Source organism: Coenobita brevimanus, chromosome 103 (genome assembly GCF_032717465.1).
Source record: "Coenobita brevimanus isolate Jiangsu-jjx chromosome 103, ASM3271746v2, whole genome shotgun sequence".
Lineage (NCBI taxonomy): Eukaryota > Metazoa > Arthropoda > Malacostraca > Decapoda > Coenobitidae > Coenobita > Coenobita brevimanus.
The window spans coordinates 21,131,909-21,203,997 of NC_137056.1; the positions used below are offsets into that span (position 1 = coordinate 21,131,909).

The window sequence follows — 72,089 nt, forward strand, 5'->3', positions numbered from 1 at the left end:
ACTACAGCCATCTACAATCAACTACAATTAACAACTCTACGTCGTCTGTATAATCTTCTACACGCACCTACAAGTAGCGGCAGTCTTCATCCCACAACGAGTAAATCACTAGAGAAAAGGACCGAGAAAACTTCCAGATAGAAAAACGGAACAAACAAACGAAGAGTGAGACACGACTCACAACTCATCTTACTCACTCGTCTTCACTCAAGTTACTCATCGCTACTCATTCACTCACCACAGCTACCAGTGCGGGAAGCCGACGTCACCATGTGCTGAGATGACATCACAACGCGAGTCTGCCATGCCAAGCAACGTGTGACTGACACCAGGCACTTCTCACCCACTACTCATTACTCATTATTCACATAGCTCCTACTCATATTCACTTATTTTCACAGTTAAGTTGGAAATTCGACGTTCTATGCTGAGGTTTGCCTGGGACAGCCGTTAACCACTACAAATACCAGGCCATGGAGTTTCCTGAGTAATATCGTCCATCAACACACCACTAGAATTATCAAGAGATCTTCAATCAAACCTGTATTTTCTTCCGAGATCGACTTTTGTATCGACACACCTCTACGATCTGTATCAAGTGGGTAAAATTATACTTGCTCATTTCTTCTCAGTGCTAAAATTAGCTATATTCAACTTATTTAATCATCTAGTTTCTAGGACATAAATAAACAAGAGGCGTATTTCATAACATCATATCTTAATGACAGGAATATTTTCGCCACCACCCACGTTAATACCAGATGACACACAAATTGCCACAACATCAGACTCACAATTAAGAGACAGCCCACCCCTTGTACAACCCTCACCACACGTTATAGATAAAGAAACAAATACGGGAGTTTCGGATGATGAGTGGGAAACCCCTTCAGACATAGAGAGTGTCGACTTTGCAGCTGCCTTGCATACGTATGCCAATATACTTAACAGGGTTCACCGGTCCGGTCATACATATTCCACCATTCCCTCACATAACGATAAACTCGTACAAGTTGAATTAACAGGGCAATCATTAAATATGAATCAAGAACCAAATACTGCTGATCTAAAAACCACACCTCACGTTTTCGTGTATCACGAGGATAAGACTGCCCCAAAATTCTCTGGCACAGACAAGGATCGCATTGATGTCATTTCATTAATCAGTCAGTGCGAACAAATGTTCATCAAGCGCCACATACTAGATGAACAAGAAAAAATTGCTATTTTTTCATCTTGCATAAGCCAGGAAAGATGTCCAGCAAGCAATTTATTGCGCTCCGATAAGCTACATCGTGCTAGGACATATGATGAATTTAAAACTGAATTTCTGAAGAAATTTTCTGGAGGTATGAACTTCTTGCCAGGTATAATTCCAGAATTACATAAAATTGTAGATCTTGTAAGGGAGCACACTACAAACCATGTGCTCAGTGAAATAACTGCTGATGTCTCCACAATCAAGAGAACCCTATTAGCTACTCTGGAGAATTCTAAGTGGATAACAGATGATGGAAAGATGTCCCCAGACCTCGTCGTGGACATCATTGGTTATGTAGCTGCCTTGTGTAAATTACCTGATAGAACCCTTAAGATCGCCAAAACGATCGTGTACAACCCAGGAATGTGCTTGCTAGACTTTATGAACGAGGTAGAGATGCAGTGCAGTAAAGCAGGTGTGGTCGACACACATGCACATTCTGGTAGAATCAGGGTACCTGAGACAGTATCAGCTGTGAAAACATCTACACCGACCCCAAACAGAGAACAAAATCGATCGCGACCAGAAATGAGGCAGCCCAAACAAACAAAGATGCCTAGACCTCGTTCCCACACGCCTTCCTACAGGCAGTTTCATAAGTTTTCGCGCAGCCCGAGCAGGTCTCGCGCCATAAACAACACTTCTTATGGGAAATCACCTCGTAGGTCACAGTCAAGGGATAGGTCCATTCTCTGTCATTACTGTGCAAAACCAGGACACACAAGGTATGAATGCTTTATCAAGGCAAAAGAGGATAATCAAAAGACACAAGGATTTGGTCCTTACTGTAGGCATCATAGATACCAAGGGCACTGGACTAGTGATTGCAAAACAGTAGAAAAAATTGTGTCTATGTTCAAATCGGGGGAAGACCAAGTCATGACAAAAAACGAACAAACGTAAAGAAGAACAAGGCTAAACTTCACATAGGAGGCATGTTGGGAAATGAGTGTATCTTGATACCAGCTGTATGTGAGGATCAAAACGTTTCCTTATTTTTAGATACAGGCTCTCCAGTGAACTTAATAACACATGAAGAACTAAACAGAATTCTTAAAAATAAAAAGAAAGTAACTTTTCTGGATGAAGCTGATTTAGAATTATACACAGTAGATGGTCAAGAGATTACAGTAAAAGGTATGATAAGATTAAATCTCAGTTTCACAGAAACTACAAGACCATTCTCTGCATTGTTCTATATCGTTGAAAACTTAGCAATTAAAGCTCATATGTTACTGGGCTTAAGATCCATGAGAACTGAGAACATAACTATACTCCCACAAATGAATGGAATAGACTTTGATAATGAATTCATAGAGGAAATACTTTCAGAGCCCTCACCGATTAGTAGAACAGAGCCAAAAAGAATTGGTAATATTAAAGGCTTAAACAAACATACACAAACAGATGAGTGTATAAATCCACTTACACCAGCAACCCCATCCTCCAGAATTAGTGACCCAGATAACAGTACTGATTTATCAATTTTTCCAGCCCATCTCACTAATGATTTGGTTATACCACCTAATTCATACATGAAGGTTACCATAAAGAGCAAATTACGGAATAGTACTGTTCTTGTCTTAGAAGAATTATGTAAAGTAAAGGGATTGTCAGTAGAAAACGCATTATGTCATACGAACGACGAAGGGCTAACTCAGATATTCATTATTAATCACATGAATGGGGAAGTTCAGTTGAAGAAGGGAACTTGCATAGTTAATATTGAAAAATGTTTCGCCCCTGTGAAGGAAATAAATATTGGTGGAGTAACAAGTGAGATAAAATCTACGGATAGAGAAAGAATAAAAGAGAATTTAATTCACTCAGGTGAATTTGACGAAGAAAATGATTTGTTAACCCTGCTGGAAACACACAGGGACACCGTAGCATTGCCCGGAGAACAATTAGGGTGTACTAACTTGATTAATCACATGATTAATGTGCACCCAGAAACACCACCAATTTTCGTACCAGCTTATCGCATACCACACTCCCAACGTACACTTGCAAATCAGTATGTCGATGAAATGTTAAAGCTTGGAATTATTGAGCCTTCAGTTTCTCCGTGGAACGCTCCCTTTTCTTTGTGCCCAAGAGAAATGGAGAAATGCGTGCGGTAGTAGATTACCGTAAACTAAATAATCACACAATCCCAGACAGATTTCCCATGCCATTGCTAAGTGATGTTCTACAGAATATTGGTCCTGAGAATAATATATTCTCGACCATCGATCTCCTAAACGGATACTATCAGATTCCGGTATCTCAGCAGTCACGTAAATACACTGCCTTTTCAACAAACAGAGGCCATTATCAATATACAAGAATGCCAATGGGACTGAGGACAGCCCCCGGTACGTTCCAGCGTCTTATGAATTACGTATTGTCCGGAATTTTAGGACAAGGAATATTTGTTTATCTTGACGATATTATTATCGCAACGAAGAATATTAAGGATCATCTCAGGAAATTAGACTTACTCTTACAAAAGCTTAGTGATGCTGGATTAAAAATTAAACTTTCTAAATGCAAATTTTGCTTTAAGGAAATAAATTTCTTAGGCCACAAATTAAGTTCTGATGGTATTCACACCACTGATGACAAAATACAGGCAGTGAGAGATTTTCCTGAACCCACTACGACTGACAAAGTTAGACAATTTTTAGGTCTGGCTGGGTACTATAGGTCCTTCGTACCACAGTTCTCTCATATAGCCTTCCCTCTATTCCAACTACTCAAAAAAGATGCTGTATTCCAATGGGAAGAAGAACAAAAAAGGGCATTTAACAATCTAAAAATTAAACTAACAAATGCACCTTGTTTAGCATATCCGAATTACACGAAATCATTTCTTATTTGTACAGACGCATCAGTTAAAGGATTAGGGGCTGTACTGATGCAGGAAGATAAAAGAGGAAAGAATCAACCAATTGCATTTGCCAGCAGACAAACAGGAGGTGCGGAGAAAAATTATAGCACTACAGACTTAGAGGCACTTGCAGTGATTTTTGCATTACAAAAGTTTCGAGATTTGGTATATGGTTACGAAATCCACTTATTCACCGACCATAAACCACTGGTGGGTATGTTTAAAGAAAAACTCCTTTCTGGGAGGAGAGCAAGATGGAAATGTACAGTTGAAAACTACAATGTACAAATACATTATATACAAGGTAAAATGAATATAGTAGCTGACGCATTATCTAGGAACCCGAACACAATTCAGGTCGCGGCGTTAGATCTCAAAGGAAATATCCCAAACCACGAGGATATCGCAAAGGCACAAAGACTTGACCCAGTATGGTCAAAAGTAATATACAAGTTAGAAAGTGGAGATGACATACAATTACCCAAACTTCATGTCCCACTTGAACAATTCACAATGGTCAATAATACATTATACAAAATTAACTCTAAACAACCAAAACGCCAAAGAAATACTAACCAGTTGGTAGTACCTAATGACATGATACCCCAAGTATTACGAATGATACACGACAGCCCACATGCAGGACACCCTGGAAAGGATAAGACATTCAACCAAGCCCAGCTATTATATTACTGGCCTTCATTACGAAGAGATATAAACAATCATATAGACAGATGCGAATCATGTGCAGAACACAAAGGATACCCAATCACACCTGCACCGATGGGTAATTACCCTGTACCACATCAACCATGGGACGTTGTCGCTGTTGATTTACTCAAGATGCCATTATCATACAATAATAACCTATACTTATTCGTAGCAACGGATCATTTTTCCCGTTATGTCATTTTAGCTCCAATTAAAGATAAGACAGCAGAGACAGTAGCAAAGGCAATAACAGATAATGTAATATGTCGCTTTACTACCCCAAAGGTATTAATAAGTGATAATGGAGGAGAATTTAATTCTGAGATCTTACAAGAAATATGTAAACAATACAACATCAAAAAGGTTAACGTTTTGGCCTATCACCCAGCATCGAATGGGTTGGTAGAGAGACAAAATAAAAGGTATTAGATGTGCTACGACACATTCTCAGTGAAAATTATGCAAGCTGGGATGATTGGATTCCCAGAGTAGAGGCCTCCATTAATGGGTCTATAAATAAATCCATTGGTGACACACCACATTTCATTATATATGGCACAGATAAAAAATTACCATATGAGCTCCTAGAAGGTGACAGCATGCCTATATACAATTACGATGATTACTCTAAACTCCGTTTACGTGAATTCCAGGACATTCACAAAAGAGTGAAAAAACAATTAACGATGTCCAAGGAAGAAATGACGGAGGCATTTAACAAGAAGGCAAAAGATTCACCTATCAGCTTAGGAGACATTGTTTACGGAGTCATTCATACGAGAGACAATAAATTATCCCCTAAATTTGAGGGCCCATACAGAGTAATTAACATAAAAGCAAACAAAGTTTTAATTAAGTCACTTTCAAGTGGCGAGGAAAAACAAGTTCATATTGACCATTTAAAACGAGTTTCAAGGGAATTATCCCATAATTATTCAGCCTCGGATACAACCGAACAGGTGAACGTACCTCAAGAAACCAAGCAAGAACACAACAATGATTACAAAAAGAAATTAAGGTCATATACCAAACAATCGAACATAGGTGCAACTGTTCCAATAAAATCTACAGTACATCATTTACGAGAATTAAATATCGATTTAAACTCCTTCTATAAATGAAATAACAGCCAACCGTAACGCACACCATCACTATCATCAACCACAGCTTTATAGGAAATTAATAGATTTTTTTTTCGGTAGGTTACGATGAAGGGACTTATGCTATGGATTCTCCTATACATAGTAAGAGTATATGCGCACCTAGACCCCAAGCATATAGTACGACAAGGATGCCTCATAGCTCCAACGGCCACGACTACAATCGTCAAGGACGTCATGAGTACTGAAATAAGTCTAGATTACTTGTATAACTTACCTACTTATGTAGAAAGACTTGCGACGCCGATGCGAACTCTGGACTTCAAGATAGGGAATTATGTTTCACAAGCACATAACACCAAGGAAGTGGATGAAATGGTGAAGTTAGCGAAATGGAAACTAGAACAGGCGAAGTCAACTATGCTCGTCATGGTCCAAGATCTCCCATCTTATGGAACGGAGGTACTGAGCGACAGGAACAATATCACACGTACTCGCCAAAAGCGCGGTTTGTTCGATCTGGGCGGCGCAATTCTTGGGAACATCTTTGGATTGGCTACAGAGGATGACCTTAAAGAAATAAACAACAAATTTAATAAGATAGCTCAGGTACTAACATACCAAGATAAATTCATCACAGGACAGAACTCGGCAATGAAGACAATTGTGAAAAATCTGAAACAAGCAGAAAACGTAGCTCTCGAGAGTGTAGATAAAATAAATGACTTAGAGGGCAACGTTACTCTTTTCCAGCACTTCTCCATCATCACAGAACATACTGACACGATTCTACTACAATTAGAGAACACTAGAGATCATTTCAGGGCACTTATGCAAGGAATTTCGAATGCTGGTGATGGCAAGATCACAAATGACTTACTCCCAGTTCATGAGCTACGTCAGATAGTTAGTCAAGGCATACATAAACATAAATTGAAGCCATTGTTCCGCAGTAGGGAATTTATGCAATATTACCCGTACTTAGAAGCAACACTAACACCAACATCAGTGATAGTTCATGTACCATTCATCACGGAAGACCTGTTCACAGTATACCAAATACACCCCTTCCCCTATAGAAACAACAACACTTTGGTCATCATCAACATCAACACAGACACCGAACTCATCATGGTCTCCAAGAGACGAGACACTGTCACTTTCGCAAGTGAGTCAACGATTGAGCGAAAGTGCCGCACATCCTTACATGCTGTTCATCTTTGTCCTGCGTACATTTTCACGTTTCAGCCTACTGATACAGTCCCTTGTGAAATGGCTATCATCAGCAATAACAATATTCATCATCATTGCAACTTCACTTTTGCTCCAGATAAACTTGTACACCATCAACGCATTGGACACTCGCAGTTTTTTTATTTCCCTCATAACACATCAGTTTACATAGTCTGTCCAGATATACCACCATCTCATACATCAGCCTCAGGATTATACATAGCACCAGACTACTGTGCGGTATTTACACCATCCATGTCTACTTTTTCCACCATCAATCACTACGCCATTATCAACCATACACACAAACATTTCCACCCACTGCCTAATATGAACTTAAACATGAGCACAAGTATTAAGCTGACTTCACCTAAGTTTGAAACTATGCAGCTGATCAATGAAACAATGAAGCCCTGGGAAGATTTGAGTTTGAGTATGTTCAACCCATATTACGTGTATAGCCAAGCACCTTCTGTCTTTATAATCGTCTGCATTGTAGCTGCAGTACTGCTGTTCGCAATGCACAGAATGCATGCAAGAATTGCTAATTTGGAGTCATTATTTAGTGGGGGGAGAGTTAACATCACAGTTAACCACCCTGAATGAAGTGTATATATTTTGTATATAGTATTAATTATATATATATAAAAAAATAATAATAATAATAATAATAATACAAAGAAGAATGACCCATATATGACAGACCAGTACCATTATCTTTGAATGAAATATTAATAACTCTTACAATAATCTTAATTTTAAACTATTTTTATTCTTGCATGTATGCATTTCACTATAATATCCCAAGTACATACTGTATTACAGTTAAATAATTTACTTTAATGCATTTATTCAAATATGTATACAACTTATTTAAAATGTAATATTACTGAATAATCACTATTTACTATGAATAATATATGTATACAATATTCATACAATTATGTTACTTTACAATATTATATATTTCACTTAATTAGCTTATAAGTTCATTATAATGTGTATGTAGTATGTATTAATATGTTATAACTATTAAATGTCGATGGTACGCCATTTTCGCGCGGCCGAGCAAATGTAGGACTACATAATAGATAGATAGATAAATAGATAGATAGAGAGACAGATAGAAGCAGGGAGTCAGATGATGAGAGGTGTTGTGTCTGCGAGAATCGAGCAGTACTAAACATGCTTACACACTCTGACGCGAGGAATGCTTGAGACAGCGTCTAGTGGCCATATACACACATACACATATGCTCACACACAGGCTACGGGAACTTTCCATCCACGAGGAACACACGTGACACACCCCTGCTACACCAGAATTTTAGGAAAGAGAGTTGAGAAGGAGGCAAGCGACCCTAGAGAGAGGTCGAGACGGAGATTAGCCTTAGAACAGAAAGAGAGAGAGATAGCGAGACAGGGAGGTAGCTACCCGGGACTTATACTCTTCCCATAGAGAGACCTGTTTAATATTCCAAGACAAATAAAAATAGTCCCATACTATTCTTTACCTCTCCCGTCACTACATGACATCTGGTGGGGAAACTACTACAAGATATAAAAGCCGCTCGACCACAAGTCTAAAATATACTTCTCTACAAGTGACTACAAAGTTTTTATGACAGCTGTAGCTCAAGCGGTATGCGAATGGCAGCAATTTAGATCTGCCCTAGAATAATATTAATGTTGACAAAAGCAAGAAAACTTCCCACAGAGATGTAGAAAGTTTTAATAATTAAGCAGGTGTGCAGTGCCTTCCAGTGTATTCAGAGAACACATGAAAACTGCATACCCGGTCCTGCGATATGCATGCCGATTTGAAAGAAATAGAAAATACTGCATCATAAAAAGAATAAAAAGTACAGTAGTATCTCGATGCAAACGCGACATAATCGCAGTGGCATATGTAAAGGGGTAATATCCCAGGGTTCACCCCGTGAGTAGTAATAGTAGTAGTACAGGTAGTGGCCGTAGTAATAACAGTAGTGGTAATAGTAGCAGCTAACAGATGGGAGCCCATTGTACAAAATGTACAAAGATATCAAAGGTATATTTGCCTTCCCTCCCTTTTTTGTTTCCTTTATAAGTTTTGGAAAGGGGACTAACCCCTCCCCCCAAAAAAAAAATAATAATAGCTGTAGAAAATTATATATAGTGAAAGACATTATCATGGAACCAGACGAACTAGCCTGAGTAGTTTCGAAGAAATCCATATGCTCACTTTCCCTTGTTTCTAATCGTTTTATTTTAGAGAGGGGGACTGACCTCCTCAAGGATTACTGGGGGAAGGATAACGCTCTCCATGTCGCATTACGGATGACACTTCATTGTACAACATGTACTAAGATATCAAAACCATGTCTGCCCTCCTTTCATTACCAGTTTTTATGAGAAATTTTAATTTGGTGAAGGGGTTGACTCCCATAAAACTCATGGTTGGGAAAGTGTATATAGAGGAAGACCTTCTGAGTAACGAGACGAACCCTCATGGGAAGTTTCATTCAGATCCATCACATAGCCTAAGAGGAGTTAAGGCACACACACACACACACACACACACACACACACACACACACAGGCTGCATATAGCGCAGTGGTTTAGGGTGAGTTGTTGAAATTGATACCATCATGCTTCGCAGGATTAATAATAATAATAATAATAATAATAATAATAATAATCAATCATTTCCTGTGGCACCCTCGGGGATGCATAGGGCCTCGATGAACTCACACCACCACATCCTATCTTGTGCTAACTCCTCAAGATCTCCCCAACACTCATCTCCAGCTTCCCGTCTCATTGTCCTCACCCACGTCTCTTTTTGGCCTTCCTCTACCTCTCCTACCAAGTGCCACCCACCCTGGTGTACCTCGTACTATTCCCTGTCTCCTATACACATGTCCTAGCCACTTCCATCGTGAGAACCTAACATATTCATCGACCGGCTGCACTCCCGTTATTTCTCTAATTCTACTATTTGGTATCCTTTCCCACCACTTAACTCCTAATATTCTTCTAAGTGCTTTGTTTTCAAACACCAAGAATTTATTTTCCATAGTCACTGTGCTGTACCAAGACTCGTGTCCATAAATTAAGATACTCCTAACCATTACCTTATAAAGTTTGATTTTTGTATGCACAGAAAAATTGTTATTATTCCAAATATTTTTAAGCATTCCCATTGCCTGATTAGCCTTCTTTAACCTTTCCTCGAATTCAAAGTTCAAAGAACCATCCTTGGCTAAATAAGTACCTAAATATTTAAACCTATCAACTTGCTTTACAACCATACCTCCAATTACACATTCCTGCACATTTTCCATATTCATATTGATTATTTCAGTTTTTCCACAATTAATAACCAAACCCACCTTGCGACCTTCACTCACCAAACAGTCCAACACTCTCTGCATCTCTTCTGGCCCATCACAAATCAAAACTATATCATCTGCATAATCTAAATCCAAAAGTTTCCTGTTCTCTCCCCAAAGTATACCTGCACCGGTTTCTGTTCCAACGCGTTTCATAATGTAATCAATGACCAATATAGATAGTAAAGGCGATAATGTAATCAATGACCAATATAAATAGTAAAGGCGATAATAATAATAATAATAATAATAATAATAATAATAATAAAATTAATCTGTGCATATGTATGTATCTGTCTATAGTCAGATACATTAATCCCGTACTGGATAACCACAAACAAATCACCTCCATGTCACCCTGTCCTTTGCAATCAGGCTGCCCTCTCACACCCTAATCTCTCATATATCCTTCCACCCCACCCTTCCACCTCATCCTCGGTTTCCCCCTCCTCCCTCCATCCTCCATATCACTCAAGCGCATTCCCCTAGTGTATTCTCCATCCCAAATACATTTTTTCCAATGCTTTTAGTTATCCGTATCAACGCCAAAACTCTCCTTCACTTCATCATTTGGCCGTCTCCTACGTAAATTAACATGATGCCCTCAAATAACTCATTTCTAGAGGTCTCACTATTACTTTTTGCCCTTTCAACAACGCCCAGACTTCATTTCCGTAAGTTAAAGCATAGATCAGAATACTGTCATACAGCTAATTTTAGACTTCCATGCGTATTTTCCTCTTCCTTTTCACGGCTTTCAGTGTCCTTATCACTGCTTTCAATGAGCCAGCAACCTTTCTTCCCTGCTGTGTCCTTTCATGCACTTTATCATCTAACCTCCATCCTTGTTCTTCTCACGCCCTAAATACTGGAAGTTACTCACATTCTCCATTTCCTGAACATCCAGCCTCAGTATCCATTCTGGGACTTATTTTCTGTCAAAGATCATAACTTTGATCTTAACTGTATTGTTTTTTTTGTCTTTTTTTTTCCATAGTACACTCGCTGCCAGATTCATTCACCAAATTTTGCAGTTCCCACTCGTCTTTAGTTGTGAGTACAGTATCATCAGTAAATAACAGGACAGATAGTTTTCAAACCTAACTTTCTACCGTTCAGGATACTCCAGCACCCTTTGCCTTTCCTTGTATTTCTTTTATAACGCAGTCCATATATAACCTAAGCAACCACCGAGACATGACACTTCCTTGATGCAGTTCAACATTCAAATAACAGAATTCACTAAGTTCATTCTCCACACTCATTACTTCCCTAACGCCATCACAAATACGGAGGACAGTATTCAGCAGTTTCCCGTCCACTCCATATATTTTCAGCATCTTCCACATTCTCTGTCTGTCTGTTCTGTCATATACTTTATCTAAATTCATGAAGTCAGCATACAACTCTTTTCATTTCTCTAGATACACTTCTACAAAACATCTTAAAATGATATTTGATCCACACAACCCTTTCCTTTCCTTAAACCCTCTTGTTCCTCTCCAACTAATTCTTCGGTTATTTCCCTAATTCCATCAACAAATATATTTCTTTCCTGTTACACTGAGAAGACAAACACCACTATGACTGACGCATACTACTATTTTTTTTTTTTTTTTTTTTTTTTGTATAGTTGAGCTACCATACCAGACTTCCAATCCTCTGGAACTCTACCTGACTCATAGGCCAGTCTGCACATTTTCCATTATCGTCTATCACAGTCTCTGCCAGTATTTCACATTTCTCCACATCGCATTAATTTCGACTTTTTTCAGTACTTCAGATTCATCCATCCTACTAATCTCTTCTTCCCTTCTCTCCTCCCTCCTTCCCTCAACTATTTCCCAACAACATACTGTATGCTTGCATTCTCTATATTCAGCAGTTCCTTAAAATGTTCTCGTTATCTGCTTACTTTTTCTTTCTTCTCCACCAGTATTCGCCTCTTTTTTTTTTTTTTTTTACCTCCCTCTATTTTACACTCTAATTTCTTACATACTTCTCATCGACTGTTTTCTTACTTTCTTCTTCTAGTCCCTTCACTTCCCTTCTCATCTCAACATAGAATTCTCTTTTCCATTTCTCCACATCCTCTATTCCTGTACTTTTCATCCAGTTTCTATATGCTTCTTCTCTTCCACAGCTCGATTCACCTCTTTATTCCACTGTGCTGTTCCTTTCAACTTCATACATCTTCGCTTCACCCAGCACGCTACCTCACATACTGAAGAAACTTTTTCTGTGGATATCCTACACATATCTTCCACCTCTTCCCTCTGCTGTAAATAACATCTACTCCGTCACTCCTCCACTTTTCTCATGTAACCTACTCCACCTTTTCCCTTTCATCATGCAGTCTTTCTGTTTCCATTGCAGTAACGGCTTCCTCCTGTCTTCCTCTACATCTGTTCACCCATTGCTTTTGAATCTCTGTCTTTGCCACTGCTGTATAGTGGTCAGATAGACCACTTCCATAACCTCTATACACTCTTGTGTCAAATGCAAATCTTATCATTCGATCATTCACACACAAATAGTCGATCACTGCCAACGTTCATCCAACTCGCTTCCCATCCTACTTATCACCTGCCATGTATATCAGGATCATCTTGTGCCTGAAAAGGGTACTGGCTGTTACCAAGCCCTTTACCATGTCTGCCACGGCATTACCATTCAGACCATTCTCATCCACTTCAGGTAACATCCCACTGCCCAATCACTACATATTGTATTCTAGCATACCCTACTTTTCCATTCATATCTCCAATCACTCTCTCACTTGTCCCAAACTTCTTTTGCATGTTTCCACATTTGTCCAAAACTCATCTTTCACTCCAGGCACTTGGTCTTCTATCAAAGCATACTATCAAACAGTCGCCCAAGCTCATCTTCATATTTTCATTCTTACCCTCACAATCCATGATCCAGCTGATCCATATTCCCTTATGCTCCCTTTCCATATCCTTTGCCCTCTCATTCTCATTCATTCCAGCACGTATACCTAGTCCATATTCCCACGTTCTAACGCTCTTACCCTTACATTTCGTCTCAGTCAGTTCTCATATATCTACTTGTGCATCTTCAAGTGCCTGCAAAATCTCCCTCTCTTTCACCTCATCATTCGCACCTTTCACATTTCATGGTGTCATCCTTAACGTGTCCCTTGTCCGGTCAACTGTTGGACCGTCTGGGTCCAAGGCTTTAGTTTGTTATTTTACGGGGTCGGACACTGGCCCTCCACAAACCCACTTTGCCAACCTGACTCATAAGGAACACCTAGGTTTGGCTATATGGTTATCACCTAATGTACGGTAGTACAGTATGTTTCCTGATATGCAGGAAATCATTTGGTTTGCCATTCAGTGTACAGTTACCTCAGGGTAACCTTATATCGAGAGACTGGATGGTGGGCCCACCAATAATAATAATAATAATAATAATAATAATAATAATAATAATGACAACAACAACAACAACAAGAAACAGCGCTCAGAGAATGCAACGCCTGCAGCTGGTTTAAGGGCCTATTATTAGACTAATATTAGACTTTGCCTGTGGTCTTCACTTTTGACAAACTACTCTTAAAATATTATTACTTCACTCTTGCCTAATGCTTTGCCACCAACTTTGGTTCAAATAAAATATAAACTGCTTGAGTTGCCTGTGTCCAATGACTTTAACATTTAACCTTTTCCTGTAACTTGACCTTTGACCAACTGTTCTCAAACTCGAATATCTTTTTCCTTCTTTTAACCTGAACCATTCCGAAAAATGTAGTCTACATTGGACTTTGACTTTTGGCATATTGTTCTTAAAAAAAAAAATCCTCAACTTATCCGCCAAACTTGATTAAAATAAAGATCTTTTAGTAATTTTGTTCTCATAAACACACACATGGGCTGCAATTCAACCTTGTCTGTAACCTTGATCATTGACCGACTGTTCTCAAACTGATTCCCTTCGTTGTTGCCAGACTCTTAACCCTTCAATCAACTTTCATTTAAATCAGATCAAAACTGTTTGAGCTGCCTTTGCCCTGTGACCATGTCCCTTGACATTTACTGTAACGTTCAACGTTGGCGGGTTGTTCTAAAAATTGAATCCATTTATTCACGTTTTATCTTCAGCAATTCTATGAAGTTTGGTCTAAACTGGATAAAAACTAAGTTGGTTTTGAACCTGACCTTTGACCAATTGTTCTCAAAAAGTTTGGCGTAAATCGGATAAAAACTGTTCAAGTTGGCCTTGTCCTTTGACATATTGTTCTAAAAAACAATAGGTTTACTCCATGGCTGATCCTCAACCCTCCCACCTAGTTTGGTTAAACCTGGATCAAAGCTGTTAAAGTTATTTGATTAACAATCACACAGGTCGAACTTTGACCTTACCCAGTGACTTTGACTTCTGAGTGTTCTCAAAACTGAATCACTTCATTCTTGCCTTACCATCACACTTCCGCAAGTTTGGTCTAAACTGGGTAAAAAACTGTTTAAGTTGATCCTACTACGCAGACGTTTGACCAAGCCCTGTGACCCTGACCTTTGATCTATTGTTGCTGGGCCCTTCTAATGGCAGGGCCCAATAGAGGAACGCAGCAGTCTCTGAGTCATTTGTTGTACCCAGGAGAGAACTGGGTCATAGAGTCCCCAGGGCGACTCCAGCAATTTTCCGTGTCCAGTTGGATGCTAGGCGACGCTTACTGATCGTGCCAGTTGTCAAATGATGAGGTCTTTTGATGAATCATATGCCAGCTTCCCCGGTGACCGTCAGCAAGGCCAAGCCGAGACACTACAATTATTCCAATATACACTGTCTTTCTGTAATACTAAATCTCGTATGTGAACATTAGAGCCTCCAGATATGTGTGTGTGTGTGTGTGTGTGTGTGTGTGTGTGTGTGTGTGTGTGTATCTATCTATCTATCTGTCTATCTATCTGTCTATCTATCTATCTATCTATATATATATAATATATCTATCTACCTATCTATCTATCTATCTATCTATCTATCTCTCAATATAGATATATATATATATATATATATATATATATATATATATATATATATAACACTCATCTTAAATACCAGGACCAACTTTCCTAGCCCCGGGCTCCTACGCTCCTCATTGGGCAACGTAGGATGGATGGATATATATATATATATATATATATATATATATATATATATATATATATATATATATATATATATATATATATATATATATATATATATATGCATGCATGTATAAACATGAAAAGAATGCAACTAAAAAGACAGGTAAATGAACACAAACAAATGCAAATGATTTTCAGCTTATAAACTTATGACATTCCATAGCTGATCGCGAGCGCAGCACGTCTCTCTCTCTCTCTCTCTCTCTCTCTCTCTCTCTCTCTCTCTCTCTCTCTCTCTCTCTGTGGCTCTTGAACTGGGTGGGGCGATATTAACTGCTCCTCGTCCCCCTTTTCTCATTCCCTTAATCTTTTCTAATAGTGATATACAACTATAATAAATGAATATTTCTGTTTAGCTTAGTTGTGCTTTATGGAGAATCCGACAAATAGAGCGAACGTTGTTCTACTTCACAAAAACATAGGTTTCCTCAAGGGCTATCCCTCAACCTTTCCGCCAAGTTAAATTCCAACTTTTAAGTTGTTTTGTTACACACTCACACACACACACACACACACACACACACACACACACACACACACACACACACACACACACACTATCTGTCTATCTATCTAATGCCAGACACCATAATCCCGTACGGGGTGGCCATTTGACTCTGAGTTATTTGTTTTACAGGGAGGGGCACTAACCCTCCACCAACCCACTTGACACGTAGGGAGCACGTATGGTTTGGTTATATGGTTACCACCCAGCGTTGTAAATGGTTTCTTGGCTTACAGGAAACCATTTGGCTTGTCACTCAATGTAAAGCCACCTGTAACAGAAAGAAAAGCATTAAGTAGTGACAGGAAGGATGGGAGAAATAGGAAGAGAGGAGGGCAGGCACAGAAAAAGAATGATAAAGGCTAAGGAAGACACACACATCAGGTAAATTACTTGATATTTGGAAGAAAGCAAACATTGTTCGCCTATTCAAGAAAGGAAATAGACAGAATCACTTAACTACCGACCAGTATCTCTGACCGGTCTTGTAAGATATTAGAAAAGCTGACAAGAAAAAACTGGATAAACCATCTGGAAAAATACAATATGATAATAGCCAGTTCGGTTTTAGAATGGGAAAATCATGTGTTATTAATCTATTAAGCAACTACTGTAGAGTTGCAGAAGCACTACAGAAAAGAGAAGGACGGGTAGACAGTATCTATTTGGACTTCAAGAGGGCATTTGACAATGTACCACACCAAAGACTTTTATGGAAATTGTTCTATCAAGGAGGAATCCAGGGTAATCTGTATTGTTGGATGCAAGATTTTCTTAGAAAAAAAGGAAAATGAGAACAGTACTAAGGGGAAATTACTCATCATGGAGAGAAGTGACTAGTGGAGATCCACAGAGCTCAATTATGTTTTTAGTATATATAAATGATACGGACAGCAACACTGGAAATGGAAGTTATCTAAATATGTTTGCTGATGACGCAAAAATACAGTGGAAAATTACAATCTCAGACTCTTGCAGAGAGCTTCAAGAATAATTAAAAAAGCTTCATGACTTGAGAAATAGAAATAGATGGCAACTGAAATTCATTGTGGACAAATGCCATGTAATCAAGTTTGGCAAAAGAGGAAATATGACCAGACTGGTATTATAAACTAGGAAGTTCAACCCTACACACATCAAAAGAGAAGGACCTAGGAGTGATAATAATAGACTATTTCCGGTTGACCACATGAATCAGAAAGTATGGAACATTTATACACTGCTTGCTAATATGTGAATAGCATTCACATATTTAAACGATGACATGCTGAGAAAGATAATCACATCATTAATTAGGCCAACCCTGGAATATGCATCAGTAGTATGTCTTACCGCATCTAATGCGGTAAAGAGAGAGAGAGAGAGAGAGAGAGAGAGAGAGAGACAGACAGACAGACAGACAGAGAGAAGAGTGTAGGAGAGAGACAGAGGCACAAGGATGCTAACACGGTGTTTATATGTATGTACGGTCGCGTCAGCATAACATCCATTAGCCTAGCTATAATGAACACCAGGCCTACAATAGACGCTATGAGCGAGTGTGGGGGCAGTGTGTGGGTAGTCAGGGACGAGTGAGGGACGAAGTGACGTCGATCCTTGGATTTACCAGACGGAGACTCCAAAAGGGGGGAGTTCAAGCGATGTGCAACTCCACGTCCATCCCGGGAAAGTGTTACTACTGTGAGAATATTACGCCCGTGAGGGACTAGTGTCGTGTACTTCACACCTCTACCCACACACTGATACTGTAAGACGAGAATTGGACTCGCCACAAGTGAGTTGCCCTTGCTTACTTTAAGAATACGTATTGATCTGTACGTGGTTGATGTCACGACATAATCTGATTATAAATGTAGGAAAGTAAGGACGAGAATTAAAGCGATATGTGTATACGAGGTAAACTTTGGTAATTTGTAATTATGTGTATGACCAAGTGTTATAACAATGAGTGATGCCATTATAACATACTGAGATAGTAAAATTGCAATTCCAGGTATGACCGAATTAACAGTCGAGTCCAGCTGGGCGGGTCTCATTACCCGTTTCCCCCTCCGAGAGTGCAGGCGGTTACAGTCATGCTTGGGGTCCGTCGGTGAGAGGAGCAGGCCCGACCACGACCTACGACAGCGCTGGGGGTGTTAAAGTCTACGGAGGCGGCCTACCTACGATCGGTGACACCGCCACTCAGGACATCTTGAGTTGTGAGTGGGAAGACTACACAGGACCGCGAGTGTTGATAAGCAACTTTACTCAGGCGATTGAAAGCCGGGAGCTGATACGTTACGTCTTGTGCATTGTGAAGAAAAATACAGTACGTTAGTTTACGTATTGGGTAGGAATTTATCGCCCGTGTGCCAGAAGATGTTAAATAATCGTGACACATTAAATGTGAGAAATGTGAGTGTAATATTCAGGAAGTCGATATTGATATCGTAACGTCGTGTATATGCTATAAGGTTGTGAATTAAAGCTAATTAGTGCGCCTTGGATATTAAGAGTCGTGATTGATACTAGGCTCTCAGTGAGAAATGTGAGTGTAATATTCAGGAGGTCGGTATTGATATCGCAATGTCGCTTATATGCTATAAGGTTGTGAATTTAAACTAATTAGTGCACCTTGGATATTAAGGGTTGTGATTGATACTAGGCTGTCATAGAGGTTCTAGTGTGGCGCTATACTTTAAAGGCAAAGCTTAGTGCTCGCTGTCTGGCTGTTTGGCGTGTGATGGGATAAACGTTGCATGAACGAGAGTGTGACTAAGAGTTAAAAAAAAAAAAAAAAAAAAAAGAGGGAAGAGAGGGCGGAACCAAACATACCGGGCGGAACCCAACCTAACATACCGGGCGGAACCCAACCCAACATACCGGGCGGAACATACCAGGCGGAACATATCGGCATGGACAACCCAGAAGGAATGGAACGTGCGGAACATGACGGGCAGAACGTAACCTATGGAACGGCTCAAAGGATAGTCGAGGAGGCAAGGGAAGCAACGGGGGGAGAGGAGTACGAGACGGAGGCTGCGGGGACGATGATGGAACAAAGAGACGAGGAGAGGGCCGAATCTGGGCTGCAAGAATGCTTAGAGAAGTGGCCGGCAGTTGAAGGCAGACTGGCTGAGGCACATGAGAAAGTGTGCATGAGAGCCCTCCTGCCGACTCTGCAAACCCTGCAAGAACAGAACAAAGTGATCCATGATCGCTTGACACAGTTGGAGAACTTGATGGGAATGGAAGGGAGGAACGAGATGAGCTTGAGGCCACAGGTGCAGCAAGAGACTATAGCAGTACACGAAGGATCGGCAAAGAGGCCAAGACATGGTGATGGCACGGAAGACAAACAAATGTGGGAGACTAGGGGAACCCAGTAGGGGGAGCAGGAACAGATGCAAGGGGCCGCGACTCTACATCAAGAAGAGTCAACAATTAGCGGACCAGGGCCAGGGTGGCAGAGGTCAGGGAACCCAAAACTGACTAGATCAGGAACGGAATAGCTGACATGCGCTGCCCCTATGGGCATGGAGGTGATAGCTTCTGGCTTGAAGGAATTGATTGCAGCCACGAGGTTGCCACAGACCCAACTACCAACCTTCGAAGGGAATAGCTGGAGGGAGTATTGGGAGTTCATTCATGCATTCGAACAACACATAGGGAGGGCCGTAGTCCCAGAGGAATATAAGCTGCAGACGCTCATGCAAGCATGTGCAGTGCCTGTCAGGAACACGCTACAAACATGCAACTGTTTGGACCCAAGAGAGGGTTATGAGAAGGCAATGGCCATATTGGAGGACAGATACGGAGACAGACATCAGTACGTCCGAGAGATTGTGGAAGGAATACTTGAAGGGCCCGTGATCAAAGGTGAGGATGAGGGTGGCCCTAGAAAATTCGCCGACAAGTTGGGGTCTTGTATTCTGAGTCTGGAGACAATTGAGAGATTGCAGGAGTTGGACACCATTCGCTTGATGGACCTGCTGTCGTGTCGGTTGCCTGAAAGGGCACTTATACGGTATGAGGATGAAACTTATGCCCACAACAAATGATACGGGTATTATCCCGGCGTTAAATGGTTGAAAACCTTTATCCTGGAGGAAGCGGACAGAGTGTGTGTGAGGAGGAGAACCAAGGAAAGGGGAGCAACCACCAAGCAATCCACCGAGATTGGTGTTAGAAAGAATCCAGATGGGCGTGTGATCGGCTTGGCCACCACTGGTGATGATGAACCTGCAAGCGAGAGAGACTTGTGTCGGCTGTGCGGGGGGCTGCACACCCTGGTGGGTTGCAAGAAATTCCGTGCCATGAGAGTTGAAGAAAGGAGGGAACACTTAAGAGGCCCAAGCTCGAAAGGGGCAAAAGGCAGGAACGGATGACTCACCACTAAGGCAGGAACAACGCCGTTACATGTGCAGCTTTGCAAGGTGGTGTTGCCCATTATTGAAGTGAAGGCGGCTAGTAAAGGCTCGGATGCTGTAGTCCAGACGAGAGCACTTTTGAACTCTGGCAGCAACCGAACCTTCTGTACGACCCAGTTGGCAAGCAGGCTGGGGGCACCACGGAGAACTGTATGGGTAACATTAGACACTGTAACTCAGGTAACGGTGCAGCGAACTGAGATAGACTTAGTAGTTAGCAGCGGGCGTTCCCGTAAACTGAACCGGAGGATATCGCTGCATGGGGAGATTGTCACTCAGCGACTCCCTGCAACGCTGAAGGATTCAGTAGCCTCTGTACAGGACACAGCACGATGGAGTCATTTGGCGGGAATAGAGCCACTGAACACGTACGAAGTTGAGGTGCAACTATTGATTGGTCTTGATGCTCCGCAAGCATTGACACCCTTGGAGGTCAGGGCAGGGAGCAGTGGAGAACCCTTTGCGATAAGGACGTCACTGGGATGGACCGTCAGTGGACCTGTACAACCTTGTGCTGAGGTAGAAGACAGACCAGAGGAGGTAGGATGTGTGGCTGTAGTGGACAACAATTCCCAGGAAACACGGTTGGAGGAGCAAGTGCGACAGTTTTGGAACTGAATGCAAGTTACTTGAAGAAGGGAGATGGCCTGTCCGTTGAAGACAATAGGGTGATATAATTCTGGTCAAGCATGGCGACAAAGGTGATGGGGCACTACCGGCTCCCTATACCATTCAGACGAAATCCACCCAAGCTCCCAGACAACAAGTTAATGGCATTGAGGAGGTTATAGGGCCTGAAGAAGAGGCTGCTCAGAGACCCGCCCTTACACCAGCGCTACGCAGAAGAGATGCAGCTGCTGCTAGATAAAGGCTATGCCGAATCGGTGCCTCATAATGAACTTCACGCAAGGCCTCACATGTCCTGGTATCTGCCACACCATCCGGTGTTAAACCCAAACAAGCCCAGAAAGGTGCGCATTGTATTTGACTGTGCAGCAGAATGTGGGTCGGTGCCTTTAAACAACCAGGTGCTACAAGGGCCTGATCTAAATAAAAAACTGCTGGGGGTACTCCTCCGGTTTCGCCAAGGGTCAGTGGCCCTCATGGCAGACATAAAGGCTATGTTTCACCAGGTCAAGGTAGCTCCAGAACACAGGGATGCCCAACGATTTCTTTGGTGGCCGGAAGGGGATGTACAGCAGACTCCCCAGACATACCGGATGTCGGTGCACCTTTTCGGTGGGATCTAGAGTCCGTCATGTGTCTCGTATGCTTTAAAACAAACCTTTCTAGATCACAGAGATGTATGTCCTGACAACGTGGTGGATACCCAGCGGAATTTTTATGTGGACGACCTGCTTATCTCGATGCAATCTGCTGACAAAGGAATAAAGTTGGCAGAACAACTGCGACATGTCACCTCGCTGAGTGGCTTCAGACTCACCAAGTGGACAAGCAACAGTAAGGAAGTACTCGAATCCATTCCCGAATCAGAGAGGCATAAGGAAGTAAAGGAGATCGACATAGAACGCAAGCCTCTTCCTGCGGAACGAGCACTTGGAGTAAGGTGGGACCTGGAGAAGGACCAAATGGCAGTGGTCATCAAACGCTTTGAGCAAGGGGGGTCAGTTACAAGGAGGGATCTCTTGCGTGTAATCAGCTCAGTATATGATCCGCTTGGATTCCTTGCACCATTCCTCATTCGCACCAAGGTCATCTTCCAAGAGGAATGCAGGAGGACGAGGCTATATCTGACAATAGTGAGATGCAGTGGCGATGGTGGCTGGTAGAATTAACTCACCTCGCAGATTTCAGGATACCACGGTGCTAGGACCCAAGAAGTGCAAAGGGAATGTCATTTCAACTACATCACTTCTGTGATGCTTCGCAAGTGGCGTATGGAGTAGTATCATACCTGAGGATCTCTGATGGGACCGGAGATGTTCATTGTGCCTTTGTCTATGGAAAGGCCAAACTGGCCCCGCTAAAACAGCTGACTATACCCCGTCTGGAGTTATGTGCTGCCGCATTGGCTGTCAAGGTTGACGAGCCATTAAGGCATGAGCTATCAGTCGACGCGGGAGGGTCCGTCTTCTGGACAGACAGTGTGATAGTACTACAGTATACACAGAGAGGCGGTTTCACATGTTTGTAGCCAATCGAGTGGCGGCCATACACAAACAATCAGAAGTGACCCAATGGAACCCAGCAGATGATGTGACACGAGGACTGAGTTGCTATGAACTGAACGGAGGGTGTAGATGGATTGAAGGGCCCGACTTTATCCGGCAGGAGAACAATCACTGGCTGCAAGAGCCCTGACTTATACTCGACCAGGGGACTGACCCAGAGGTAAAGGGGTATGCTACAACTATTGGCAATGGGGGCTAAGCATGGAGAAGACCCACTGGCAAGATTGTGGTCCAGATACTCGTCCTGGCACAAGCTGCTGTGGGGAGTTTCATGGATTAGAAAGTTTTTGTATTAGAGGCAAATGGGAGGACCAAGGCAAGTTGACAAATCAAGACTGAGGGTGAGTGAGCTCCAAGTGTCTCGAGCGGCAGTGTTGGGTTGTGTACAACGGGAATATTATGAACTCGAAATAAAGGACCTGAAGGAGTGGGGTGCACTTAGAAAAACGAGCCCACTGTTCCCGCTGGAGCCGCACCTGGTGGAGGATGGACTTCTCCATGCTGGAGGACGGTTGGAGAAAGCCCCCTTGATGACGGACAGCAAATACCCCGTGCTGTTGCCACGGGACCACCATGTCACGGAGCTAATAGTAAGAGAAACCCATGAGAACAAGGCTGGACGCTCAGAAAGAGAACATACACTAGCAGTAATGCACCAGGAGTTCTGGGTGCCCAAGGGACGAAGGCTGATTGATCGTGTGCTAGAATGGTGTCTCGTTTGTCGCCGAGTCAATTGGAAGGAGTCACTGCAAAGACAAGCTAACCTCCCTGCCGATAGGGTATGCATGGTGAAGGCACCATTCACACACACCGGTGTGGACTGCTTTGGACCATTCATCGCAAAGCAGGGTAGGAAATGGTGAAGCGGTGGGGCTGTGTGTTCACTTGCCTGAACTCAAGAGCCATACACCTGGAGATTCTTGATGGACTACGCTGATTCATTCCTCAGTGCAATAACACGCTTCTCGGCAAGGAGGGGTGTATCGGAGCGCATTTGTTCCGACAATGGAACAAACATGATTAGAGCAAATAAGGAGCTCTGGGCCGCAGCTCTCAGCTGGGAGAAGAATGACAAGATCCTCAATTCACTGTTGAAGAAGGGAATTGAGTGGGAGTTCAACCCACCGCATGCATCGCACATGGGCAGTGTATGGGAGCGACAGAGCCGGACAGTCAGGAAGGTCTTTGCAAGCAGTAGTAGGCGTGCAAGTTGTGGACGATGAGCGACTCCACACATTCTTTTGCGAAGTGGAGGAGATAGTCAACGGAATGCCCATCATCCCGATCTCCAATCACGTCAGTGACCTCGAAGCACTTACTCCACTGTATATTCTGTGCCCTAAGACTGTACCTCAGTGCCCATTAGGAGGTAAGGCCGAAGAGCCTGTAGGGGACATCTACCGGAAGAGTTGGAAGCATGCACAGTTCCTAGCAGACCAGTTCTGGAAGCGATGGTTGAAGGTGTACTTACCATCCTTACGACAATGCCAGAAGCATTTCAAGCGGTTGCGTAATTTCCAAGTGGGGGACCTGGTACTGGTGACAGATTGGAATGTACCCTGTAATCACTGGGTTCTGGAAAGACTGGTAGAGGCGAATCCCGGTGACAATGGCGTGGTGAGGCATGTCAAGGTCAGGATGTCTACACTCAAAACCCTAACACGCCCAGCAAACAAGCTGTGTCTGCTGGAAGGGAGCTGTGAGTGAAAGTGTATACGGTATTGTCGTAAATGACCAACGGGGGGAGTCTTACCGCATCTAATACGGTAAAGAGAGAGAGAGAGTGTAGGACAGAGAGGCACAAGGATGCTAACACGGTGTTTATATGTATGTATGGTCGCATCAGCATAACATCCATTAGCCTAGCTATAATGAACACCAGGCCTTAGAATAGACGCTATGAGCGAGTGTGGGGGTAGTGTGTGGGTAGTCAGGGACGAGTGAGGGACGAAGTGACGTTGATCCTTGGATTTACCAGACGGAGACTCCAAAAGGGGGGAGTTCAAGCGATGTGCAACTCCACGTCCATCCCGTGAAAGTGTTACTACTGTGAGAATATTACGCCCGTGAGGGACTAGTGTTGTGTACTTCACACCTCTACCCACACACTGATACTGTAAGACGAGAATTGGACTCGCCACAAGTGAGTTGCCCTTGCTTACTTTAAGAATACGTATTGATCTGTACGTGGTTGATGTCACGACATAATCTGATTATAAATGTAGGAAAGTAAGGACGAGAATTAAAGCGATATGTGTATACGAGGTAAACTTTGGTAAATTGTAATTATGTGTATGGCCAAGTGTTATAACAATGAGTGATGCCATTATAACATACTGAGATAGTAAAACTGCAATTCCAGGTATGACCGAATAAACAGTCAAGTCCAGCTGGGCGGGTTTCATTACCCCGTTTCCCCCTCCTAGAGTGCAGGCGGTTACAGTATGGACTCCAGTGTAAGATGAGTGTCTTTTTTGACTGCTGTATAGTGGCAGTGGAGCCTGATGGATGGTGCAAGACAAAGGCAAGAGTGATTGTGGGGAGAACACTGGTGGAAACTGGTGAGGTGAAGTGCCGGTTGTGGTAACCAATTTCTCCCATGAGCCAGAGATGATCAACGAGGGAGAAATTGTGGGACTGTGCCAGGCGGTGGACCCTGAGTGGCATCGGAGGAAGGCCTGTAAAAGGAGCATTGTCAAGGAAGACGTGTACGTGCCAGGCCACCTACAAGACCTTCTCAAGGAATTGCCAGTTCCTGGATGGTTCACGAGTGCTGAAGTTGAGGCAGCTGCTGACAGAATATGCTGATGTCTTTTCCATGGGAGACCTAGACCTGGGGTGCACTGAACTGGTGGAGCATAGTATAGACACTGGGGATCACCGCCCAATTAAATAGCCAGCACTGAGGATGGCGCCAGCCCAACGGCAAGAAATGGAGAAGATAATGGAGAAACTCCACAGTCAAGGGAGTAATAGAAAAGTCCAGTAGTCCTTGGGCATCAGCAGTGGTTCTGGTAAGGAAAAAGGATGGTTTAGTAAGGTGCTGTATGGATTATCGAGCCCTAAATGAAGTGACAGTGAAGGATGCATACCCCTTGCCAAGAACTGATGACACTCTGGATGCTTTGTCAGGTGCTAAGTGGTTCTCCACCCTAGACATGAAGGTAGGACACCACCGGGTCAAGGTTGCAGAGAAGGACAAAGAGAAGACAACCTTTTCATATGGACGAGGTTTATGGCAGTTTAAAGTGATGCCATTTGGCCTGTGCAATGTCCCAGCTACATTTGAATGCCTCATCGACGGCATACTTGAAGGCTTGCACTGGCAGACGGCTCTGATCTATGTGGACGATGTAATTGTGTTTGGACAGACTTTCGACCAGGAACTGGAGAGGTTGACGGAGGTGTTGACTAGGATCCATGCAGTGCATCTCAAGCTGAACCCCAAAAAGTGCTACTTGTTTCAGAAGGAAGTAAAGTACCTGGAACACATTGTAGGTGAGAGCGGCATCTGTACTGACCAAGAGAAGGTGGCAGCTGTGGAAAACTGGCCAGTTCCAACTTGTGTGAGGGAGCTACAGAGTTTCCTCGGCTTGTGCACCTACTATTGGCGTTTTGTCAAAGACTGCAACGATAGGTGCACTTCTTCACAAGCTGTTGGGGAAAAGGCAGAAGTTTGCATGGACAGCAGAGACTCAGAAAGACTTTGATGAACTCAAGCATGCATTGGCAAGCTCTCCAGTATTGCCGTACCCAGAATCAGCCATTTATCTTGGACTGTGATGCTAGTGACCACGATATTGGTGGAGTCCTGTCACAGAAGAAGGACGACAAGGGGTATGTGGTTGTGTATTACAGCAAGAAACTCAGCCCATTGGAGCAGTGTGACCCATAAGGAGCTCTTGACAGTGATGAAGAGCCTTGATTTCTTCCATCCTTACCTGTATGGGTCAAACTTCATCATCAGGACAGACCATGTGGCACTCAAGTGGCTGAAAATGCTAAAGAATCTGGAAGGACACCTGGCACGCTGGCTTGGGAAACTAGACCAGCACAATTATGAGGTGCAACACCGTCCTGGGTGGGTACATGGCAATGCTGACAGCCTGAGTCGTAGGCCTTGTGATCAGGAATGGGGGCAGTGTAGTATAAAGGATGATCATGGTAAGAAATGCAGCCGCACTGCAATGACAGGGCCAGCGTCAGATGAAGACCTGAAGAGGATGCAGATTTACATGCAGTTTTAGAGTGGCTGCAGCAGAATACAGAGCGACCATCGTGGGAAGAAGTTTCCAGGTTAAGCCCTGTGACCAAGAGCTACTGGAGTCAGTGAGACCTTCTTTGTTTGAACAATGGGCTACTGGAGCATCAGTAGGAGACACCTGATGGCTTCAGCAAGTATTGGCAACTGGTGGTTCCAAAGAAGATGAGGCCCGAGATCTTGGATGAGTCCCATAACCAGATCACCAGTGGGCACCTGGGAGTGAAGTAAATTCTAAGCCAGCTGTGACAGATGTTCTACTGGATTGGCATGCGTCAGGATGTTGAAGTGTGGTGTCAGGCCTGTGATGTGTGCTGTGACAAGACGGAACCCAAAAAACTTGGTTGCGCCCCTCTCCAGGTGTACCAAGTGGGTGCACCGATGGAAAGAGTCACGGTGGACATTGCTAGACCTTTGCCATTCACTGAAAGAGGAAACCGGTATATATGTGTCGCCATGGACTACTTCACAAAGTGGCCAGAAGCCTATGCTATCCCTGATCAAGAGGCTGCGACTGTTGCTCAGGTGCTGGTTGATCAGTCTTTCTGTTGTTTTGGGATGCCACAAGAGCTACATTCAGACCAGGGTAGAAATTTCGAGTTTGCTTTGTTCTGTGAGTGCTGCAAGTTACTGGGGATCAAGAAGACCAGGACGACCCCATTAAGGCCACAGTCAGATGGGATGGTGGAGAAATTCAACTGGACCCTGGGACAAGAATTGGCCAAGTACTGTATAGATGAACAAACAGAATGGGACCAGAAATTACCTGCGTTGCTGATGGCATATCGGTCTGCATCCCATGAGTCTACTGGCTACACTCCTGCAAAACTGATGTTGGGCCATGAGTTACATTTACCCATTCACTTGTTAACCCCTACACCGCAGCCATGTTTTTGCTCTCCTTGCGAGTCCGGCGAGGATATTTGCACTCCAACTGACTTTTTAAAAATATTTGCCAAAAATCAGTTATTAGTCCTAGAATATTATAATTAAGTGTGCTTGTGGCACATACCTTCAGGTTTCTCCTGGGATGTTTGTTGAGCCTTCGTCGAGTACCGTAGGACTTGTGGAGACTTCTGAAGTTGGGTAACGAATTCTACACTTTACACTTCCTGACACCCCGTAATATGATTACCACAGCCTGATATTATCACTAGAAACACTATTCTATGATTTTCAAGTAGTTTGGAATCCATACACCAAAAAAACAAAAAAAAAAAACAATGTGAAAGCAATGAAAATTACGTGCACGTACGAGCTTCCCACTTGCACTCATTCCCCGCTGGTATTCTGTCATTTATTATTCATAAACACACTCACACTTTATATTCCTATTACTTTATTACACTTATATATTTATACAGTATTTATTCATAAGTTTCCTTCAGTAATAGTAGTTTATTTTCATTTTCGTTCAGTGAACTAGCGTAGAGAGCAAAGCTTTGCTTGTCATTACGCCAAGTATTTGTACTCATATTCTTATACTAGTAATTATTTACATTTCTATTTTATTTACACTATGTTATACACTGTCACTTCCAGTAAATAAGGGCTCTTTTCCCTTGGAGCCAGGTTGAACTTGGGGACATTGTAGCACTCGTAGTTTATCACCATTTCCTCCACTGGCTCATCACACGATTCACCAGAAAGGTTGTAGTCACTGTCCATCATTATCATGGATAAATTAGCCAGTTCACACTCCACAGCAGAGTCATTAAGTCCTTTACCCATTCCCACATGAGGTTTAGTAGGGGTAGAGGTCACAGGGCTCTCTAATGGAAGGGCACGAGTGTTACATGCTTTCATCTCAAGAAACAACACTGAACTAAATGACGAGGCGGATATGGGGCCGCCAAGGGTTGACACCGTCAGCGAGGTGACAGCTGCTAATTTATATGCTGTGAAATGATTGGCAGGAAATTAGGTAGTTCCAAGTGAATGTAAATATCACTTAGGCTTCTCCCTTCCTTTCTTATATATATTTTTTATTATGAGAATAGATTATACGGCATATTTCAAGGGGAAATTACCAGGGAAAATTAGCAAACAAGTGCACGTGGGGTGTTGCCAGGTGATAATTAGCCAACTTCAGGTGTATGGCACTATCAGTTACCTTATTTTTTTTTTTTTGGTATATATTATTTTGTATACGAATAGAGCATAGGTCTTATTTCAATGGATGAAATCAGTGGAAAATTCTGGGGAAGATTTGCTTAGCGCAGCACGGCCGGGCAGGCGAGAGGAGAGGGTAATGGAGGGGAGGTAGGGAGGGGAGTCAAGAATGGGGATAAATAGCTAAATTTTCAACAATGGATTGGAGTACAGATGACATTAGCAGTGCTGACTATTGTTGGACACTGGCAGTACTGATAGATGATACAAGCCACAACTTGAAAGCCCGGGAGAATTCAAAATAACACAGAATCACAAAAGTGACACCCCACGGTATGATCTATTGCACCTGAGCATCACGAAAATGACGCCCTACGGTCAAGGGGCTAATGGGAAGACCATCTGGTGAAGAGCTGCCTAAAAACACCACAAGCTATCCAAAGCACCTTCAGGAATAGCTGGCTGAGGTACATCATCAAGTGTGAGGAGCCCTCAGGTTTTCAGGAGAGGTGATGAAGTGCAAGTATGATGCCAAGGCAAATGAGGTGAGCTTCAAGGATGGTGACCAAGTTTGGTTATACAATCCTCAGTGAAAGAAGGGACAGTCACCGAAGCTACAGAGCCCATGGGATGGGCCTTATGCTGTGTTGGATCGCCTGTCAGACGTAACGTATTGGATTCGGGGAGACAGGAATTCTCACCCAAAGGTGGTAGACGTGAATCATCTGTGGCAGTACCATGGGCCAGGACAGTAAAGGTGGGACATCTCCGAGGAATTGTACTCACCCGTGGCCAAGGATGTTGAGGAGGACCAAGGAGCTGAAGTACAAGAGGATGGTGACAGTTTCCCGAGGGAAGAAGTGAATCAGGAAGGGGACCACGATCTTCCAGAAGAGTGGACTGTGTGGAGGAGCAAGGACTTTGTCAGAAGCGGCATAGAAGAAGACCTGATAAGTTGAAGGATTATTTTGTGTATAGTTAGATGGTTCATTAGGATTAAGGTTTACGTTTGTGTTAAGAAGTGAGATTTGCCAGCTAGGTGCTTGAGAAGCTTCTCGGTGTTTTGTGTACGGTAGTTCTGGTATCGGTACGAGTCCGAGTTGCCAGTTTGGCTGCTGCTTGTGAGCGTAGTTATTTCATAAGTTATGCATTAATTTTTCTGCTCTTTTTCTTTATAATGTTCTATTTCAGTGATTGCTTGTTAAATTATGTAATTTATGTTCGTATGGTAAATGATTTAGAGTGTTATGTAATGCAGGAAAACTCAGGCATGTTTTGATGTCTCCTAGTTGGTAACTGTTGTTGCTAGGGGCAAGTACAAGGCCCACAGGTTCCAGATTTGTGGAGAAGTAAGCGATTCTCGAACAATGCAAGTTTATATAAGGATGGATAAAAGACTAGAACAAGTTCAGTTGGTTTTCAGTTCAGTCTGAATGAAGTTCAGTCGGTTTTGGTTCAGTTTGAGTGTAGTGCTGTTAGTGAAATTTGTGAAGTGTTGCTGGCAAGCATCAAGTGTAATTACTGTCAGTGAAGATTATTCTCGGTACTTGTGAAACAATGTTGTCAAGCATTAAGTGTAATAACTGTGAAGTGTTGTTAAACATTAAGTGTAATTGCAATCAGTAAAATGTGTATAGCTCCAGTGCTTGTGAGAATAGTGAAGAGAAGTTGGAAAGCATTAAGTGGAATTATTTTGAAAATAAAGACAGTGACCTTTAAGGAGCCAGTGTTTATTTTTGCCTCAGCTGATCTTGTGTACTGTACACTTTAAGGTTGACCATAGGAAGAACAACTCACTGGGCAACGTCCTTCCTGCACTGAACTACTGCTGTTGGTGTTTGTGGCAGCGTGGGGTGAGGATGTAACACGCGTCAGGAGTGTGGGATGATTTCAGTGCTGCAGTGAGTCTAACCTTCGACATGGAAGCAGGTGTGAAGACAAGGTCTCGAGCTGGGCAGGAGGAGGAAATTTCCCTGGCGACAGTTGTGAAGCTAATGCAGGCACAGAGTGAAAAACTCCAAGCACAATTACAGGCCCAAAGTGAAGAAAAGAAAGAGCTCAGGAAAGGAATCAAAGAACAATTGCAGGCCTGTGGCCACTCCCGCCTTCGTCAGACGGCTGGTTGCCGCTCCGAAGGTATCCAGAGGCGCGCTGATTCCCTTACTCAGGCCACGGCCAGTAGCCGGGCCTTGGCACCTCATAGTTGCGCCCTTGGGCAGCCACGGCCGATTACCGGGCCCCACGGCCAGAGAGAGGTGTCGGCAGTGTCATCGCCCCAGCATGAGACAAGAGCCTGGACCTCCAGCATCGGAGAACCCCAGTGAGGCCTTACGGCTTCCCCTGGCCTCCGCTCCCTACACCTGGCCCTGGAGAAGACCCACCTGATGGACCCTAGTTCAGGTCGGCACCACAGCCCCTCCCTGACAGCACCCCTCGACTCTGGGGACGGCAGCCCTCAGTCACTCCAGACCCTCCCCAGGACGCCCGGGCGTGATCTCTCCACTCCCCCAAGACGGCGTAAGACCTCCACCTCCGGCCGAAACCTGAGCCAGAGATGCCTGGACCTGTTTGGCCCCAGTCCTGAGGGCCACACTCCTGAACCTAGCCCGGAGACTATGGGCCCCTTCGCCACCTGCACCACTGGACGAGAGAGGACGCCCCTGTGAGTCGTCCCGTGCCCTCTCGACACGCCCTCCCTTGGCGGTGCCCCTATTCCGGCAGAGTTATTGCCAGCGTGCCTCCCCGTCACCCCCACTATATGAGTGAATTATGTTAAGTGTGGTGTTGCCCCAGAATTAGTTAAGTGACTTATGGTAAGTGTGACGTTGCCCCAGAGTTAGTGTAACAGTGATACAGTGACTTAATGTATGTTGAATATCGGGGCGAATGAATTCACGGGCAGATGAGTGCAGAAACTAAGCTCTGGTGAATCAGATTCACGAGTGATACCCTTGCAGAAAACCAGTTAGACTACTACCCCGAGAAATCCTCTATAATAAAATACACCAATGTCCTTTGTTACAGGAAACAGTAGAGAAGAGTGTTTATAATATTCTCCTGCTTGTATTACCATAAACACAGTGAATTCCCAGTGTCCTCCACCCTCTCTTTAAGAATCTCCTCCCAGCAGCTAGTGTGAACGTAAACAAGGAATAGAATCAATTGTCAAAACCCCTTTGCTATTCGAAAATACTAAGTTTCAGTTAATAATACTTACTCCCTCCCAATATTACTATAACTCTGTTCTGATCCACCGCGAGTCACTCCCCTCGCCCCCCCCCCCATGTGAGACCCACTCCTCGCGCTCCCACGCGCACCTGTATTCCCTGTACATCTGTGCACTAGAATTACTGCATCGGTATCAGTATCTGTTAAGACAGTATCCTGCGTGATACTAATGTCCTAGTTAAGGTTTTATTTTTCTGCCACATAATGTGTTGTAATATCTGCTGTTTTTGTCCTGTGTCTGACTGTGGTAATATATGTGTAAAGGTTATTGCCTGGAGTTTTTGTGTCCTACCTCTCTTTATTGCACTAAGCCCTGGTCTCGAAAGAGGATCCCGCTACACGTTAGGTGTTCTAGGACTGAGGAGTCGGGCCTTTTTCACCTAGCATTACACTGATGGCCAGCGGTGGTTCTTGACCGGGGCGTAGAAGAGAGGTAATGACGGAATATTAGGCAAAATGGCAACTAAACCGCACGTACAGTTACCCAAGTTTGACCCCGACCAGTATAATATACACGCGTATCTGGTAATAACCAAACCCTTACTGGATATTGGCTTTGATAATGACCAACAGAAAATTGCAGTCACACTCCCACTATTGGGCAAAGCGGCTGCGAACATAGCACCGAAAATCGTCCCGGAGCTCACCTGGCAGAACTTTTCAAAGTTCGTTGTTCAAGCCATCACCCCATCATTAGGGAGAGTGATGGCTCTATCTCTATTGGATAGTTGTTCATTTGATGGATATTTAGATAATACCCTGATACAGGCAAGATGCCTAGTTACTGCTGACTACCCAGAAGCAGATGAGGAAACCCGGGATCAGCACACGTTTAACACTCTATTCAGAGTGCTTCCGAGTGTTGTCAAACAACACTTCACTATCCATGACCCAACTGGAGACATGGATAGAGATGTCCAGCTCATACGGCGCCTCCTGACCGCCTGCCCTACTCCCCAGCAAATTAATGTGGTAAAGAAATTTCCTACTCAACCCCCGGCTCCTCCAACCATGCCATGTCCGCCCTTGCCTCACATCAGCCCTACCCCGGCGCCCAGTCCACCTAGGGCACACCCCTCCCACCAGCGTCCCACCCCGCGGGAAAATCCGAATCTGATCCTAGTGAATCTGTGGGAATTCACAGCCTGCAGCTCCCGCTGTCCCCTATATGACATACGGGACCAGCTTAAAGCTGCCCGCCGCAGAACCACAGCCCCGGGTTTACGTAAGGTGTCCTCTTTAGAAGGTGAGGCCCCAGATGCCAAACTGGCACCCATGGACGAGCCCCATCCGTGAGAACAGGAGCAGGAACAGGAGAATGAAAGCCCCAGACAGCTGGATTTTTAGGCCTGCCCCCACACCAACCCAGAGTGGCGGGGGCCATTACCCCTAAGTATCGCCCCCAAGTGTACCACAAGATGAAATTAAACGGCGTGAAGGCCAGAATGCTAGTTGATACGGGAGCAGCCAGGTCCTGCCTTTACAGCCACTATTTCACCCGCCACAAACCGACCTTTGGCCCACTCCGCCCCATTGTCATTCACCTTGTGGACGCAGGGGATGGCCCCCTGCCCATCTGTGGGGAGACTCGGGCCCTGCAGGTCGACACCCACCACCCGGTGTCCACTCAACATCAATTCATTATTTTCGACTCCTCCTGCCGGAGCTCTGATGGGTATTTAGGACTGGACTTATTCCAAAAACTTGGAGCTACAATTGACTGCCGCTACCGGCAGCTCCAGTTCTGTCCCCCATCCCACCCCACCCAGGCCGTTTGCACCTGTACGCCATGGCCCTGGCCGGAAGATTCGCCCCCTTCCCCCCTCCCGTGCTCCCCTCCTCCTCCCCTCCCTCCGCCCCCTGCTCCTCCTCCAGTGCCTCCCCTCCCTCCACCTCCCAGTCCTCCTCCAGTGCCTCCCCTCCCTCCGCCCCCCGCTCCTTCTCCAGTGCCTCCCCTCACCACCCCTCCTCCTTCCTTCCCTGCCACTGTCTCCGCCGCTGTTATCATTCCCTCCCACCATGAGGCCTGGGTGCCCCTCAACCGGCCCTCCGGTCCCTCTGTTTTGTTCTCCCCCCTCCTCCCGCCGGGAGCCCTTTCTGCTTACCTTTTATCACCCATTTTTCTCCCTCCACACCACACCGCAGTCCACATAGCCAACCTCGCCCCTTCCCCCCTTACCCTCCCCAAAGGGCTCATTATCGGAGAGATGGAGGAAGCCGAGCCCTGTGCCCCATCCTCCTCCCACTTCCCTGCCCCCCTACCCCCATTCCCGACCATCTCTCCGCCCAGCAGTCAGACACCCTACGTCGCCTCCTCCTGGATTTCCAGGACCTGTTTGCGACAGGACCCGCAGGCATAGGGCACACCACGTACCTGTCATATGAAATTTACACGACAGGCCCACCCATTAGACAGCCTTCCCAATGGAAGAACCCCCAACAAAAGGAGGAAGAGGACTGCCAGGTACGCAAAATGATAGAGGCCGGCATCATTTCCCCCTCCACCAGCTCTTGGTCCTCCCCCGTCGTTCTAGTAAAGAAGAAAGATGGCACGATGCGATTTTGCATTGATTACCGCCGCCTGAATGATGTCACCATCAAAGATGCCACTCCCCTCCCACGAATTGATGATTCCTTAGATTCCCTTTAAGGGGCGTCTTGGTTTTCCACCCTCGACCTCCAGTCCAGGTACTGGCAGGTCCCTGTACATCCAGAACACTGAGGCAAGGCGGCCTTTTCCACGAGCAACGGCAAACATTATGAGTTCAATGTCCTGCCGTTTGGCCTCTGCAACGCTCCTGCCACTTTCTCCAGGCTAATGGAATCTGTCCTGAGTGGTCTTACTTGGGAGATATGTCTGGCCTATTTGGACGACGTCATCGTTTTTAGCCAGACCTGGGCCGACCACTTGCAGCACCTCCGCTGAGTCTTCACTAGGATTCGCCAGGCAGGCCTCAAGCTCCATCCCTCTAAGTGTGTCCTGGCTGCCAGGACCGTCTCATTCCTGGGACATGTTATCCCCCAGGCAGGAATCTCCTCGGACCCTGACAAGCTCCGCGCCATAGCGGACATACCGCCACCACAGGACATCCACGGCATCCATGCCTTCCTAGGACTCACGTCCTACTGTCGTCACTTCGTGAAGGGGTTCGTACAAATTGCAAAGCCCCTTCGCGATCTGACCAGGAAGGGGGAGACGTTCATCTGGACTGAAGAAAGGCGAGCTGCCTTCCAACAGCTAAAAGACAAGCTCGTCTCTGCCCCCATCGTGGCCTTTCCCGATTATGCCCTCCCTTTTCGCCTCTACACCGATGTTTCCCTCACCGCCATAGGCACTATACTAGCCCAGGTATTAGCCGGTCAGCAGCACATCATCGCCTGCGCCAGTCACACCTTGAATCCAGCCGAGAAGAATTATGCCGCGACCAAGCGAGAATGCTTCAGCATAATTTGGGCCCTCCAACATTTTAGGGCTTACCTTTCCGGGACCCAGGTCACGATTATCACCGACCACCAGTCACTCAGTGGTTACGCCAGTCTGACTCACATAATGCCCAACTCATCAGGTGGTGCAAAACCCTAGAGGAATTTTAATATGAAATCCCCTACAGGCCCAGAAAGCTCTACACCAATGCAGATGCCCTCTCCCGCCTCCCCATCCACGCGGTACAGCCAGATCCGGACCTCTTACAACTATGGCACCGCAAAGAGCGGCCTCCCTGGATTCTCGCCCACCTGTTCACCAAACTATGCCGACAGGGTGACCACCTCCTAACCCCGTCCGGGCATATCCTCCTGACCCCTGATACGGCGCGTGACACCCTGCGCCACCTTCATGCCTATAACGGCATCTACCTGGGCACAAGTGTTCAACGACACCTACTGGGCGCCAAACCCCTCCACCCTCGCCAAGGAAATCATTCAAACTTGCTGTGCCCATGCACTGGGAAAAGATGTCACTCAAACTGCCGGACCCTCAGGCCACATCACCACCCACAAGCCCTGGCAACTCCGGGCAATAGATGTAGTAGGCCCCCTCCCTCCTAAATCTGGATATAAATATGTGATCACCTTTGTGGACACATATTCAAAATTTGTAGTAGCCTGTCCAGCGAAAGAGCATCATGCTGTCGCCGTCGCTGATGCCCTTCTCCGACACGTGTTCCCTTATTTTGGCATCCCTCAAGCCTTCCATTCTGATAATGCACCTGAATTCTCTGGGAAAATCTGGGAGGAACTCGCCAGAACCTTTGGGTATAAAATCTCCCACTCCTCTCCTTACTGGCCACAGGGGAACGCAGTATGTGAACGTAGCCATTGTACTCTCATGAATCACTTACGCACACGCATCGAGGCTACGAAAAATGACGACTGGCCAGCTCATCTGAAGATCGTTCAGTGGGGCATGAATTCCTGCCCCCAAGAAGACGGGGTTTCCCCACATGAATGGATATTCGGCGAAGCCCCCCTTCTATTACCACTGCGCCAACACCTGCAACCACCCTCCTCCGCTCCAACTACAGACCCGTTGCACCTTCTGAAGGGCCGACTGGGCCACCTACAAAAAACTCGAGACCTCAGCCCCGACACAGCCTCCAATCCCTTCAGACCGGGCGACACCATCGTCATCGCCCAACTTCCCACCCCCCATAAACTCGCCCCCCACTTCACGGGGCCCCACACAATCGCCCACGTCCCTAACCCTTACCAGGTTGTCGAAGATCATCACGGCACCCCACGCACCCTCCGAAACCGCCACATGCACCCTTTCCACATGCCCGCCTCTGCCCCACAACCCCACACCCCCAACCTCCCCCTGCTCCTGCGCCACCCTCCACTTCCACATACAAGTCCTACATTTCCTCCTCGCCCTCCCTCTCCACCCCCCCTACCGCCTCAGCCTCCCCGACCGTCACCACCCCCCGCACCTCACCTGACATCTCACCCGCAATACCAACCTCCCCTCGCTCTCCCTCACCCCTTCCCTCCATGGCCCCACCCTCACCGCCCAGCCTCACATGTCCCGCCCACGCCACCACACCCTCACCACAACCCACTACCACTGCCCTCCGCCCACCGCCCTTGCGTATGCCCACTCCGACGGCCTCACCCCCCACCGTGTCCCCCACTTGCACAGCAGCCCGTACTACCCAACCCCACCCATCCCGCACACCCACTTCCCCACCCACTCCCACCCTCAGAACCACCACCACCCGCTCAGGCCGCCTCTCATGCCCACCTGCCCGATACACCCATTCTCCTACACCACCCGCCTCCCCACGACTTCACACTCTCTTGATACACCAAGCCCAAATCCCTTCCACCTACACTCCCCAGAGACTCAACGCCGCATTACCACAGCACAAAACCCGACCCCGACCCTCGGTGTCCAGCATACAGCACCCTACCACACCACCAGCAACACCGAACAAGATGAAAGTGCGATGGGCCATATGGGCACCTACCCTCGGCAGGAACCGCCGGCTCCGTGGACCACACCACTTACAGACCCTCCGTTCCGCCCTCACCATCTCCACGCTCTTCCTCACCTGCGACACGGAGCAGGAAGAAAACCACTACACTGCTGCCTGGCAGGCCCTACTACGACACCTCCAGCCTGTGTATGCCACACACGACACTCACGTACAGTATACCACCTCCAGCCACGGGGACGTGACTTTTTCCAGGGGGAGAGTGGTGAAATGCATGATGTACAGCATAGTGCCCCCAGAAACTCACCGACACCCCCATCCGGACCCCAAGGAGTAGCCGCAGCTGAACCACAGGATGCCGTGCGACAACGGCATAAGTCAGCCCAGGCCATGTGCCCCAATAGCACCCAGCCGTTGCACCGTCGCCCTAACAGGAAGATGACACTACCTTCGGGGAGTGGGACCACCAGATCAGATCGGGGTGGAGCTGCCTATCCAGCTCCAAACAGCACCCCTCAGGAGTGTGCCTGTAGCCACTCCCGCCTTCAACAGGAGTGTGCCTGTAGCCTCTCTGAAGGTGTCTTCCTCTTTGGGATGGCCAATTGCCGCCCACCCCTTGTAAGGGAATCGGTGTCTCACTGACCTGAGGGTAGTCAAGAGACAGCCGATTGTCGCTTCCGCCTTCATCAGAAGGTGTCCTTCCAGGGACGGCCTATGGCCGCCCTACACCCCCTCCTGCAGGAGTCAGCCTATAGCTGCTTCTCCCTCTGGCAGAAGGAGACGGCCTGTGGCCGCTCCTGCCTTCGTCAGACGGCCGATTGCTGCTCTGAAGGTGCTGCCCCCGAGTCGGCCAATAGCCACTCCTCCCTCCGGCAGAAGGAGACGGCCTGTGGCCACTCCCGCCTTTGTCAGACAGCCGATTGCTGCTCCAAACGTGCTGCCCCTGAGTCGGCCTATAGCTGCTCCCCCTCCCTCCTGCAGGAGACGGCCTGTGGCCGCTCCCACCTTCGTCAGACGGCCGGTTGCCACTCCAAAGGTGTCCAGAGGCGCACTGATTCCCCCACTCAGGCCACGGCCAGTAGCCGGGCCTTGGCGCCTCATAGTTGCACCCTTGGGCAGCCACGGCCGATAGCCAGGCCCCACGGCCAGAGAGAGGTGTCGGCAGTCATCGCCCCAGCATGAGACGAGAGCCCGGACCTCCAGCATCGGAGAACCCCAGTGAGGCCTTACGGCTTCCCCTGGCCTCTGCTTCCTACGCCTGGCCCTGGAGAAGACCCACCTGACGGACCCTAGTCCAGGTCGGCGCCACAGCCCCTCCCTGATGGCGCCCCTCGACTCTGGGGACGGCAGCCCTCGGTCACTCCAGACCTTCCCCAGGACGCCCATTCGTGATCTCTCCATGCCCCCAAGACGGCGTAAGACCTCCACCTCCGGCCGAAACCTGAACCAGAGATGCCTGGACCTGTTTGGCCCCAGTCCTGAGGGCCACACTCCTGAACCTAGCCCGGAGACTACGGGTCCCTTCGCCACCTGCACCCCTGGATGAGAGAGGACGCCCCTGCAAGTCGTCCTGTGCCCTCTCGGCACGCCCTCCCTTGGTGGTGCCCCTATTCCAGCAGAGTTGTCGCCGGCGTGCCTCCCCGCCGCCCCCACTATATAAGTGAATGATGTTAAGTGTGGTGTTGCCCCAGAATTAGTTAAGTGACTTTTATTAAGTGTGACATTGCCCCAGAATCAGTGTAACAGTGATACAGTGACTTAATGTATGTTGAATATCGGGGCGAGTGAAATCATGGGCGGATGAGTGCAGAAACTAAGCTATGGTGAATCAGACTCACGAGTGACGCCCTTGCAGAAAACCAGTAAGGCTACTACCCCGAGAAATCCTCTATAGTAAAATACACCAATGTCCTTTGTTACAGGAAACAGTAGAGAAAAGTGTTAATAATATTCTGCCGCTTGTATTACCGTAAACACAGTGAATTCCCAGTGTCCTCCACCCTTTCTCTAAGAATCTCCTCCCAGCAGCTAGTGTGAATGTAAACGAGGAATAGAATCAATTGTCAAAACCTCTTTGCTATCCGAAAATACTAAGTTTGAATTAATAATACTTACTCGCTCCCAGTATTACTATAACTCTGTTCTGACCCGCCGCGAGTCACTCCCCTCGCCCCCCCCCCCCGTGTGAGACCCACTCCCCGCACTCCCACGCGCACCTGTATTCCCTGTACACCTGTGCACTATAATTACTGCGTCGGCGTCAGTATCTGTTAAGCCAGTATCCTGCGAGGTGCTTATATCCAAGTTAAGGTTTTATTTTTCTGCCACATACTGTATTGTAATATCTGCTGTTTTTGTCCTGTGTCTGACTGTTGTAATATACATGTAAAGGTTATTGCCTGGAGTTTTTGTGTCCTACCTTTCTTTTTTTGCACTAAGCCCCGGTCTCGAAAGAGGACCCCGCTACACGTTAGGTCTAGGTCAAGAGACCTAGCGTTAGGTGTTCTAGGACCGAGGAGTCGGGCCTTTTTCACCTAGCATTACAATATATATATATATATATATATATATATATATATATATATATATATATATATATATATATATATGAGAGAGAGAAGAGCCTCTGTGGTACAGTGGTAGAGTGCACGTTTCGTACACGGGTGAGCCAGGGTTCGCGCTCCGCCAAGGTAATAAACTTTGGGAGTGTTCACCCGGCTACGTACTGCATTGGCGGACACCAGGGGTGCTGTGGTTGAACCAGTGTCGCTTACTATAAAGTATGCTTGCACCCAGTCGGCTTGCTCGGGCCGATTACACTAGGTTCACAGACTACACACACATCCAAAGCCACTCCAACACGACATTTACACTGACAAGCACTTCTTACCCTACATACAATTTCTGCTAGACAGCCTAAGCCACTTGGTAGAGATACATTGGCTGTATCGTCCCCACTTCGGTCGGGATAGGCCGGTCCTGCAGTGGATACTCAAACGGCTGATGATGATGATGATATAAGAGAGAGATTTGGGGGGTGGTGGGGAGAGGAAGAATGAATCACTGCCAACAGTTGCCAGTTAGGTATTTTATTTCGTGAATTTGGTGTGTGAGAAATGCCCAAGTTCTTCTAACTCTCCGTTAAGTACTTGAGAACATAAGAAGATAACAACGTATCTGCCAGCTCATTTTATGATGACAAAATTAACATTTATTGTGTTTAAACATTATGATGGAAACATTGAAAGGATTTTGAGTGAGGTCAAGGCCATACTTTACTTAATCTCTCTCTCTCTCTCTCTCTCTCTCTCTCTCTCTCTCTCTCTCTCTCTCTCTCTCTCTCTCTCAAATTAAAATGGATAGGACGAATATATGTAATAATGATAATAATAATAATAATAATAATAATAATAAAACAATGATGATGATAATAATAATAATAATAATAATAATAATAATAATAATAATAATAATAATAATAATAATAATAATAATAATAAAATGATACTACTACTTCTACTACTACTACTACTAATAATAATAAGAATAAGAATAATTATAATAATTATAATTATAATAATAATAATATTAATGACTTTAAACTACAGTAATAATAACTATAGTAATAATAATATTAATAACCACCATCAGCATCATTGTGAAAATAGCACATTATATTAGAGGTATAGTCAAGGCCCTCATTTACCCTTCCTCTCTCTCTCTCTCTCTCTCTCTCTCTCTCAAATTAAAATGGATAGTACGAATACATGTGATAATGGTAAAAAATTTATTAATAATAGTAATAATGATAGTAATAATGAGTTTAAACTACAATAAACAACAGCAGGAGTAGACTGCACCACCAGTCGAGCAGGGCAGTATTCCCTAGGTGGATGGACAGCTGATGACAGGGAGAGCTGGAGCTCCCGTTTCATCAGCCTTCGGCACTAGTTCCTGACCATCCCCCTTTGCTGAAATTTTTCAGTCTCAGTAACACAGAGAGTAGGCCAGCATGCTCTCCAATACAAGTTTCTCCAACTATCAACACCAAACTACATGCATAGTACACAATACACTTCCTTTTCCAAAATTCAAAACCAAATCTATCATGGCTTCATAATACATAGCCTCGGAGTCCCCTGGGGGGGGGGGACCATAAATGCCCTCACCTTCCGCCCCTCTCCCGGTGACGACTAGAGCTGCCTGGAACCACTGTCTGACTCACTTCTTCATTTCTCCAACATTCGCGGCGTTTCCTCTAACTTTCGCTCTGTTGAGCACCACTTCTCCTCCTCTAAACTTCACCTTTTCCTAAATGAGACCCAGCTGTCTGAGGCGACCGACAGCAAACCCTTTTCTGTATCCTCCTACTTTCTCTATACTCATTTCAAAGCCAAAGGTGGCTGTTGTGTATATATATACAACAACTTATCTTGCTCTCGTGTTCCTGAACTCGATTCTTCTGAATTCTCTACACTCTGGCTTCAGCTTTCCTGTCATTCTCTAACAACATATATCTGCACTGTTTACTTATTCCCTAATTCTACTGACTATCAAAAATTCTTTGACTATCTTACTTCTTCGATGGAACACATTCTATCCATTTCTCCTTTCTCTGAAATCTCCATTTTAGGAGATTTCAATGTTCTCCACGATCTTTGGCTCTCCTCTCCTTTCACTGATCCACCCGGTGAACAAGCTTACATCTTTTCTATTCTTAATGACCTAGAGCAGCTTGTACAACACCCTACCCGTATCCCTGACCGCCTTGGAGAGAGCTCCAACATACTTGACCTCTTCCTTACAACTAATCCTTCTGCTTACACTGTTAATCTTTTCTCTCCTTTGGGCTCCTCTGATCACAACCTTATCACCTTAACCTGTCCTTTCGCTCCAGTACGGCCTGTGGACCCTCCAATGAAACATCATCTGTTGCACTTCGGAGCTGCGGATTGGGAGGCCCTCAGGCAGTACTTCTTTGATTTTCCTTGGAATTAATATTGCTTCCATGGCCGGGAGCCATCTGAGTGTGCCTCACGCATTACTTAGGTTATTCTCTCGGGCATGGAAGCATATATTCCTTTCTCATATCCTATGACTACAGTAGTGCAAGAAAGCCTTGGTTTAATCACACATGTTCTAATGCTGTCCACAACAAGGAGAGGGCCTATAAAAGGTATGGGAGACAATCCATCCCTGAATCACATCTTTTTTATGTTTCTGCCCGGAATCTTACAAAGTCCATTCTTCACCCTACTAAATATAATTTCATCCGTATTAAATGCTCTCAGCTCTGCAACTCGAATTCTTCCTGCTCCTTCTGGCACCTTGCCAAAAACCTTTCTAACAACTTTACCTCATCATCCTTCCCTCCTCTCTTCAACTGTCATGGTTCTGTAGCTATATCTTCTACTGATAAAGCAGATCCCTTCACTCAGAATGTCTCCTCCAATTCCACCTTCGACGATTCCGGTGCTGTTCCTCCTTCACTTCCTCCCTCTGACTTCCTCATGGCTGACATTAAAATTTCTTCAGCTGATGCATTTTCTGCCATCACAGGCCTCAATACTAACAAGGCATATGGGCTTGATGGAGTCCCTCCTGTTGTCCTTAAGAACTGTCCTTCTGTGCTTACACCCTGCCTGTGCAAACTCATCTTTGTTTATCAACTTGTACCTTTCCTTCTTGCTGGAAATTTGCTCTCATTCAGCCAGTCCCAAAGAAGGGTGACCATTCCCAATTCTCTATCATCCAATTGCTTTAACATCCTGTATCTCACAAGTTTTTGAGTCAATTCTTAATAGAAAAATTTTAAAGCATCTTTCCTATAACAACCTTCATTCTGATCGTCAGTATGGGTTCCATCAGGGACGCTCCACTGGCTATCTTCTCACCTACCTTTCAGGATCCTGGTCATCCTCCTTTCGGGACTTTGGTGAAAACTTTGCCATTGCACTTGACATCTCAAAGGCTTTCGATCGAGTCTGGCATAACTCTATAATTTCCAAACTTCGCTCTTATGGTTTCTATCCTTCTAGCTGTGCCTTCATCTATAGCTTCCTTTCTGGCCGTTCTATAGCCGCTGTTGTAGACGGCCATCGTTCTTCTCCTAGATCTATCAACAGTGGTGTTCCTCAGGACTCTGTCATATCACCAACTGTCTTCCTTTTATTCATCAATGACCTTCTAAGCTGCACATCTAACCCTGTCCACTCATATGCTGATGACTCTACCCATCACCTTTCCATTCGGTTCCCGCAACGTCCATCTCAGCTGTTACTTCAACAAACAAGGGATGAGGCTATGGCACACCTAATGTCTGACTTTGTTCGTATCTTTGACTGGGGTAAAAATAATCTTGTTGTTTTTAATGCATGAAAGACTCAGTTCTTACACCTATTAACCTGACAATATCTTCCACAGGTGTACCCACTAATGTTTAATAATATTCAGCTTAATCCTGCATCATCCTTGAACATGCTTGGGGAGTCATTCACTCGGGACTTGTCTTGGAAAGATCATATTACGTCTCTTGTATAATCTGCTTCCATGAGATTAGGTGTGCTAAGCCAACTCTGTTCCTTCTTTACCCCTGCACAATTGTTGACTCTGTACACGGGTTTTATCCGCCCCTGTGTAGAGTACAGCTCTCATGTGTGGGCAGGTTCCCCACATACAGCTCTTCTCAATAGGATGGAGTCAAAGGCTTTTCGTCTCATTAACTCTCCTCCTCTTACTGGTTCCCTTCAACCTCTGTCTCTTCGCCGCACTGGTGTATCTTTATCTCTTTTCTATTGCTACTTCAATGGTCACTGCTCCTCTGAACTGTCTGCATGCACTCCTCCACCTTTACGACAGGCGCTTAGCAACCGTCTAGTAGCAAACTCTCATCCCTTTTCTGTCCAACTCTCTAATGCAAGAGTTAACCGTTACTTCCAATCATTCATTTATGCAACAGGTCATCTCTGGAACTGTCTCCCTCTGTCTGTATTTCCTGCTAGCTATGATCTCCAGTCTTTCAAACGCAGTGTGTCCAGGCATCTCGAAATGATCGGATCTTGAATTTGGCTCTCTCTTGTATTTTGTTTTTCTCTTGGAAGGAACAGTTGTTGTGAGCTTGTGGCCTTTGCTTCCTGCTTCCTAGCAAAAAAAATATAACCACCATCAGCATCAATGTGAAAACAGTAAATTATTTTAGAGGTATGGTTCAGGCCATAAGTTACCCTCTCTCTCTCTCTCTCTCTCTCTCTCTCTCTCTCTCTCTCAAACCAAGAAATTTTCAATCTATTGTCTCCCCATATTTATTATTATTATTATTATTATTATTATTATTATTATTATTAGTAGTAGTAGTAGTAGTAGTAGTATATAAACATTGTGCCTGTTATGATAGGTAAATGAAGCGTTGGTACGGCCCCTGGTCTGAATCTTACTTGATTTGAAGGTACTGGTAGTCTTAGTAACTCATATTTAAGACTTCTTTCTTATGCTGTAGATTCAAAATGGCGGCTGCATATATACAAAGTGGTAGGACTCATATCATTTCGTCGTTTGCATATATTAATCCATCTGCTCCTCAGTTCTTCGTCTTTGAGAAATGTATGAAAAGTAATATTGCCACCCTTTACATATACGGAGTGGCAGCCAAAGACTGCACAAGTATTGGGCATTCTGCATTAACAGATGTCGCGTCAGAAAATTTTCCCACTGGTAAATACTCTGTACACTACCTGACATGCTTTGACTGACCTCTGCTCAGTCTGCTGACTCGTACTACCCTCAGTCTTCCCTTTCTGTGACGTCACACCACTTAAGACCCGCCTCCTGTGCCAACCTGTACCAACTTAGCACGCTGGCGCACTGACCTCAGCCATGGTTTCATGGGCGTTGAATGATGGTATCATCATCATCAAGGCGGGATTTATCAAGGTGATGCATTGGTCACTGTGGCCAGGGCCTACCAAAATTTTAAAGACCAGTAAAATTTGGCAATATTAGTGAGTTTTAATTGTGGTATACCGTGTATAGTTTTAGTAGCCTTTCATCTTGTCAACAAATACATTAGTTGCCAAGTTATGAACTGGTGACTGTATTCAAACAGGTGGGACGCCCGTAAATACAGTATACGAATAACCCCTGTACTGCGATGATGTCATTTGTATATTGTTGATACTACTGGAGGATTTTATTCAGCCTAGGAAAGCACCCAAGCACTGGAGGGACTACTAAATGCTACATCTCACCGTTTCAGTTCGATAATTATCAAAGAAGCTAACTAAAAATATTTGGTGATGGCAAGAATAAAATACAAAAATATGTATATCATCGCAATGAATGGATTAATTAGTAATTTTAGTAACTTACGATAGGAAAGTGCTCAAGACCTACACGGTCGTTACCCCTCTGTTCGATTATCTGCCTGTCTATCTATCTATCTACTGTGTATATATATCTATAAATATATATATATATATATATATATATATATATATATATATATATATATATATATATATATATATATATATATATATATATATATATCCAAATAAATTACTTAAGAAGCGGTGCCAAGGCACAGCAACCCGTTCCCGGCAGCCGTTTTAGAGCTGACGTAAAAACACAACAGGATACCTAGCCAAAGATGTCACGAATCAAATTTGGAGTAAATCGGGTGAAAATTGATGATTCTGTGGACAATTGAAATTTTAGGCCCGACCCACCTGACATTGACCCCCTTACCGCTAACTAGGGGGTGACCCCCTTGATGTAATGAGACATGTTATAGGATGCAGATTTGAAAGATGCACCTTTAGGATTTGGCTTCATGTCGATATGACGAATTTGAAAGGAGTTATGGCGAAAAACAATTTTTATCCATTTCCTTTTTTTTTGGGTGGGGGGCTACAGCCTGGGCCTTGGCCGAATTTGGCCCAAAATTTAAACAGGCGATCAGAAGGTCATAGTCCAGCATTCCTGTAGGGGAGAAGATGGTAATATGGACCACTTTTTTGTTTCAGTCGAAAACACCAATTTTAAAGGCAAAAACTGCATCAATAACCATCAGAAGTATTGACAAATTTTATCCTTATAACGCTTTCAGAGTTATAATGAGAAAAATTAAACCATTCAAATGCCACAACACATCCAAAAGAGTGGGTCTTGGAAAATGGGGTGATAATATGAAACTAGTGGGGTGGTAATAGGAAACAATTTTGAAAATAACAAAAAATAATATTTCTTTTTGTGAATACATAAATAATAATTTTACAGTGAAAATGTATGTTTAAGAACAAAAGTCACAAATGAAAATATCATTTTCACACCCACTACACAAGACACGGGCTCATCCCTGGCCCACTACACATTGAACCCATAGTTCTCCTGATTTGGACTTCGTGATTTTTTCTGAACAAAAAAGACAGTCTGCATCATCTCTTCCAGGATTTGCTTCTCCCACAATTTCTTCTAGCGAGTTTGAACTTCCAGAAGACAGACTAATTCTCTCTTCTTCTTCAATAGAACTTTCATCCTCATCTCTGTCTTTTTGAAAACAAGTTTCTGTTTTACTTTTCACACTGTTTCCTCCACCTCCTTCTATCTTTTCTGTGGAACACGCTGTTCCATAATGCCACCCAACACCGTTTTTAAAATGAATTAGCAGATATTCTAGACTAGAAATTTTTTCCAGAAAACTAACTATGCCATTTTAACAGGTGATCTTATGACAACTCAACACACTATATATCATAGTCCATATATATAATTTATATAGGATAACAAATTTTTAATCTTACCTAAAAAAAAGTTTCACTGAGTGAAAAGCAAACAATATCCTCTCAGAGCTCCCCACCACGAGTGAGTGATTCCAGAACATTCTGGTGGCTTATGGGGGACGTAATAGTTATGTTTAATCAGTTACCAATGGCTGGCAACACTTTTCAGCTGAGATAAGGCCTGTTTCATATTACCACCTTGTTTCATATTCCCACCCTCTCCCCTAATTTTAGTCCTAATCGCATCAGTAGTTTTCATGTAAAGTTAACAGACAGACAGACAAACAAATAAACAAGCAAGCAAACAAACAAACAGACAAACCGAGTGAAGACAATAGCTGTCCCCGAGTCTCTCTAGGGTGGGGACGGGTATTAATGTGTGATTCATCGATATACTGGAACGCTTTCATGTATTGGCCAGCTCCATGCTGCCCTTATCGTTAGTCACGTTTTATTTGTTTCTTATATTGTTGCATCCCTTTGTCTAGCTCCATGTTGCCCTTACAGTTAGTCATGTTTTCCCTCTTTCTTTCTTGTTTAATTTGGCAGGCACTTCTTCCCTTCCCAGTTAACCAATTCTGACCAAACTTGGACACAATGACCAGCCCATGACCTGGCTGTGTCCACAAGGTACTGGCTGCAACAGCCAAAAACGCTTTTTTCATATTTTTCACGTTTGGAGCTGTAGACGCATTACTAATGGGTATAGAGAGCTCTGACTTCTTTAGGCGAAATCTTGAGGCTATTTCGTATCGGAAGTATGCAATCCATTTTTTCCCCTCTCTTCTCTTGTTCTCAAGTGGCAGCCCTGTGAAGATTGGCCTCAACATGCATCCCTAGCAACCAATACCAGTTTTCAATACATGTCCCCCCCTAGTTCCCCAGCAGCTCGATGGATATGAATGAAATTATGCATGCCTATAGACACTGACTAATACTACAACTTTCTGTTGTACACCTATATGCAGCATTTGCCAGGTCAGGGGTTAAAGGTCATCAAATGAGAAAACGGTGAAAAAAGCTAAAATTGCAACTATGCTCACATGAAATGCTAAGGCTCCGAAGATTTTTAAGTGAAGGCCATGATTCTTGGGTGGAATGTTGCACTGGAGGACCTCCATACAAAAATGACATTTAGTGTCGAAACTCACTTCCTGTTGCTGACAAAGCTTGGTCTGCTTAGAGCTGGCCATCGTCACCTACTGGCTTGTCTTGTTTAATGGGCTAGCTGACAGTCGTGTACAAGTTGCATAAAGTAATAAAATGGTCACTCGTTGTCATCGGAATATTATTATTTTTTCTCTCCAATTTAATATTTGTAAAAAAAAATGGTCAAAGTTGGAGATTATCGTACCTCGCGCGAAATATGCACCCTTGCTGTGACGTCATAAACCATACCAAGGCCACAGCTGACCGCCACTCACAAGGTCTGGGAATCATACTTCAGTACAGGTAAGATTTCTGTGATATTCAGCTGTTATCATGCTATGTATGCAAGACTTAGTGTGACAGCTCCCTTAATGATGAAATGTGCAGAGTTTGTGCTTTAGTGAAGAGTTTTGTTGGTTTTAGAGGAGTAGTAGTGATGGCGAACCTTGCGACAACCAGTTACCTGTAGGACAGCTCAGTAGCACAATGATTAGATTTGATAAAGTCATCGTAATGAAGTGATTTATGAACTGAAGCAGCAAGAGTATTGTTAGGTCCTGACTCCAGGGGCATATAGCCCTGACATTGGGTAGTAATACATTGGGAAGATGTCGCAAAGACTGAAATATTTCAATGTTTTTTCCTCCTAGATACAGTAGGCCTGACTGTGGACAGCTAGCTCTCTGTGTAGTACCTGTTTGTCTGATTTCTTGGTCTTATGTACTGGTGATGTTTGAACATCTTCTTAATAACAGCCAGTCTGATCTGGAGAATAAAATTTTCACATCCCTACCAACGGTTTGAACCAAACTTAGGGTTGCTATGTTAGGCTATTATAACTTTAATCACCATATAGGATCATACCCACCTAATTATTGGAAATCCGGTCAATAATTTGTGTTTAATTGGACTATTAATAAAAATTCTGGATTCAGAGCAAAAATTTGCTAAAGTTAGCGAAAGTGTTTCACCTCTATGGTCCTTCCAATTTATCCAGATCGTTTAGGCGTTGTCCCTCACGGGACTTCCCCTACATGCGACGTTGCCACAGTTTCTACTGGGCCAATTATCGGATTAGAGACAAGGATTAACCCTCATTCCCAGATCTCTCTCTCTTTCTCTCTCTCTCTCTCCCTCTCTGCTTATAAAATCAACATTTTATGGAGATTTATTTCTATAAAAAAGTCTATATGGTTTTATGAATTATTAGAATTTGAGGAAAAGCCTCCTGCATTCGTCTGTCTGTCTGTCTGTCTCTGTCTGTCTGTCTGTCTCTCTCTCTCTGCATATAAAATCTACAGTTTATGGTTATTTATTTCTATAAAAAGTCTATACGGTTTTATGAATTATTATAGTTTGTTCTGGAGACTTGTGTGTAATGCAGGCTTGACTGAAGAGCAAATTCGTCTGTTACTTCACTCACGTTGGTGGCCTTTGCTGTTCGAGCAACAGCTTTTCAGGGATCATTTATAGGTCCCCTGTTTGCCTTCTCTTCTAAAAAAAATACTGATTTACACTGTGAATAAGTTCTTTTTCTCGACTGTGGAGCAGAGTAGTAGGGGTAGGAAACACACGGGTATCGGTAGTGATTTATTTTGTTCGACTATCATCGTGAACCAAACAACCTTTACCAGTTTTCAAGAGATATGCCGCTTGGTTATCAGTTTCCCAGCAACCTAGCATTATTATCACAAAAAATACCGTCATGCCAGTCATCCCTCACTGTGAACCTCACTTTCGTCGACCTCTGACTCCAAAGCAGGTGGGACAGTTAAAGGTTCACACCACAGTAGGCGGAACAAGGGGATGGGGATGTGGGAGTTATATGGAGGGTGGTGGGTGAGGAAGGGCGGGACGAGGTGTGACGTGTGATGGGAAGGGGGTGAGAGGACAACTGGTTGGCTGCGGTATTTAACGCATGTGAGATTAGAGGTTGTAATAGGTTTGTTTTGACATAGAAAACCAATGTTTCTTTAATATTCGAGTGATAAAGTCGAACGATTATTCTCTCTAAATGTTTATCATCATGAACAGGTCAACTAGTTCCACCCCCATAAGTGACGTCACGTGGTCCCTACGTCACAAATCAAGGTGGTGATAGAGCTGCATGCTCGGGATACCCGTGTTTCACATGAATGAACGCACCACTGTTTGGATGCCTGTGTTGTAATACTATGGTTATAAATATACCTACCACGTGTATGACACGTTAATCATTATCACTACAATACGTTTACTTGCATGGTATTGATGGGAGATCAGTTAGAATTGCACATTGACAAATTATCACTGGGTTTGTTTCGCCCGAACAGCTGACTGAATCTCGGTCAAGTTCACAGCTACCAGTGTTGCCAGATAAAACACCAACATGTTGGTGGAATAGATGGCCTCGAGTCATCTGCTTGCAACTGTACATTCTTTACAAACAATGGGGGGAGTACTGTAGTGCATATTCTGTGCACTACACAACCTCCACACCTTGTGCACGTGACCATCACACAACCTCCACACTTTGCACACGGCACAACAGCGTGTGGGGAGAATTGTAGTGCATATTCTGTGAACCACACAACCTCAACACTCTGAGCACTTGATCATCACACAACCTCCACACAGGGCACAACAGTGTGCATGACCCTCGCACCTAGCGTCCCACCTAAAACCACCTAACAACGCTATGAGCGCTGCAGGTGCCTGACCCGATCAGACGGTGAAAAAAAAAAAAAAAATGCTGCAAGGGCCTCAGGTGCCAGAACCAATCAACTGTGACCTTGCTTGCGTGGGAGGTTGAGAATATGCCTACAAGTGATGCTACAGGGCCGCAGGTGCTGAACCCAAACAGACGGAAAAAAAAAAAAAAACAGCAAGCGACACTATGAGGGCCTCAGGTGCCGGACCCAATCAGCTGCAACCTTGCTTGCGCAGGAGGTTGAGGGCACACCTTCACATTAGGCCAGTGGCCAGACACCCTTCAACCTGGATCGTGGGGCAGATGCATAAAAAGTGCCCAAGGCGGCCGCTCCATCTCCTTCCCACTTCTGCCTCTGGCTAAGAAACAGCTGTGCCTCTTGCCTGCAGCTGCTGGACCAAGCACACACACACACACACACACACACACACACACACACACACACACACACACACACACACACCACATGCTGCACTAATGCACCTACCATCACCTGCACCGATAATACTTATCCCCCCTCGTTAAGTAATTGTAGAGTCACCTTGTTACAGCACAAATATTCTGTAATTTTCCCCTGTGAATGTGTGTGATACAGTGTTTGTGTTTGTCAGTAAACTGTTCATTCTCCCAGGTTGAGTTTGCAATCATCTCCATTGTGAGTTCGGATGGTAATAGAGTAGTTAACAAACCCACACGCTAAAACACTACTATTTAGCAATAACTCGCTCTAACTTAATGCTACACCTGCTTGTTAAAATAATTTTTACATTAATTATTTACATTGTTCTATGTTTTCTGCAGGTACAGGGCTACATTGTTACGAATTATTAAATACAGGGCTTTAAAAAATGGAACAGTCCCTACAAATAGAGGGAAATCTTTCCCTACTGAAACTTTAGACGTAGGGCCCTTAGGAAAGGCCTCAGATTAGCTTTAAGCATACGGCCGAAATTTCGTCCTAGATACGCGGTAACTTCCACTGTGTCCCGCTTGAGGGCCTGAAAGTGACTTTGTGTTGTTTTTTATTTTTTTGTCCCAGAAATAACTTCAGTATTAATAGATTAAGATAGGGTAAACATATGCTTTACTTTAAGCAGTAGAAACACCTTGCCAAACAATTACTTCTTCTTGATAGTCTGTTATATTTTTAAGATTATTTCTGGGATGGTAAATAAACATTTCTTGATTTGAAATATTTATTGTTGTTAAATCTGTTTCCCCATTGTTTTAACCCCTATGCACAGGCATTATTTTGGCGCGGCTGCCTTCTCACTACAGGCATGTTTCCCAAAATAGCCTACAGCAATCTCTCTAGTATCCTGAAGGCCATTGCCCGGACAATACTTTACCTGGACACTGTAATTCATATGCTCAAAATCATTATTCGTACAGTTTTTCATAATATCCAGACAAAATGCTTGCATCTGGATGGAAATTATGGTCGCATGAACATTTCTACCTAGCCAGGTGGGAATAACCTGGTGGCACCATCCTGTCTGGCTGGGTAGTTTACTCAGCAGTGATTGCTTGTCTGTGGTTGATGGGTCTGCTTGACCATGGTAATTGCTTGGCTGTGGTTTATAGGTTTGCTTGACCAGATAGTGTTGAACAACAGGAACAAGTGTTGTATAATTTACTGTAATGGCCTTTTACACTGGCTTGCAAAGTTTGATTCTGTAAGAATGGGGCCAGGGGAGTAGTCCATTATCCAGACAGAGCCATTACCCAGACATACCTTTGGCTGTTACGTCAGATAATCGTGGGATTACGGTATTTTCAAACCTTCATATCTGAGAAAGTATAGCAATTAGGGAAACAAATGAAAGACCTCATTACTCATCAACTCTTCTTCTTCTTAACGAAAGCTTCCCCATGTCTTCTAGTGAATGCGTCAGTGAGTAAGGGCGTGAAGAAGATGAGTAACTTTTGGTGCTCAAAGCAGGGTGTATTCGTGTGTGTGTGTGTGTGTGTGTGTGTGTGTGTGTGTGTGTGTGTGCACACGGCCCCGACTCTGGCTTTGCTTTCATCGTGAGAACTTCTCCACTACTTGATAAACTAGACACAGTAGCGTCCAAGGCACGCCCTATGGCATTATCACTGAGCCCTTTCCTAGTATCCTTGGAAAGAGACTTGGCAGGGGTGGATAAGGCAAGAGGTCTGCATGAGGCGAGAACAGAATTGGACAAGAAGTTTCAGAAATTATCACTCGACACATGGCAGTCACAGTGAAGACTGAGGTACGCTTGCATGAGGTGCCGGGAGTCTCTCCCTAACTTTTGGTGCCGAGATCAAATGGCAGCCAGTTCAAACAATGGTGGGAATACATTAGGGGCTCCTTCCATCACCCGACTGTCCCCATCCACCCATTTTGCCACGGCATATGCTGCTTCCCGATGCGTGGCAGTTAAGCCATCCACCCCTTTCGCGGTGATGACCCACCGAGATGCCTGGAACCAATGTCTGACTAACATCTTCATTTGTGCAACTTTCGTGGCCTTTCCTCCAACTTTATGTTGAGGACCACCTCTCCTCCTCTAAACCTCACCTCTTTCTAATTGAGACTCAGCTGTCTGAGGCGACTGACAGCAAACCCTCCTTCTCTGCATCCTCTTACTTTCTCTATACAGTACATATTGCAAACCAAAGGTGGCTGTTGTGTATATGTCTGCACCGACATATCTTGCTCTCATGTTGCTGAACTTGAATCTTATGAATTCTCTACACTCAAGTTTCGGCCTTCCCGTCATTTTCTGACTAAATATGTCTGAGCTGTTTACTTATCCCCTAATTCTATCGACTTTGAAAAATTCTTTGACTATCTTCCAAAATGGAACACATTCTATTCATTTCTCCATTCCCTGAAATCTCCATTCTCGGAGATTTCAGTGTTCACCACCACCTCCTTTCAGAGATCCACGTGGTGAACAAGCTTATATCTTATCCTTAATGGCCTACAGCAGCTTGTACAGAATCCTACCCATATCACTGACCACCTTGGAGAGAATTCCAACATACTTGACCTTTTCCTTACAAATAATCCTTCGTTGTCAATCTTTCCTCTTCGTTGGGCTCCTCAGTCACAACCTTATCACCTTAACCTGTCCTATTGTTCCTGTAAGGCATGTGGACTCTCCAAAGAAATGGTGGCTGTGGCACTTTGGAGCTGTTATTGAGGGGCCCTTAGGCAGTACTTCTTCGATTTTCCCTGGAATGATTAGTGTTTCCATGGCCGAGAGCCATCTGAATGTGCCTGGCACATTAAAGAGGTTATTCTGTCGGGCATGGAAGCATACATTCCTATCTCGTATCCTTTGACTAATGCATAAAAACCTTGGTTTCTTTACGCTTGTTCAAATTCTGCCCACAACAAAATGAAGGCCTACATTTGGTACTGGACCCAACCCACTCCTGAAACATTATGTTCCTGCCCGGAATCGTGCTAAGTCTGTTCTTTGCTTTGCTAAAAATAATTTCATTCATACCACATGTTCTGAACACCCCAATTTGAAGTCTTCCTGCCCCTTCTGGCACCTTGCCAAAACCCTTTCTAATAGCTTTACCTCATCATCTTTCCTTCCTCTTTTCCACTGATGGTTCTGTAGCTATTTCTTCTACTGACAAAGCAGAACTCTTCACTCAGACTTTCTCCTCCAGTTCCACCTTAGACGATTCCTAAATTACTTCGCACCTCTGACTTCCTCATGGCTGACATTAAAAACTCGTCAACTGATGCATTTTCTGCCATTACTGGCCTCAGTACTAACAAGGCATATGGGCCTGGTGGCGTCCCTCCTGTTGCGCTTCTGTGCTTACACCCTGCCAAGGTAAACTCTTTCACCTTTGTCTGTCAACTTGTACCTTTCCCTTATGCTGGAAGTTTGCACTCGTTCAGCCTTTCCCGAAGAAGGGTGACCATTCCCAACCCTCTATTGCCTAGTTGGTTTAACATCCTAGGTGTCAAAAGCTTTCGAGTCTGTACTTAACCAAAAAAATTTTAAGCATCTTTCCTATCACAATCTGCTTTCTGATCGTCAGTCTGGATTCCATCAGGGACGCTCCAGTGACGATCTTTTCACCTACCTTTCAGACTCCTTGTCATCCTCATTTCAGGTCTTTGGCAACAGCTTTGCCATTGCACTTGACATCTCGAAGGCTTTCGATCGAATCTAAACTCCCCGCTTACGGTTTTCCATCCTTCTGTCTGTGCCTTCATCTACAGCTTCTTTTCTGGTTGTTCTATAGCTGTTTTTGTAGACGACCACCATTTCTTCTCCTTGATCTATCAACAATGGTGTTCTTCAGGGCTTTGTCCTATCACCAGCTCCCTTCCTTTTACTCATCAGTGACCTAAGCTGTACATCATACTGTATCCACTCATACGCTGATGACTGCACCTTTAAACTTTCCATTTGCTTCCTGCAATGTCCATCTCAGTAGTTACTTCAACAAACAAAGGATGAGGCTATGGCCCACTTAATGTCTGACTTGGTTTGTATCTCTGATTGGGGTAAAACTAATATTGTTGTTCTTAACCCGCTGCATCCTGACCGATTTTTCACCATTGACCCCCCCAAACCCCTACTGATTGTAGATTTTTTTTTTGGTCAAACCTCTGTTTTTTTACGAGAAACAATGGTAAACCACAAAAAAAGTGCTCAACTGAGCTTAGAAATGCGCTGTACGGGTGACCCTTCCCACACCTGGTACCGTCTTCTCTAGAGCCGCATTGCTGCTGTCCCATTTTCTATGGTAGCAGTAACTGTTGCAAACCACTCAGAATCGGTAGATATTTGTTCATTTGGTATGAATTTATATGAAGTACAAGAATATATTGGTTTTTACACAATAATATAGGTGATATAAGCATTGTTTCACTCACTGAAAATACCGCACCTTCCATGGCGATGTTACCTCCTCAGCATTTCTCATTTCTTCCTCTGGCGCCACGTAATCTTTGTCCTCCACATCATCATTGATTGCGGAATCACTCTCACCTTGAATTTCGTACCGTGGGATGACATGTCTTTATTGGCCAGGTCACTGCTAACAGGTAAGATGCAGAGACAATGGCGTGCAGGGAGGGGGGGATCACGCAGGGTAAGGCAGTGTCGCCACCTGGTGGTGGGTAAAGGAAAGTCTCCCACGTATGCCTACCAAAAATCATGCGCGAAACTTGAAAAATGCGCAAAACATATCGATACGTCGTTGGGTGTCAGCATGAAAAAACATGGTGATGTACCCATACATTGATCGGACATGGCAGGTTAATGCATCAAAACTTGGTTGTTACAGCTATCAACCCAACAAAATCTTATTTAGGAGTATCCACTAATAATAATATCCAGCTCAATCCTGCATCATCTTAATATATACTTGGGGTTTCATTCTCTCGGGATATATCTTGGAAAAATCGTATTACATCTCTTCTGAAATCTGCTTCCAAGAGATTAGGTGTCCTAAGCCGACACCGTACCTTCCTTACCCGTGCCCAGTTGTTGACTTTATAGACAGGTTTTATTCACCCGTGTAAAGTACAACTCTCATGTGTGGGAAGGGTCCCCATTTACAGCTCTTCTCAACGAGGTGGAGCCAATGGTTTTTCATTTAATTAACTCTCCTCTTGCTGGCTCCCTTCAACCCCTTTCTCTTCACCACACTGTTGCATCTTTATCTCTTTTCTAACATTACTTGATTGGTCACTACTTCTCTTAACTGTCTGCTTGAATCCCCTCACCACTACAATGGGTGCATGGCACCCTTCTAGCAACAAACTCTTATCCCTATTCTGTCCAACTCTCTAATACCAGAGTTAACCGTTGCTCCCGGTTATGCAACAGGTCATCTCTGGAACTTTTTTTTTTTTTTTTAATGTGTTCGACTCTGGGCATAGGCTTCACAGCCTGCTCTCAAGGCTCAGTAGTCCTCTCCTTCTGTCTATATTTCCTACTTCTTATGATCTCCAGTCTTTAAAATGCAGTGTGTCCAGGCATTTCAAAATGAACGGATCTTTAATTTAGCTCTCTGTTGTTTTTGTTTTTTCTTTGAGGGAATGGTTTGCAGGCTTCTGGCCTTTGGATCTCTCTTCCTTGCATAAAAATAGCCATGTTCCGCCGTGACAACTCTTGATTCATCAGCGTAATGGCAGAAGAGACTGTCCTACCATATGAGTTTAACTAAACACAAATCAAACCCAACTTAACTGTGCCTAATAATTTAAACCTAATTTAACCTCCTGTTGGGAAATGGAAAACGAAATCCACCTCTGAGTGTATTTGAGTAAGATTCTTCCATAATGCCAGAAACAGGCTACTGTACAGTAGTTATGGCTTAAGGAACGTGATGATAATAAGTGGGGGGAAATGTTTCAGCAGCAAATGGTCATTTTCCACCATGAAAATGGTCAGAAAAATACAGAAAACAAACTGAAGGAATAGGAACTGAACGCTTATAGTCTTTTTGCTCATTAACCCCCATCTGCTGGGTAGTGTCTATACACATCACAATGTGGCCTCCACAGGGCCGCCAGGTAGGGGCTATAGATGCAAGTGTCTCCCTGCCACCATTTGAACCAGCCACCATTTTATCACAGCACCAAAGGGTAGGGGGGTAGGGAGAGAGTCCCTCCATTGCACACTGGCGAGAGTCAGTCTATTCCATGCTTTTGCCAGGTGTACAACAATGTCTACAGATTCCTATTTGTCTGATTCTGTCTGCACCACTTGTAGCCAATTGCATTGTCCACCCCTTCCAAGCGTCCTTCCAAGAATACTAGAAAAGGACTCAGTGATAGTGCCATAAGGCATGCCTTGGATGCAACATTGTCTAGTTTATCTAATACTGGAGAACTTATCACATTGACAGGAAAGCCAAAGTCAGCGCCACAGGCAGATGCACGAACACGTCCTGCTCTCATGCCAAAAATTAGTTCTCTTCCTCACTTCATTACTCATCAATGCAACGACCTACAGACCTAAAGATACTTTCATTCACAAGAGGAAGAGCTGATGAGTAGTGTGGTCCTTAATTTGTTTCCCTAAGTGCTATACTTTCCTAGATATGAAGGTTTGAAAACAAGTGATTTCCGGGAAATTGCCTGGAGTGAGGTGACGACTGCATAAAAAATAGCCTGGCGTTTGGGGGTTAAAGTACAACGTACATTTACCTAAGGTAGTTTTTTCTTCCAGTGTAGTAGTGCTCTAGTGTTTTAGAACTGTAAATGATTATTTGTGAAGCAAGTGATTACATGAGTGTTTGTTTACATCTTCGACCCCAGGAAAATCTTGTTGCTTTTGACTAACAACTATTTTTATGTTTTCATTAATTTTTAAAGTGAAATATCTCTCCCAGCTCTTTATGGGTAAGATAAAGTTGTATATTTATACATTTTCATATGCTGTGACTTTCTGTTGTTCTTATATTATTTCAGGTGATGGTATATTTGGGTAGAAGTATGCTTTACTTTTAGCAGTGGAAGGACCTTACCAATTCAAATCATATTCCTCCAGTTTGTTTTCTGTATTTTTCTGACTATTTTCAGGATGGTACAATACCTTTCCCTGCTGAAAAATGTCCCACTGTTTTTATCATCACATTCCTTACGCTGTACCTACGACTGCTTGTCTTGCTCAGTGTACTCAAAGGTGGTCTTCGTTTCCCAACGTCCTAAGTGGAGGCTCAGTTAGGTTAGGTTAGGTTAGGTTGGGTTAGGTTAGATTGAATTATTATGTCCAGTTAAACTAGGTTAGATTAGATTTAGTTAACAGTACCATCCGTCATTATGGCAGACGAATCAAACGAGTTGTTACCACTGAGCTCTATGGAGGGGCTAACTCCGCAGCAAGAGTGTGACTTGGCCACCATACTGAAAACCGCACTCGTTGCCTCCATCATGGCAATGCAATTTTTTTTTTTTTTTTTTTATGTGTTCGACACTGGGCATAGGCTTCACAGCCTGCTCTCAAGGCCCAGTAGTCCTCCTACATCCCATACACCTCTCTACATGTCACCACTTCGGCGCTAACACCCACCGTCCATATTGAATACATGCTAGGCACTATATTTTCCGGAATCATCAGCTGGTTGCAATAGGCACGGGCATCAGGCAAGGTGCATAAGCATGGCTGCCAGGACATCAGTACCACCCTGGGGCCCTGGTGGCGAGCACATAAACTACACAACTCTCCACACGAGAAAGCCCCTCCATATTATTGATCTCAGTGGCTGACACAGTGGAACAAAGCTAAAAACAACGGGGAAACAGATTTCCCATGAAAAGTTTATTTACCACCCCAGAAATAATCAGAAAAAATATCACACACACACACACACACACACACACACACACACACACACACACAAAATGGTTTGGTAAGGTGTTTCTATTGTTTCAAAGAAGACATATATTTACTGAATATTTGTTTGTATAATGTATCACTGTGTTGTGACTTTATTGTTGTTATATTTCAGGTTATAATTTTATTTTTTTATTTCAATTAGCGGTTAGCACTGTACTCTCTGTAGCATATTATTTACAAATCAGTAACATATCCTATGCACTAGGCTACATTACAAACCAAAAAGGTAACTTTTTGTACAAGTAACAGCAACAAAACCCTCACCAGCAAAACCTTCACCCGTAACTACGGTACTGCATAAATATTTTGGTTGCAGATATTGTAAAGCTCTTTCCTGTTTCTCCTCCACCTATCAATCTGAAATATTTGATTCTTTTTCTCTTATCAGTTTTCATAGTAAATTTAATTCAGAATGCTTCAGAACATTATTTGCGTACCCTTCTCCAGTAGTTTAATGGGATCCTTTTATAAAGACTGCTCCCTTGTTTGCTTGACAGTGCGAAGAAATACCGAATCGGCGATCATTTATCGAATCGGCACTTTTAATTTGAAAATATTTTACTTTTTATCACCATATAGGCTCATGCACACCTTATTATCTAAAATCCGTTCACAAATTGTGTTTCATTGAACTGCTCTAAGTCTACTAATACCAAGTCGGTTCACTTTCCCTCAGGGCGTGTGTGTGACAGTTGGCTTAAGTAACAGAAAATGTATAAAAGGGCAGGCTCAAATTAAACATTTATAATAAGGGAAAACGAAGAAGGGGAAGAAGTGCGGACTCATGTAACCGTATAACATAGCAGTAGGTTCCCCCACACCCCTACGCCTTCCCTCACACCCCCATACCATCCCTCACACATTTCAGTCCCTTCCCTCACTTCGGACTGAAAATGTGTCATGATCTGCAGAGTGCAGCATAAACCACTCACCACCATGGTCAGGCGTCAACTGAACTTCGGTTTTGTGCCAGTTGACGTCACTCCGATGCTCCGCCCCTGCGCCAGCTTGGACCCGTTGTAGATGGAAGTTATCTGACTTGGTATTAGTAGACTTAGGAACTGCTAATAAAAAATCCGGATTCAGAGATAAAATGTGCTAAAGTTAGTGAGTATTTCCCATTTAGAATGCCAATATACTTGGACAGACTTCTATTTTGCATAAATATTGATGTGCATATTAAATCAACATTTATACAAATTACAAGTTTGCCAACTCGAGTTGTTGAGCTAAGGTAAAACACTTCCGCTAACTTTAGTTTTCTCTGAATCCTGATTTTTTTTTATTAACAGTTGAATTAAATACAAAATTTTGACCGGATTTCAGACAATTAAGTGTGTATGAACCTATATGAAGATAAGAATTATAATATTTTCCAATTAAAAGTGTTGATTCGGTGCCAATTCGGTGTCAATTCCATAAATGACCACCGATTCGGTATTTCGTCACACCCTTTGTATGATATGCAAACTACGCCAAAGCCTAGAGGATAAGCTGACCAAGGCTACGAACAAAATTAACAGCCTTACATGAAAAACTAAGGTGTTGGAGGAGTTCATTGCGAATAACGTAAGACACAGTCACAGTCCATCTCTCGCCGAGTCAACATCTCCACCCCCAAGCTCAGCGAGACCAACTCTCCGCCGTCAGCAGCCGAGGGGGCATGGGCCTCTCCTGTCCCTCCCGCCAATCTGGACGTTGAAGGCTCCATCCCTCCTGCCAGCCTGGATCAGGATTAGGGCCCCCCCTCCTCGGTTCCTCCATCTGGTGCTGAGAGCTGGGCGACCCTCACACCATCGCAGCTCTCTTAAGATCTCCCTTCATTTTCTAATCATTTGTCTTGCAGGCCTTCATTTGGCCCGGTCCTCCTGCGGAAGGAATATCTAAAACAACAACAACAACAACAGCATGTGGAGGGGAGTGTCATTGCTCGGCCAACAACTGGTGATGTCCAGGTTGACAGTACAATTGACCATCCTATTACTGCTGTAGTTACTTCTCCCTCGCCAAACAGGATGAGTTCCAGTCAGTGCAGAATGGTGCAAAGTTTGTGAGAAAATGAAGCATCATTTCAGGAAACTACTTACAATAAATTTCAGATTCTTGAAGAAATAGAGGAGAGTCCCACGAGGCAAGAGTTGCTGGAGACTCATGATTGGAGTTTTTTTTTTTTTTTTCTTTCAGATCCTTTACTTACTATTCAGTACAAGCCCCAACACTCTGGGGAACACTGTCCCTGAAGGCCAGAAGCGAGGGGTGCGTGAGGAAAACAGAATCGGTATCTTAAGGCACAGAAGGTATAGAAGTAATTATCATTACAAGCACAATAATGAACAAAAACATACGACGATACATACATGGTGCAAAGTTGTTGCAGTAATTATCATTACATGTTTTGAGATAAGTAAAGTGGTACATTGATACACACGTACGTACACACGTATGCAGAGAAAGGCACATACGCACACATACATAAAGTATAATATTCACGCACATGTAGCCGTAGACATACTGCATGTACAGGATTGGTTCGCATGTCTATGGATATGGGTATGTGTACTGGCGTGCATACATATAGCCTACATGTGCGACATGCACATATATATGATATATTCATATATACATAGACAGGGAGACATATATATACATATACACCCTAAGTAGATGCATATACATAGTCACATAATCAGGCAGGTAGATAGACAAAAAACGATATGCAGTATAAAATTACCTCGATTCAAAATTAAGGGAACCATTAACTCGGATGTTCCCCTCAAAAAATATTGTTTTGGCCGTTTTCTCAAAGTACTACCAAGGAAAGCGTTAGTGTCATGGGTAACTAAAGAAACAAGTCTAAGGTAATATATCGCCTTAATTTTGCCGTTACTTAGAGGTATACCTTCATGGCGCGGAGGTACATGTGCCACCTGAGCCACGCGAGCCACTTGAGTCACATGTTTTGAGTGTTATATATATTTATTTTTCAAAAATAATTGAGATAAAATGGATTTCTGGAGCGACCTGCATCTTTTAGCTGTATGTTCGTACGTGCGTTTGTGCTTAGACGGCAGTTCTGACCAGACTTAGCCTTTTCATGCTAAATTTAGCCACATTTGGTTGATTTTCCTGGATTTAGCCTTAAATTTAGCCTCTTGGAAATTCTGGCCGCTTTTTAGTCGTTTTCAGAGAAAACTGGCAGTTTTCTAGCCTTTTTAAAATAATAATGAACATGACTGGCTCGGAAGGTGAAAAACTTGTGGTCAGAGTATGGAAGCCATATTTCACACTCCGGTGTGAAAAGCCTGAGATTCCCCGGAGGGCTTAACCCTAATCTTTCATTGACCTCTAATCCTAAATCATCTTCCATCTCCTGGGAGCATGCTTAATGCAGCCTTCCAACCTGTCAGGCTGTCACAGAACTTGGCTTACAGTAGTGCCAGGTGGTCCGGGTCACGGGATCAAGGCCACGGGTGCGGGGTGTCTCGTATGGCAACGACCCTTCCCCCAAGTGACCTCATCCCCCCCCCCTCTCTCCTCTCTCTTTATTATTTTTTCCTTTCTGAAGCTACGTGGATAACAGGTGTACCTAGAGCTGCATTCTCTCTCTCTCTCTCTCTATGTATATATTATTCCTGTTAAACAATAATAAAAAAGCCACGTATTATGATTTTACAAAATAACCATGCTCATTCCTTAAAGAAAAAAAAAAATCGTAGATAAACATCACTAATGTAAAGCAAAAGGACAGAATAATGTCTTTGTGTATGAAATCTACTATCTCTATCTATCTATTGCCAGACCCCTTAATCCCGTAAGGGGTGGCCACAAACAAATCGCCTCCATGTCGCCCTGTCCCCCGCCATTTGACTGCCCTGCTCCCAGCTCACACCCCACTCTCTCATATACCCCGCCACTCCACACGTCCATCTCATCCTTGGCCTCACCCTCCCTCCCCCCCTTCACCTCACTCACATACACTCTCCTCGACAGTCTCTCTCCATTTACCTAGCTAATTATTTTTAAGAATATAGCCAAGTATTATGCTTTTAAAACGCTATTAAACATTTTTCAATTAATTTCAAATTATTGAGGCAAAAACTCCCTGAACGTGTACAATCCATTCGCCATGAGAAATTGAGTCTCTGGCCGGCAGTGCAGTAAATCAACCACTGATTTTTTTTTTTTTTTATGTGTCCGACTCTGGGCATAGGCTTCACAGCCTGCTATCAAGGCCCAGCAGTCCTCCTACATACCATACACCTCTACATGTCACCACTTCGGCGCTAACACCCACCGTCCATATTGAATACATGCTAGGGCTGTCTCATACAGGACTGGTGTATTGGTATTAGCGGGGGTATTTTTACGATATGTCGGCAGGTCTTCTGGTAGATCAGTAAAGCCTGATTTAATGAAATTCAAATCCTTAAACTGTTCCCTGCCTCAGCCGGGATTCGAACCTGGGTCCGTTAGGACTGCAGGCCACCTCTCTACCGATTGAGCCACCGCCTCCCCCAACTGGCTGTCTCAGCCTAAATCCCCCGCCAACCCTCGAAATTAAGATCACATTAGACACTAGCATATATATACAAGAGTCTGCATGCAACATGCCAGTACATAGTCAGTCACTGACTAGCTGGGAGGCTAATTGAGAAGACCACCGTTTCTCCTCATCTAACTACCACACTTCACACGAAATATGTCTTCATCCAACAATGGCTGCCCTCCTCCTTCAAAAAAGATGAAAGTTGCCTCGCAAGTGAAGCTGCTGAAGCCCTACAAGCAGAATTTTCGGGATGAATGGCTGACTGTTCCAGAGTCCATGCAGTGGCTGAAGAAAGACAACAATAGAGCCAAGTGTAGTGAATGTGCAGTAACAATACAGAGCAAAAGGTCAGCAATTGATGATCATGCAAAGACACAAAAGTATGTGCGTATAATGACTGAGAAACTTGATAAGAAAGTGACCAAACTTACTGCATTTATGGAAAATCGACAGGACAGTGCAAGTATACAGACCACCCATGCAGAAATTAAGCTTGCAGCCTGGGCAGCAGAACATGAAATTCCTATCAGGGCCTTAGATCATTTACCTGCTGTTCTTGCTTCATGTTTCAGTGACTGTAAAATTGCCCAAAGTTTAACTCTTAAAAGAACCAAGTCGTCCAGCATCATTTACAATGTCATGGGACAAGATTATTTGGATGAACTAAGAAGAGATATTACCCAGGAAACAGAAATGGGAACATCAAAATTTTCCATGATTATTGACGAAAGTACGGACAGAAGTGTGGAAAAGCAATTGGCAATTATTGTGAAATAATTCTCCGGGTCAGTGCTAAACACTAGATTGTTAGTCCTTTTTCCTATTGCCGAGGGAAATGCTGAAGTGCTGTTCGATGTATTAGCTGCCAGTGTCAGAGACAGTGGGCTTAATTTCAAAAACTGTATGGGATGGAGTGCTGATACTTGCAACGTAATGCGTGGAAAGAATGACAGTGTGAGCTGTAGGCTGAAAAATACAAATGAAAACATGATTGTCATGAAGTGTACATGTCACAGTGCAGCACTTGTTGCTTCCTATGCATGTGCAGTGTTACCTCGGTCGTGCGAAAAAGTGGTGCATGATATCTATAATTTCTTTGCTCATTCAAATAAATACAGTGCTCATTTTCGTGAATTTCAGGACTTTACCAACACTGAGCCTCACAAGATCCTGAAACCTAGTCAAACGTGATGGCTGAGTTTGCATGAATGCGTCTCCAGAATTTTAGAACAATGAGATGCCTTGGTACTCTTCGTGCAGCATCAAGACTTGGCTGAAAAAAAACTGCAGGCTCAAGAAGTGCTACATACGATGAGATATCCATTCACTAAAGTAAATTTGGAGTTTTTAGCATTTATTTTGCCTAAGATCCTTGGGTTTAATAAACTTTTCCAATCCTCAGCTCCTATGATCCAGCGCCTTCACGATGCTGCTTGCAAGTTGTACACGGAGCTACTAGGAATGTACATCAAGCCAGGCAGCACCAAAATGACTTGAGCAAACTGGACCCAACATGCGAGTTATCCATGGTACCTAAGCAGAGCGTGTATATGGGTACGGCTGTAAGCCAACTGCTCACGAAACTTGGGCAGCCTATTGAACGCAAGAGGAAGTTTGTGGCTATATGCAGAAAGTTTATGATAACAGCATGCATGGAGATTAAGCACCACTTTAATTTTGATGACCCTGTGTTGATTTCTGTAAGTAAACTTGGCGTGCCTATAGCAAGATCTGGAGATGTTCCTTCTTTTGTGGGGGAGGTTATGGTCCATTTTCCTGGTATCATAGACTCAGGCTCTGAGAAAGGACAACAAATGGACGACCAGTGGCGGTGCCTTCCCTACGACGAAGAACTCAGTGATGACATGGAGCTTGGTGACTTCTGGAAAAAGGTTATGGAGATGAGGAAGTACGACGCCCTGAGCTTTTGTGTCAAAGCAATGTTAACTATCCTCGTCTCTAATGCAGACTGTGAAAGGATCTTTTCCGAGATTCACCGACTGAAGATTGCAGAGCGCAATCGCTTGAGTGCATCATCACTGATGAAATATGTTGCAACTCAAGAGGGCATCAAGAGGAGAAATACATCTTGTGAAAACTTTGAGCCTACTAAGTCCATGTATCAGAGATTCAATTCTTCCATGTATCAATAATACACTCCTTCTCTTCCTAATTTCATGTGTACTTCCTAATTTCATGTGTAAGCCTATTTAAAAAATGCTGCTTGTAATTAAGAGGGCTGAATTTTGGTATTGCATGAAAATTAACACTGGAATAAAAATGTACAACTATAGTATTAATCCTGGAGAATAAGGTTTATATTTATTTTTATGGTACGCATGTTACTTAATGTAGGAGTGAACTGTCTTTGGATCGATTAATTTCATTATTTTATATAGTTGCATTAATCATATACAATTTCATATTCCTTAAATATTTTAGTAGTTTGGAGATGACACTGAAATAATTTAGTAATTTATATATAGGTAAGCCTGTGGATGAGATGTTTGTTAATCGATCGATTGGCTATATGGTTATTTTTTTACTCTTAGAATATTGTCCATATGTTGATAATAAATGCATGTGAATCTAAACTTGTCTGAGATTACCCTAGCTCTAAATTTCACATATGAAACACCATAGAAAACATGCTGCATAGAAAAGAAGTGATGACATAATAATAATAATAATAATAATAATAATAATAATATAAAAGTAGATATGAACTGACAGATGTTTATATATTGAAACCGAGTAGGCTAAAAAGGTGTGGGAAACCTCCGAATAAGCAACGGTTGTACCGAAATGTTGCCAAATATGATAGCAAGGAAGAGAGAAAAGAAAAGAAAAATGACAAATTAAGATTTATTTCAATTTAAAGGTCATTACTGGTATTTCTGTAACATTTAGAAATTTAGCCGTTTTTTGGCATATATATATATATATATATATATATATATATATATATATATATATACTTTTTTTTTTTTAGCCTTTTTCTGTTTGAAGAATCTGGTCACCCTGTTAGACGGGCTCAGACCCTTGACATTAGCCAAGGTATGAAGGTAGGCCTACATCTTCTGTTGCTAGCATATTCCACAAGTTTCTTTCATTTATGCCCAAGTACGAGAAGAAATTTACCCTCAAAGCAAAGGCAAAGAGTTCTCCAAGCTAAGAGGAGATTGCAAACAGCCGCTGCTTGTGACAATGCGTGAGGTGGCGCCTCATGATACCCCCATCTTCCCCCAACCTTCGTGTGGCTAATATCCAGTAAATGGGGAGGACAAGGTGCCATATAAATACAAAACACTTGTATTTATTTAATATGTGAAAAGAAGTGGCATTCATCAAACTTACTTCATATAGTACCTATACAAACACAGCCAAAATGTTACGCTTCGATATCTCAGAAGTACATTTTAGCAATTTTAAAATTACGGTGTAGGAAAAGTTCTAAGTAGATTTTTTTTTATTTTTATTGAAAGGCAAATGATGTTAGCTCCTTCTGAAAGTTGGATATAGCTCTATGTGTAGTACAGTTGTTTCTAGGAGGCAAGAATGAGAATATATATATATATATATATATATATATATATATATATATATATATATATATATATATATATATATATATATATACTAAAAATGCAATGCTACACAAAAATTTTAACTACTGATTTCTGTCCCGTAAGACCTTTGAAATAGATTGCTCATCTTACCCAAAATAATTTTTAAACATGGACCCACTTGTAAGCAGAAGGTTAAAGGTCAAAGTTTACAGAGCGTGCAAGATGAGAGAGAGAAAAAAAAAATCTTGAGCAGTTTTTATTATTCAGTCACAATATGGTATAAATATTTCAGAGAGCAATCAATATTTAGATTTCGCACTTATATGGACCCCTCAGGGTACCCTCCATGCGAAAGCACTTTCGTATTCCAGGTGCAGGATTAGACGACGTAACAGAGGCTATGTATGAAGGTTTTCAGAATGCTGAAAATGATAGTCTTGTTATTATTCATACAGGTACACCTGTACTAATGATGTCGTGCAAACCCTATTAGAGGAGCTAATGGAAGTACAGAAAGATGATCCGGCACTTCGAAGAGAAAACTAAGAACAACTGTAATTTCCAGGAACTGATGCAGGGAATATTTTCTTCAGTCAAGACTTCAGTATAAATAACAGGGTCAAATCACTTTGCTTGCAGCAAGGTGTGAAGTTCAATGACACATGGAACCACTTTTACGAGCAGCGGATTCTGTCTTCGAATGATGAACTACACTAGAACGCCTTTGGTTCTGCCCATCTGCATCTTAGTGATGCAGTACTTTTTTTTTTTTTTCTGGAGAAAAAACAGCCATAACGGGAGGTGAATGCAGATATTATGCAATCTGAAAACACTATAGGTAATGGAAGCATCCCATATAAAATAAACATTCGAGTAAACTCTTGCCTCTACTGGAGATTGTGATGTAATTGGTATAACAGAATCATGGCTAAATATTAAGCAAAGAAATTTTTTAGCAGCATTTAATTTATCAGACTATAACATTTTCAGTAGTGAAGTTTACAATGGAAGAGTTTAGAGGTAGGATGGGACTGGAGTGTGTTGGTGTTGTGATAGGGAGAGGTGGATTGAGGTGGTTTGAACATGTGGAGAGGATGGGGGATGATAACTGGGTGAGGAAGGTGAGAAGTGTTAATATTGGGGGTGGGGTTATGAGGGGTAGACCGAGAAAGACATGGGACGGGGTCATTAAGTGTGACCTTAGGGTTAAGGGACTGAACAGGGAGGCTGCAATGGATCGTGCAGCATGGAGAGCCGCCATTAGGTGACCAAGGCCGACACATGCAAGCATGTTGGAGCCTTTAAAAACGAAACGAAACGAAACGAAACGAAGGAAAGAACAGAGCAGGGGGCGGTGTGTTGTTCTATATTAAATCAGGATTCCATCCAGTCGCAGTTACCAAACCATGTATTGAAAACATTGACGCTATTTATATTCAACTTAGAAATTAATCTTGCCAATAAATCACACTTGGGTTAATTTATCATTCACCTGGTCAGCCACTCACCATCGACAATGAAATCTTCAATCATCGCCGAAATCTCTTGTATGCAAAGCACATTAGTATTTGATGATTTTACTTTCCCAATTCCAGAATGGGGAGAAGCCCAATCCTTTCACACACATTATGGGTTGGACCTATATACAAACTTGCAGGAAAGTTTATTGTATTAGTCAGTAAATTATCCAACACATGCAGCTAGCATCCTACATCTTGTCTTAACGGCATTAGATAATTTAGTGAGTAACGTTATTGTAGGAGAATTTAATACAAGCGATCATCGCATATTTGCATTTAACATTATATTCAGTGAAGACAATGTAAAGGCCAGTTGTGAGAAAGTGCCGAACTATAAGAGGGCTAATTTTAATAAATTAAAGGCAATTGTAGGTGCCAATGACAGGCCTCCCAACCGTTAGATATCAATGATGCAGGGCAGTTTTTTGCAGAAACTCTCAACAGTGCAGTCAAGTTATGTATTCCAATGCACAACAGAAGGTCGTCCAATTTCTAAACCCAAATGGTGGAACTCCGCCATTAAAAATTGACTGGTGGCAAAAAGTCTTGCATACAAAAATTATAATACCACAAAGATTCAAAGAGATAAAAACAAATATGATGCTGTCCAACAGAAAGCCAAAAAATTAATTTAACGCGGGGGGGACACAATCTGGCCGCACTATGGGGTGGTACTACTACTCTGCGGCCAGGTTGTGTTAGGAAGAATACTGCCACCGTATTCCCTGCGTGTCGTAAAAGGCGACTAAAAGGGGCGGGGTGAGGGGACTAGGAACCCCCTCCTCTGTTTTTTAGTTCCTAAAAAGAGACAGGCCAGAGAAAGGGATGGGGGATGGAGTTATCCCCGTACCCTGAAGATTGGGTCTATGAATGTGCGTGGATGTAGTACGATTGAGGCTAAAAGGGAGGAAATTGGGAGAATGTTTGTGAGAAGAAAGTTGGATGTGTTAGCTTTGAGTGAAACGAAGATGAAAGGGAAGGGTGAGTCTATGTTTGGAAGTGTAAACGGAAGATTGTCAGGTGTTGATAGAGGAAGGGCAAGAGAAGGTGTGGCCTTGTTAGTGAGTCCGGAAGTACAGCAATGTGTGATTGAATGGAAGGAGGTGTCATCAAGACTGATGTGGGTGAAAGCGAAATTTGAACGTGAGTTGTGGGTGTTTGTGAGTGCATATGGGCCTGGTAGTGAAAGGGATGAAGAAGAGAGGGAGTCTTTCTGGAATGATGTTGATGAGTGTCTGCAGAGTTTTGGAGCGAATGTGAATGTGGTAATGATGGGAGATCTGAATGCTAGAGTGGGAAATGTAGCAGTTGAAGGCGTAGTTGGTATGCATGGTGTGCCTGGAAGAAATGAAAATGGAGAACGAATGATAGCGATGTGTGTTGAGCGAGAGATGGTGATTGGGAATACGCTGTTTGAGAAGAAAGATATTTATAAGTATACATGGGTGAGACAGGAGGGTGGAAGGGTTGTTGATAGAGCCTTGATGGACTATGTGGTTGTGTCTAGGAATGTAATAGGAAGATTGTTGGATGTGAGAGTTCTGAGAGGGGAGGGTGGAGGTATGTCTGACCACTACCTGGTGGAGGGAAAGTTAAGAGTAGGTAAGAGATGGGTGAGAGCTAGGAGGGTTAGGTGTGGCAGGGAGGTTTTGAAAGTGAGTGAGTTGGATAAAAGAGAGAAAAAGATAGAGTATCAGGAGAAATTGAAAGATGAGTGGAACGCAGTGAAAGATCGGGAAAATGGCAGCGTGGAGGAGGAATGGCAGTTGTTTAAGAGTGCTGTGGTGGGGCATGCAGAAGAGGTGTGTGGTGTGAGACGTGTGGGTGGTGGTGTAAGAAAAGGAAGTGAATGGTGGTGCGAGGAAGTAAGTATGGCTGTGGCTGAGAAGAGACGTGCATATGAAGTGTGGCTGCAGAGGAAGGATGAGATGTCATATGAAAGGTATAAGGAAAAGAGGAATAGAGCGAGAAGGGCTGTGCGTGATTCTAAAGTGGCAGCAGATGAGAGGTGGGGTAGGCGGCTGACAGAGAATTTTCAACAGAATAAGAAAATGTTTGGAAGGAGGTGAAAAGGGTGCGAAAGGGAGAGTCTGGGAAGGAAGAACGAGTAAAAGCAGAGGATGGAAGGATGTTAACTGAGATGGATGCAGTAAGGAAGAGGTGGGCAGATTATTTTGAAAGATTGTTAAATGTAGAGGAGGAAAGGGTGGCTGAGATTGTGGCGGATGGAAGGGTGCAAGGAATAAATGTGTTGGGAGAGTTGAATGATTCTTTGATCACGAAGGAGGAAGTGGAGAAAGCAGTAACGGAGATGAAAACAGGGAAAGCTGCAGGTATGGATGGGTGTGCTGTGGAATGCCTGAAGGGTGGTGGAGTGACTATTGTTGACTGGTTAGTAAGATTGTTGAATGTGTGCTTTGAGAAAGGTATGGTGCCAATTGACTGGGCAAGTGCTTGTGTGGTCCCGTTGTATAAAGGCAAGGGTGATAAGTATGAATGTACTAGCTTTAGGGGTATAAGTCTGTTGAGTGTTGTAGGTAAGGTGTATGGTAGAGTGTTAATTTTGAGAGTTAGAGAGGGTACAGAGGGAGTGATTAGTGATGAGCAGTGTGGCT

At 43.7% G+C, this 72,089-nt stretch overlaps 3 protein-coding genes across 3 annotated transcripts; all 3 read left to right on the top strand.

The window, feature by feature from the left end:
* The first annotated feature begins 19,746 nt into the window (after positions 1-19,746).
* Positions 19,747-21,896, top strand: LOC145415644 (uncharacterized). The gene is made up of 3 exons (XM_080284863.1): positions 19,747-20,243; positions 20,739-21,243; positions 21,438-21,896. The coding sequence occupies exons 1-3, from the start codon at positions 19,747-19,749 to the stop codon at positions 21,894-21,896; spliced, it is 1,461 nt and encodes a 486-aa protein (XP_080140989.1).
* A 117-nt stretch (positions 21,897-22,013) lies between these two features.
* LOC145415645 (uncharacterized) lies at positions 22,014-22,436 on the top strand. The gene has a single exon (XM_080284864.1). It carries the CDS (start codon positions 22,014-22,016, stop codon positions 22,434-22,436), a length of 423 nt encoding a protein of 140 aa, XP_080140990.1.
* A 704-nt stretch (positions 22,437-23,140) lies between these two features.
* On the top strand, positions 23,141-23,701 carry LOC145415646 (uncharacterized). Its single transcript, XM_080284865.1, has one exon. The coding sequence runs from the start codon at positions 23,141-23,143 to the stop codon at positions 23,699-23,701; it is 561 nt and encodes a 186-aa protein (XP_080140991.1).
* Positions 23,702-72,089: the final 48,388 nt, after the last annotated feature.

Excerpts from the sequence above, each read along its gene's own strand:
- LOC145415646 (XM_080284865.1), top strand. The coding sequence starts at position 23,141 with ATGGGAGGACCAAGGCAAGTTGACAAATCAAGACTGAGGGTGAGTGAG.
- LOC145415644 (XM_080284863.1), top strand. The coding sequence starts at position 19,747 with ATGGGCATGGAGGTGATAGCTTCTGGCTTGAAGGAATTGATTGCAGCC. Across the intron at positions 20,244-20,738 it reads CCTGAAAGGGCACTTATACG|CAACCGAACCTTCTGTACGA; the intron begins GTATGAGGATGA and ends GAACTCTGGCAG. Across the intron at positions 21,244-21,437 it reads AAACACGGTTGGAGGAGCAA|GGCCTGAAGAAGAGGCTGCT; the intron begins GTGCGACAGTTT and ends AGGAGGTTATAG.
- LOC145415645 (XM_080284864.1), top strand. The coding sequence starts at position 22,014 with ATGCAATCTGCTGACAAAGGAATAAAGTTGGCAGAACAACTGCGACAT.